This window comes from Melospiza melodia, chromosome 1 (genome assembly GCF_035770615.1).
Source record: "Melospiza melodia melodia isolate bMelMel2 chromosome 1, bMelMel2.pri, whole genome shotgun sequence".
NCBI classification, from domain to species: domain Eukaryota; kingdom Metazoa; phylum Chordata; class Aves; order Passeriformes; family Passerellidae; genus Melospiza; species Melospiza melodia.
The window spans coordinates 126408483-126476899 of NC_086194.1; the positions used below are offsets into that span (position 1 = coordinate 126408483).

General features: G+C 45.3%; 1 protein-coding gene and 1 long non-coding RNA gene across 2 annotated transcripts; one reads left to right on the top strand and one right to left on the bottom strand.

Moving 5' to 3' along the window:
* Positions 1-13766: 13766 nt before the first annotated feature.
* LOC134423901 (uncharacterized) lies at positions 13767-23309 on the bottom strand. Its single transcript, XR_010029225.1, has 2 exons — positions 22694-23309; positions 13767-15901 (listed from the first exon to the last, which is right to left on the bottom strand). It is a non-coding gene; the product is annotated as an uncharacterized LOC134423901 (long non-coding RNA).
* Positions 23310-24757: 1448 nt separating this feature from the next.
* On the top strand, positions 24758-44600 carry GATA6 (GATA binding protein 6). Its single transcript, XM_063167424.1, has 6 exons — positions 24758-25939; positions 29347-29513; positions 32843-32968; positions 34288-34375; positions 34515-34621; positions 42982-44600. The coding sequence occupies exons 1-6, from the start codon at positions 25048-25050 to the stop codon at positions 43147-43149; spliced, it is 1548 nt and encodes a 515-aa protein (XP_063023494.1). The 5' UTR covers positions 24758-25047; the 3' UTR covers positions 43150-44600.
* The last annotated feature ends 23817 nt before the right edge of the window (positions 44601-68417 follow it).

Genomic DNA, 68417 nt, shown 5'->3' on the forward strand with positions numbered 1-68417 from the left:
GCCAAATTAGCTTCGAGATGGAAAAGAGGAATTTCTTTTTTCCTCACTCTCACTGCTGGGACAGCCAGCCTTCCTCTCTTATGAGGTAATTTAATTTTCACATTATGCTTTATGGGATATCCTTTATTTACCTAATGTTTTCCTGTCAAGTCTTTTCAGACTATGAATCTTGTATATTTTATATACACAAAGGTGACTTTTCCTTCCTTTAATGACCATGGCTTATCAGTGCAGGCAACCGATACTGGACTCATAAATATGTCACTCTTGTGTTTGTGGCAGCCCCTTCTCTGCCGCAGGACTGTTCCTTGCTGCTTGCTCCTCCCTCCAGCTCGCTGCATATCCCTGGTCCGCTCAGCCCCTCGGTGCTGTTGGACTCTCCATTGGCTGGTATAAATAAATCACTGATTCGAGCTATAGGTGAAAATCATTGTGAGAGGAGCGCCCAGAGGAATGCACTACAAGGTCAGCGGAGCCAGTGCCTTCCGACTCCAATTAAACATTTCCTGTAAGTCGGTGCCAATTGTGCATCTTGTAAGAACATTTGAAGGCGGGAGCTTGAACTCTCGGGGACCCTCTTGCCTCGAAACCTGTTTCCTGTTTAACAAGATTTAACGAGTACAACCAAACATGCGCCATCAGCAACAAAAGTCATTGTGAAGGGCCCCAGTGTGCAAAGGTGCTGGGCTTCCTCTCGGCCCCGAGCGCCGACCGACCCCTTCAGGCGCTCACGGCGTGGCTGCAGTGCCCTGGTGCCACAGCACTGGCGTGGGCTCAGCCCTTTTGCTGAGAGGGCTGCAAGGAGAGAGGAAAAAGGCAGCCCTTTCAAAAGGGGTCAAAGCTTGTTGGGTGAAAGCTTCAAGAGTTGGTCTTGCTGTCCCAGGAGCTTTCTACAGAGGACAGAATAACATCTACTCTGTGCTGTCTGCCTCTTCAGCATAAACCACAGCCTTGCTGTGATGCAAGCCTGATGCCTTGAAGATATCAATGCAGTCAAAGACATCACCGTGGATGTAGCCTGGGCTGTAGCCTAGGCCAAGCTCCTTGTCCAGGCAAAAGAGATGCCAAAAGCAGACATCAGCCAAAGCCAGCTTTTGATTGTGCAATCAAATATGGGGAGAGTGGGCAGGAGAGCCCCAAAATTTAGAGAGTCTTTCTGGTTGAAAATGCAAGGGAGACACTGAAAACCTGTTCACAGTGGCCAGGCATGAGAGCACAGTACTGCTTCCCTCTGAGCACAGCCCTCTGGCTGTGCAGTGGTAAGAGGCATCTACAGATGTGTGTGTACATATGTATTTATATATAACTACATATATACAACATTCTTATACATAAGGTACATATGAATGCAAAACACATGTTATTTGTCTACATGCATCCAAGTGTTCTACATTTTTGTGCACTATTCACATAACTCATACTAGAAAGTGTTGTAGCACACTCTCTGCATCTCCCTGTATCCCCCAGTTCAAAAAGCCTGGGACTTGGGATGAATCCTCTGGTGCTCCTGAGGTAACAACAATCAAATCACAGTAACAGGAGCACCAATCCCATCAGTTTACTGAAAACCATGGTGTCATACTACACCAGAAAATACACGTCTGACTAAAGTTTCCAGGTGCATAGCCCATGTCTTGCCTCTCATCTGCAATCCTTTACTCCACCTCTGCCGTCTCTACAGTAGCCAACAACCAGGGCAAGGTCTGTGAGCAAAGGGAGGACATGGGTGGAAAAGATCCAAAGAAACAAAGTAAAGTGGAGCCTAATATGATGCAGAGAGCTCTGTCCTCAATGTTGCTCACACACTGAAAATGGCATTTCAGCCATGGATGTTAAAATTAAATCTTTAGGGAGGTCATGAGCTTGATATATAAGATTAATTTAAAACAATTTTCTCATTGTTAGAGAGGAGGAAAAGCCTGGGAATTTGATATGGGCTCCTTGGCTAAGTGCTAAGTGGGTCATCCTTTATTTGAAATCTGTCACTATGGCATATAATTCAAGTTCAGGTTTGCTGAGAGAAGTTTCCAGGTCTTTTCCTAGACTCACTAGGCCATGCTCACGAGCCAAATCTGCCCTCTCTGCCTGCAGCAGCACATAGCATCCAAATAGTGAGCCCATTCTTCAAAGGAAGGTCTGCATGAGCTCCTCACCACCCAAAGCAAAGATGTGCTGGTGCCCTGCCTTGTGACTGAAGAGTAGACACCCCACCACATCCTCTGGGTTGGTCTTCTTTCCTCTGCAAACTGCCCATGTCTCTTCAGCACCCTGCTTGAGGCAGTTCCCATGCACCACATCCCGAAATCAGCCTCCCTTGTGCCTGTGTCATGAGGTATCTTTCTTCAGCATCCGAAACTGCCCCCAAAATAATTCTTGGTGTGAAAGCAAGACATTGTATGATGCTCTGTGGACTTCAGCAAGGCTATCCATTCCTGCTATTTTATCACAGCAGAGAGTCAGAAGTGCAATATTCTGGGATCTTGGGATCTGGCACAGCAAGAGAGAGCTTGGGGCACTTTTCCAGCAGAGAAGTATGCAGGGGGAAGGCAAGACTCCTGCTTTTGAAATCTACATTTTAGCCATAAAGCTTGGAGGAGACCTTGCAAAGTGCCCATGGGCAAAGCAGAGGCACAGGGCAAGGCTGCACTTTGTCCTTTAGGGGCTCTGATTCACAGTGTGATGGACATGCTTAGGGCACCATTAGATCAGGACAGCTCCTGTAAGCTGAGGCTGAGGGGGCTCTCTTGATGTTAGATGAGGGAAGGAGCCCCCAGCCTGAGGATCCTCACTAGGTAATGTACTGACAATGCAGAGGAAAGAAAGCTGTAATGTATTTCCCTCTTACCCGTGGAAAACTGAGGCAGGCTATGCTCCTGTTCTCCAAGAGTGTGACTTGGATTTATAGGAGGTCTCTGGAGCACAGCTGGGCATTAAAATCAGAAATTACATCTTATGTCTGTGCTGAGGAGGAGGACGAGGGGATGAGCTGACTGGCAAACATTTCCAGACAGACAGAGAGGATTAGTACAAAAGAGGATGCAGATTTTGGCTGTTCAGCTGCCAGCGGAAAGGAGGGGAAGCATTGCTAGGCAGCTGGTGGAGAAACAGGTGCAGAGAAGGTTTCCTGATAGCTGTGCTGTCATCCTGCTTTGAACCCTCAGCTCCTCAGTAAATCTTCCCTCTTGGAACTCTCTCATCAAAGTTTCATTTCCTCATGTTCCTAAAATAGTTCTTGATAAGCAACTTGTCATGCTGGTAAAGCCCTTTTGGTTACTTTTCTAGAAATCTATTTTCATGTTTTCTCACTGGGCTTCAGCTGCTTGCATTCCCATGCAGAAAAAAAACCCATTGGTGGAAAAAAAAGGGGAGCCAAGGCTTAACACAACAAGAAGGTGAAGTGTTTATGTTTAGTAGCACAGCAGGACCTTGTCTGTCAACTGAATTTCCAAGCAGTGGCATAAAATTATAGTGGTAGAACCCACACCTAACCAGAGGGAGAGGGGGAAGAAAATATGAAAAAATACATTTTGTTAGCATGTAAAATATATGCAGGAAGTACATACTTTTGCACTTTCAGTGGCTTTTTGTGGGCATTTTGTCATCACACTCCAGTGAGAGATGGAATAAAGCCGAGGTGGTCAAGCTGCAGTTTTCAAGGCCCAAGGGGAGCCCTTGTGCAAGGCAAAGGCTGTGGCCATGCCCAGCTCAGGGATACGCCAGGATTCCATTGGCACGGGCTCCTGGGCAATCCCAGGTGCTGCAGCAAGAAAACTGGCAGAGTGGATTTGGTCTAACATGGCTAAATGACACTTTAACCAGTCCACATCCAAACCACCCCCATCTCAAAGGAAAGCAGTGGGGAATGCCTGTTATCCTCAAACAATGAACTTTTGCCAGAGCTCCTCCCTCAGCGTTCTGATGCCCACGGCGTTGTGTTGTCCCATGGCTCTCATCTGGGAAAGATTTTGACACATATGAAAGCTTGCCTGGGGGAAAGTTGGCCATCCTGCTTTGTAGGGCAGGAGTTTTCACAGACTCATAACAATGTGGGAACCCAGGACTATTACAGGAATGGGGGAGCTGAAGGGAATAAAAAGATTCTGGGTGGGGAAGCACTTGGTTGAACGTGGTCTTTTCAGGTCAACTAGCTACCATTCCTCAGGGCAAGTGCAGAAGTCTCTGTATAAAAAACTACAGTAAGAGAAAGAGAGGTGATTTATTGGCATGGCCAAGAAAAAGGATAAAGGATTTGATCTGGAATGATTGGGATGCATAATGGTAGAAGAGTCTGATGAGACCATCCAGGGAAAGACTCAGTTCCCTTCATTTGAGCTCAGACGAAAGTTTTGCAGCTCCTGAGGACTGGGAAAACAGGTATCAAAACTCTTGGTTTTTCTTCTGGGTGACTCTTAGCTGATTTTGGATGTCCAACAACAAATGAAATATCTAGTGCCAAATCTGTGTCTGTCATTAGAGAATTTATTTCCACATGATGTGCCAGGACTATTTCATAGGGTAAGAAAGGCAGAATGAAAATTGTGCTTGAAGCGACCTGCTCACAACAACCCTTCTTTTACATCCTCAGCAATGTGGGAAAAAAATGGACACCAGATGCAGGTAAGGGCTGTCTGGAGCCCCCAGAACAATTTATCCAGCCTGTTGACTGATCTTGGTAGCTTTTCCCCGCCCCCCTTGGAACATATTGGCACCCCAGATGAGCTATTCTGGTGTTACAACCTGCCCATATTTGCCTTTTTTTTCCAGGACTCCTTTTTCTTGGACACAGATTTGCTAGGAAGAAGTTGCCACTTTCCCAAAGGATCAACATTTCCAGTGCTGATTCCCCATCCATTTCACCTTTTCTTACAGGTGACAGGCAAGGGACATGTGTGTGCACACATGCAGCAGGTCTGCAGCAGCTCAGTGTCTCCAGGAGGCACAGGAGGGACCGTGCCTGACTGTGTGGTCCTACAGCTCACTGAGGGGAGGCAGTGCCCAGACCTCTGCTCCTCCTGCAGGACAATTCAGGACTTTTCTGAATGGAGACGTGGAAAGAAGTTCACAAGTTTTAATATTCCTAAATAGATAGGTCATCACAGTGTATCTACCCCACGAGCAAACAGCATATTTCTGTTTGGTTTTCATGTACTTCTTCCCACTCAACTCTGACACAAACAGAAACACTGCCCTCAGCTTTGCCCAGAGGTGACCTCTAGGCAATACAGCCTCAGAAGTACCAAACTGCACACGCCCTAAACACAGACACACATTTTTCTAGAGTCAAGAAGTCTTTTGTGTGGGTTTGCAGCAACTTACAGGCATTTGGGAGGGAATCAACCAGGAACCAACACAGTAATTCCTCTCCTGTACATCAGATGGTAACAAAATAGGCTAGTACCCTGCTTTACCCTCTGTACTCAGACAATTGTCCTATAAGCAGAAGCCTTGCTTCACTGGGATCCAAGAGATCCACCATCCTACAGATTGTACTAGAAAATCACATTCATTTGGCCTGACTACAAACTCTGGATCAAATCACAGTCTCATGTGGGTTAATGGTAGCTTCTCATTGTTACTCAGAGTTTCTCTTTGAGTCTCAAAGCAGCACAAGAAGGCTGCATCCCAAAATGCACATAGAAGTGATATTTATGTTATCTTAGAATTTAAACATTTCAATATGGAGTATTTTAGCATCAGTCCTGTATAATTTTCCAATTTACCGAAGATGGGTTCCCTAGTGATGCGAGGGGCTCCTCTCTGGTGCCTGACCATGAAGAATGTTTGTTCCCACTAATCTTAACCCTAATAATTGCAGCAAATTGATTTTAAATAGTGGACCAGGAAAGCCTGCAGAAAAGAATTACTTTTTTGTCTATATTCCACATATTAAACATTCAGAATGAAGAAAATTGAGAGTCAGCAAAGCACAATTTCCAAACAGACTTGCATCATTAAAAAGACATTTGGCTTCGTAGTTCAAGGTTAAGTTTGTTCCCAGAAGATGAGGTAATTTAGTAAAATAATAAAGCTCCCATTAAACAAACCCTGTAATAGAACTGAGCCTTAGCGGCTGCAAAGGAAGGAAACTGTAACTTCTGTCAAAGCACAGAGATGAGATTAGCGCTAATAAAGCATTCCTCACAAAGCAGAGTGATAGTGGATGGGGGAAGGCACATCCAAATAGCTCTCATTTCCACAGCATTTCCCTTCAGATATGGGCTTTTTAATTAGCTATCGGAAAGAAAACTGAAAGTGTACTTTCTCCTTCTCGCTTTCTCCCTGACTATTAATCTCCGTGCTGAAAACACTGCCACCGGTCCATCTTATTGTTATTAGCTGATGGAGACGTAAAAGAGCCACATTCACAGTGCTTATCGCAGCCCAGAGGTATTTCCTTTGTGCTGCGAGGAGTATTTTGATTAGTTTTGGCTGTGTCTGCAGGGAAGACACAGTTTATGTTTTCCACAGCTAGAATGATTTCTAGAAATATAAAGATTTGTTCCAGCACTCGCCAGTACTTATTGGTAGGGTTTAATGATTGAAAGAGTTTCATTGTTGTGCCACAGTCATTCCTTTTTTAACTCCTCTTGGCTTCATGACTAAATTTGAGGCAAAACATTGATAGTGGGATGTTCCTGGAGTAGGTTGCTGATATTTAATGAATCATTTGTTTGAGGAATGGGACTCCTCTCCCCTGTGACTGCCCTGTCCACTGGCAGATGCAGATAATTGCACATTTGAAAAGCCACAGAGAGGTTCTCTTGGGAAGGATCTTAGAGGGACACCAAATGCTTTTCTTGCTATGTCTTGACTTCACTTAAAGTGTTTAACCTACTTTTAAGAGCACAGGTGATGGCAATTCTCCAGTTTTCTCTGGTGGACCTTCCATCTGTCAGTGGAGACAAAATATTCCATTTCTCTTTGCAGCATCCTAGTTTGTATATTTGAAGTTCACTACCTGAAGACTTGCTTACTTTTCCTTCCATTTCATGAAATACTCCATTTCATTCCAGCCAATGCAGCAGGTGGGACCTGGGGCCGTGCAGCAGTTTGAGGTGGTTGCCACTGGCAGATGCTCTCAGTCCTGCTTGTGCTCCTGTTCCCCCAGAGCCACGTCTGTTTGGAATTGCTGCTTTGATGACTCTCAGTTTTCTTCATTCTGCATGTTTAATATGTAGAATATACACAAAAAAATGTAATTCTCTTCTGCAGAGGGAACCAGGCACTGTGCTGTGCTGGGCAGGAGCTGTTCTGCCCACCCCATTTCCCCCACACACAGAGCCCAGGGTACATGCACAGGCAGATGAGCAGTCACAGCACTTTTTCTTTCCAGTAAGAGAAGCTCCCTGATAAATCTGACCATAGCAATCCAGGATGGCACAGCTCGGAGGTTCCCTGTGGCTTCTTGCCACATGGAGGGGAAAGGGAGGAGTAATGTTCCCCTTCCTTTCTCTGCAGGAAGATGGGCTGGGCTGACAGCCCCCAGGTAAGAGCCATGACAGCATTCAAAGGAAAATTTGCAGCAAACACGGCTGCTCACTTGTTTCTGAAGTCTCATCAAAGGGACACAAGAAGAAAAATTACAGTGCTTCCCAGCTGTGCAGGTTTTGCTCGAGGGAACTGATGGGAAATGTAACCCACTTTTGGGTATAACAGGAGTAACACACACTTGCACTTTCCTTCTTGAGGTTGCTAATTTTACATGACTACTTCAGCCGAGGAAACCAGATTTTAAAAAATCAAGTGCTGGCAAAGTTCCTGTTGACTTGAGGAAACTCAGAACTGCATTCTTCTTTGGTTTATCTTTTGTTTCACTCACAAACCTGAAGCAAGCAGAATGTTTAGGAGTGCTAATTTGGGATCATTAGGAGTCCCTAAATAATTTAATGATAACCTCTACTGTTTTGTATGGGGAAAATTTAAAAAACAAAACAAAACCACACAAAACAAAACCACCAAAATGCCACACCGGGGTAACCATGGAAAATGGCCCCCTGATTCATGGATTCCTGTCACTTCAGACATTTCCTACTCTGACAGACGAGGAATATAGCTCCAGAGGAAGCATCAGGTACACTTCACTGTGAGTTTGTTTTCTGTCACTGTTGTTAAGCTGTCCAAGTGCTTTTACTCTCCACAGTTGCTATTACCCGAAAACAGGCAGGTCAGAGTTTTGCCTACTTTGGCTAATGCAGAGCAGACCCAGCTTTACTCTCTTAGTTGAGCCATTGCAAGTGGCATCTCATAAGTGGTAACAGCTACACAGGATCTTCAGAGAGGAAACATTCTGCATCTCAGGGCTGGGTAAGGAAATGTCAGCACCCAGGGCTGACACTGGCACCCAGGAACTCAGACACTGTGTGCCTGAAGCCCCCTGCTTCTCTTTGCCTTTCTTCATCTCCAGTCTCAATAGGGCAAGAAAAATATTCCTCACGTTGAGGCACTGACATACCGTGAGCTAACTGTATTTATGGAAGGTCTGGAGCAGAATCCTTCCACTGTTACAACATGTGCCTCAGAAGAGCCTTTGCCTACTGCAGAAATCTCCCTGCACCCCACAATCAAGGGAGCAATAAAAAAGGTATCTAAAAAATGTGGCAACAGTGCATAGCCAGCAGTGCTTGAAATCATAACAAGGTCTTCAGGGAGCAAAACAAGCTTCCCACTCTGGAAGAATTCCTGAGCCCCAGTTTCCCAAAATGCCATGGCAAAATATAATTGTCATGGCTCTTTCTATCTCTAGCATCTGTCATTGAAACGGCCTGAATGAAGCTGTTATTTGTAGCGTGTAGCTCAGGCAAAGCCTATATCACCATGAAACCACCTAATTGCTTTCTTTGGGATATTATTTTGTTGGCTTTTCTGTTGCAGTTTTCCTTGTCAAGGCGATAATCTTGTGACTCACTGTCACGAGGGAGGCTTCTCTTTCCTGCCAGCCACAATAGTAATCCACTCACTCCTGGGTCTGTGCTTGCTCCTGCTCATGGGAAGGCATCTCCTGGCTTTGTTGGTACCTTCAGGAACACATCAGAAACTACTGGATTCAAATGAGGGTAGTGAGCTAAAGCCCCTAAGAGAAGCTGCGGGATGGAGGAGGTGGTTGATAAAATTTCTTAAGCATTTAATTAATGTTGAATCATTTATTGGACAAATATTTAAGAAGTATTGCTACTGCTTGATTTCAAGCAGAGAGTTGCCTGTGGAATCCTTCATAAATTCAAGCCTTCCCAGAGGCTACCCCAGACCTGAGCCATTCTGCCGCAAAATCTAACTGAGGATCCCTGTTCACAAGGGTGGGGTTCCACCCAACCCTCTCATTACTGTAAAGCAGGTGCTTTAAGCTCTGTGAATGCAAAAAGTGTGTTCCTGAATGAGGGCTGGCATGAACAAGCTCCCTTACAATCCTGAAAATTAGTTGTTAAGCAGATTCCAATATTTAGATTCTCTGTTGAACAAAGCGCTGCAAAAAATCAGGAGCTTGCTTCAATTAAAGCTGGAGGCATTTAGATTCCGAGGTTTTTAACCTGCTGGGGACAATAACCAGCCTTTTTGGAGGAGGTTTCTGTAAGAGCCTGCTGCTGGCAGCTCTCAGGGATGGGATGTGAGGTGAGGGAGGTCTTTGAGGGTGCAGTGCAGCATTTCTCTTCCTACTGCAGATGTTTCAGGTCTCCCTTTTTCCATGTTCTACTCTCTTTCTCTTTTTACCTTCTTTCCTTCTCAATCCTCTCTTCCTCACCAGGCACTGAGGAAGCACCTCCCACAATCCATAAGAAGCACAGAAAATCAGGTTATAAGTATCTGGCAAAGGGGCTTTAGGTGGGCAGTCAAGCTGAAACACAGCTTTTGGAGGAGATGTGCTGCTTTGGTTTGTACTGAATTTTATGACAGATCATGAGGCCTGCTCCGTCATGGCTGCTTCCCCATGGCCAGGCAGCTCCAGCAAGGCAAAGGGAGTGGTAGTTTTACTTGTGAAGCCACAAAAGCAGCCTTCATGTCTTGCTCTGTCAGCCTTTGCCAGCTACCAGAGCTTATTCTGCTGCATACCTATTAAAAAGAAGTCCAGGATTTATTTTTTTAATGGGGTTGACCCAAGCTGTCAGTCCAAGAACCAACTTTACAAGAGGTGTGTGATGCACACCCACCTCAGTGGTGGTGGAACAGAGCCCAGCAAAGCTCTGCAGGGTGCAGATGAAACATTCCCTGGCTCAGGGTCAGACACAAAGGTGATAAACAGCAGCACCTGGGGAATATTCCCCTTCCCACCTACCGCCACCACCTTCTCTCTTTCTCAAAAACACAAATAAGCCAACTCAATTTGCATTTTCATAGCTGGGAGTGATTGCTAAATTAATGAGCACTGCTATTTATATCTAAATAATAAGCAGTCCTAAACAACTGCTTGGAGGCATCAGTATGAAAGGTAAGATTCTGGTTTCAGGCAGCACTTGTTGTCTGAAGGAGGAAAATACATCCCCAAAAAAAAAAAAAAAAAAAAAAAAAGCTTTACGATATTTCAGACAATCTGAGGGAAACCGGAATAAGTAAGAAAGTTGTGTGAGCAGTGTATACAGACTTGGCTTGCTTACCAGACTGTGCTGGCCTTAGCATTATTCAGAGGAAATACTTTTGCTAAGCAGCTTCCTTTAACCATCTTAGCTGCCACAACCCTGCTAGGGACTTCAGCATCTTGAGCTGTCCTGCACAGGGTACTCAGCATTGTTCCCAGGGTGTGTGAAGAGCCCTTGCAAGCCAGCTCTGTCCTCACTGCCTTTGGCTGAGTTTCTGCAAAGTGAATCTCTTGGCTTAGTGCAGAGCTTGTGAGGCCACTTAAATCTCTCTGACCCCTTAATGAAGTTTTTAAAAGGGCTTCATAAATCTTCATCACTAAGAATTGCTTAAAGCCCTGCAGGGTTTCTCTAGTGGCATTAACCACTAAAATAACTAGACAGGCTCAGGTCTATTTATTGCATTCATCTTCATTATTTCATGGGTTTTCCTCCTTTATAGTCTTTTACATAAGCTGCAACTGAGAAAGGGAGCTCAGCAGTGGGAGCTCTGAGTCAACACTGCCTGTCTGGCAGTTTGTAGCCATCCACTGTGACTACATCTGATCAGTCCTCTTCTTGGGAATGTTTTCTGTGCAGGCAGCAACTCAATGCTGGTCATTTATCCATCCTTTTATAAATAATTGTGTTGTTCCTCATTAGGGAAAGAACCTTGTTTTTGCCTTTCCTGTGAAAACATACCTCAGGTCACAACCTGACAGCTTCAAAATGGATTAGTTACCTGCCTGCCCTTCAATTTTCTTTTTTTTTTTTTTCCTTGGAATTTTGGCTGACTTTGATAATGGCTTTTTATGAATAGCATGAGTATTCTCTGAAATAACTTCCACCCAGATGGATATGTAAAGACTGCTAGGAAAGCATGATGGTTTTTTTTAAACCTTTTACATACCATGTATTGTGCTCTCCACACTGAGTCTGTGGATTCTATATACTCTGTACAGGTTGTTTTACTCTTCACTTCTTCAAAGTGAGGACAGAAGAGTCATGACTGAGGGTCACAGACAAACAGAAAAATACTCCAGTGAAGGTAGAGTTATTGAAACCAGTGAGAGATTTTAAATAAATGGTTTCAAGACTAATTCTGCAGACAATTAAGGACTAAGGTTCTACCAAGCTTTTGAAGGATTGGAGATCCTTGTGGCCCAACATGGTCCAGCCAAGCTTGGGCTGCCCCATTCCATCACAAAACCATACTTTTGTATGATTTGTACGTGCTAGATGATTTTCAAGGTTGCCTTTTCAGTTGGCATTTTGTTTATTCCATCAAGATATGGTAGAGTGCCATGGAAGCGCTACTTTAGAGCCATTGTGATGTTATTTTATTTTGTTTTAAATGTATTTACATTACATGAAGGTCTCAGGGAGGACTAAAACTAAGTGCATGGAGTAGAAGAGAAGCATTATGCTTGTGAAAGCCAACAGGGTCTTCTTATTGAAGGGCTTGACATTGAAATATTAAATCTGCCAAAAGTGCCAGTTATGATTGGAAAAATCATCTAGGTTCCTAGTCTGGTTCAAGACTGGAAGAAAAAGTAATTAATGTCTGATGAACATGGAGGAGGCTCAAAACTCAGATTGTGACGTGTGAAGTGAGTTACTTGAGTCATTGAAGGAGAGCTCCAGACTCAGCTGAATTGGTATTGCTTCCACTGAGGTTATTGTGCTCTAGATGATGTCAAGCTGTGATGCTTTCACACATGAGCCAGTCAGATAATTGCTCTTAGTACAGGGAACTGTAGGATAGGTTAAATGATGCACTGATGTCTGCTCCAGGAAGCATTGGTCAATAGTGTGCTAGGGACACTCCTTTACCCTAACAAGGATAAGATTAGATATTATCTGACTTCCTGGCTGTTAAAGGCAATGCAAGTTCACCCAAGTGCTCACTTATACAACTGTTAACAAAAATTCAAATTAGGTCATGGCTTTCAAGTCCTCAAAAGACCAAAATCAAAGGCAGGGGACAGAAGATGTCAAAGGGCCACCATAGTCTGAGGTCTGTAAAATGTCAAGAAGTTGGAGAGATAGAAAAGAAGGTTTCAGCAAGTGGCTCATGCCCTGTGCTGTAAGAAAAGATGGAAGAATCCTAAATCGTGGCCCAAATGACCTGCCAAAAGTTCTCACTCAGCCCTGAGTCCCACACACAGCTTGATCCTTTGCATGAAACCCAAACACAAAAGGGTGTGAGCAGAGACCTGGCAGGGTGGGTGGGTAGGTGTCCGCTGTCCTATGGCCAAGGCACTGTCACTGACCATATGCCTGCTCCTAAGCCTGTCCATTTTAGCCTTCCACTGCCTGAAAGCTGGCTATCTTCATGTCTTTAAGGGCATCAGCCTCAGGATTCAGCTGAGGCTTCACATACACAGTTTCTCGGTGATACATCATAGGCTCTCCTGTACTGGGAATTTGTAGCAGAGATGCTTCATGGCCATGGAAACACTCAGGAAAGGCAAAGTTTAAGTTCATTCAGTGAACTATCACACCATAGTCCCATGATGCACTGCCTTTGCCAGCCAAGCTGCTGCAGCCAGCTCCTGCCCCAGATGCTTGTCCCCACCTCTGGCCTGCAGTTTGTCACCTCCTCAGCTGTGCCAAAACAACTGCGTGTAGAGCAGTGCTTAAATCAGCACACTGAAGTGATGGAAGTTAAAAATAACCTCCTTGTGGGAGGAGCAGAGGAAGAGCTATTTTTAATTGTAATCACTTCAATGGTCTTTCTTCCAGTGTGGTCCCACAAGGAATTTCATTAATACAGCTGGGAGAAGGCAGTGGATTGCTGTGCTGGCACTGGAGTGACTCCTCCAGGCAGAAGAGTCCCTCCTGGCAGGGGGAAAAGATGTCTGGAGCCAGGATTGCACCAGGGCAGTGTGCTGCAGAATTGCACCTTCCAAGATGCACAATTGTGACTTCCCTACCTGGGCCAGAACTACACACAGGTGTCCCAGGCTCTCCAGTAGCTATTCTGACTCCTAGATTCTCACAGCATTCATTAAAAAACTATTGCATGCAAGCCAGCATTACCATTAATAAAAACAAATAAAGAGACACTGAGGTTTTTTCCTGTTTTATAAACAAACACTCCTTGTAATCATTCTGAATACTAGCCTCCTCCACAATTTACTATGGTATGGTTAGATGTCACCCATGAAAATCTATTCAAATACAAAATGCACAGTAAATTGAGAATAAAAAAACATCAGAAGAGATGAAAAACTAGGTTTTATTTAATAAAGTTTATTACATGATGAAGAAAGGAAATATTTATATGTTCCTTAAAAAGCATTAAAAGTTTAAGGAAAAACATCTGAAAAGAGTTCAAACAGTTGCAGTGCAGCTACAACATGAAAATTCACAGAATGGTTCAGCAACTTACTTTTGTTTTGGCTTCGGTCATTTCTGGCTTAGATGATCTCTGTGAGTGATTGACATGTGCAAACCCTTGGCAATGTCTTGTGTTCAGGCACCTCAGTGATTTGGTTCTGTTTGAACACGAAGCTCCTTCACTTGCATTCAAATGTTCCTGATGCATTTCTCCAGAAGCTTTGTACCAGTGAAACAAGTGAAACACAAGCAGATTTCAAACTGCTGTCACCTTTTGAAATAAATAATTAATTACACTTCTTTTTGTGTGCCATTAACATTGTTAAAAGTTTATTCTGTGATACTGACTGAGTTTCAGAGCACTCCTCAGGAAAATGGGGCAGTAGTTCAACTTTCATCACACAGGAAAATGAAGTCGTGTCCTGAGTCCCACATCGAGACATCCTCTTTTGGGAATCATGATCTGTGTTCTGGATCACACCAGTTCCTGGATGCTTGGGTGTGCAGGCAGGATTTAAATTTGAATTCCTAGACTCTGAGTATGTTTAGTATGTCCTTCAATTCTCTTCTAATAAATAGAACCAAGGACATAGTGAGTCAGTTTTGTAATTAGATTTTATAATTGTTTCATGAACTCTGTACAAATTACCTCTTCTCTGTATTGTTTTTGCAGTGCATTGTTTCTCTTGAATAATATGGCACATATCCAGTATATATTGCAGTCAATAAAGTACCCCAGTTTATAGTTTGATGGCCCACAAATGAATAACTGACATCAACAAAAATAAAGAAGTCATTGCCCTTTTTACTCCCGTCAGTATTCTTCATTTAAGCCACCAAATTTATTTTTAAATATTAGCATGTTTACTTAAAAGCATCTCTTTACATTTTTTGTTACCAAGAGGTAACCACAGATAAACAATTTTTCTCAGGTTTCAACAAATTTGTGATTCCAAAGTAGACATTAGCATGTAATGATGTAAAGGAAATTGCATTTTATTGCATTTTAATTAAGCAGGTCAATTTGAGCAGGCCTTTCTCCAGGAATATTCCCATCAGAGTTCAGTCTTTCATCACCGGATTTTATTTATTTCTTGAGCTTTGCACAGCAGGTTTTAGCCTTCCAAATGGAAGACTGATAAAATAATTTAATCCATTAAAGAGTGTATTTTTGACACATGGAAAAAGTGCTGTTTGGAGTCCATACTCACATTTAGAATTCAGCCAAGGTCTTCCAGGTTTGTTCCTGCTCATTGGGTCCAACAGCATTAAATTCAGGAGGGCTCCTTTTCCAGTGGAGAAGTTTGTTTTCCAATTCTCTCCCTAGGCTCAACCTAGTCAGCTCTGTGCTCCACAAGTCCAAATGCTGAGCAACAGTTAACTTATTTCAGTACAGAATATTTTTAATCTTCTGGTAGCTACAGCTCACAACAATTATTTTCTCCTCTCTACGCTTATTGGAGGAATCACTTGTGAAAGATATGTCACCTTCTGGACCTCAGAGGCACATGTAGTTCCAAGTCTCACAAGCAATGAAGTAAATTTGTTTGGAAAACTCCTGCTGAAGGAAATGTTATTCAACAGTTCTGTTGAAGCTATCAAAACCAAAACCAAGTGAATTTGAAAACTTAGCACAGGTCACAGACACAGTTTGTGATTTGAGTAGTAACTATTCTCCTAGGCAGTAGGAACTAAAATAAGAGTGCAGCATAAATCCTGGTTTCAGGCTGAATCACACCCCTCTCTAATTCCATGAGTGAAATATCTTGGAACATATTAATGCAAGCCCCTACTTTTAAAATAAAAAAGTTTAAAATCTTCAACCCAGAGCACAGGCAACACTTTCAACCAGCTCAGGGGTTCCTTCAGTCTCAGTGCCCCGCTGAACAAGGAGAAAACCAGAGGTTTTGCTGTCATTTTTGGTGGCTGAGAAAGAATGAAATGCTGAAGTTTTGGCTTCTGGTCCAGGCGTGACAGACCTTTCCTGCCATTTCAGATGTAAGCCTGTTACCAAACTGAAAGAGAAGACAAAATACAGAGCACTTTTTTTCTGCCCTCTCAAGATGAACTTTGTTGCATATTCAATTTCAGGCTGATTTTCTTTAAAGGGCTAAATACTTCAAAAACCACACAAAGATCTTAATTTTGGATAATATGAAATGCTTTGATTGATACAAAAATTGTTGGAGGGAAAGAGTTTGGCTTGATTTAAGTATTGGTTGGTAAAGCTGTGTCCCTAGAGCCCAGCTGGTGGAGTGGCACTGCATAGGGTGTCACCTATGGGGCATTTGGGGGAAAGCTGAAAATAGCCAGGGAAAAGCCCTGCAGCCAGCTAAGCACTGCTGACTTTTCATCTCCCAACACTCCGAGGCTCTGACAGCCCTACCTCTGCTGGATTTATCTGTGACGCCATGAGATGCCACTGATGTCAGTGCTCGTGGTTGTCCTTTCTGCTGGGGTCGCTGGCCCCCAGAATTAAGGGCAGTGGAAGTTTATAGGGGTGTGCTGGCCATGGAGCTGGATCTGCCATCTGTAGTGTCCAATGGCATGGCATCTGTGTCGTAAATAGGGGCTGTTAAACCTGACAGAGCCTGACAGAAATAGCAGAGAGCACCTACATTACCTCTGCTGTTAAGTTCCTTACAGGAGCTATGGTAGTTGCTGAGCTAGTGCTGATGAGGTTTGGGACCAACAGCAGAAAACTCTGCATTAGCTGACCAAGTATCCTTCTGAAGTTTGTATAAGAATCTGCTTAAAGCCAGTTTAGTGAAGTTGAAACAATGATTTGAAGGGCCAAGCAGCAATTCTTGCTGGTCACCTCAGAAGTGAACCACTGGCAAGGTTTATTTCTGCAGGAGGTATTTCCATGGGGGTCTGTGGCACTGGCTCTTCATGTTTAAGTCATCGTGAACAAGGACAAATTTCAGCTGAATGAGTAGCCTTAGACCTTTTTAGGATTTGGATAAATGAGCAGAGACACAGAAGCTGGGCTTCTTTGTAAGCCCCATTTCACATATCCTATCAGAAAAAAACAAACTACAGTAATGTTACAAAGAAAATGTGCTGCTGCAAAGCAAATAACCTATGTAAATTTATACTAAAACTGTGTTGTTGGGAGTTTTAGATTATTATTTCGAGACTGAATAATAAAGTTGTGTGCTGCTGAACTTATGTTTGATTGTCATTGGCAAATGCTAAATGCATGATCCAGGTATCATCCCGGTTACTGATGAATGCTAGCAACACTCTGAAGTTATCCAGTAACTGTGGCATGGTATTTTCTTCAGAATTGATTGAAAGGGTATAGGTCCATTTTTTTTCCCTTGGAAATAGTAGTCTCTCAATACATCACACTGATTTACTCTGAGAAATTTTTACTCAGAAAAATGCTGCTAACTCTATCCATATTAAGAACACACACACACACAAAATCAAAACCTCAGTAACATGAGGATTACCCCATCTCCTTTGTTACTGTGTTACATCTTTAATACTAAAACTATTTTGTCCATCAAGAAAGACAAAACAAGAAATTATTACAATGTGTGTATGTAAAAAATGTAAGAAATTACAGCAGGAATAAACCTTACGGATATTGGGCTACTTCTTGCTCATCTAATTGGAATGAAAAGAAAGTCGTTTGACTCTTTAAAGTTCAGTCATCTGTGACCTGTTAAAATCAGTCAATACCAGCAGGGGAACAATATCTTGCAGCCACCTAGTTTTGGGACAATCGGCTTTTTAATTGTTCTTTTGCCTGTTTGCAGATACCGGCGTCCTTTACTATTGAATTGTAAATTTAATGTGAACAGCAATAACGGATACATTAACCCAACCTTTTCCTAAAGTAATCGAAAAATGTGGATTATTTGCACGCCCTCTTCGGTCGTGGAGGCTTAGGCGAAATGGATAAACACTGGCAGTGATTACATGAACGAAATGGAAATTGCGGTATTCCCACGTCGAACGTATACATTTATACTTCTAACTGCAAATAGAGGGCTGTGTCCGCCAAGCCATTAGCACCGCGGGTAAGAAAAGCAGAAGGGGATGAAGGCGTCGCCTCCCCGGCGGTGAATTAGCAGCATCGCTCATCTTCGGGCCGGTGGGATGGGACCCGCCCGGCCGGGACCGGCCTCCGACCCCTCCATCCATCAAAAGTAGGGAGAAGCCTGCGTCTGCGGGGATGGCAGGCAGCGCCAAGGGGGTACACGCGTTTTGCCCTCTCGTGGGGCCCCACAAGTCTGGTTGGAAACCTCTCCCCATCTCCTCGGTCCCCATCCTACCTCCCGTGGCATGCTTGCTCATACCCTCCCGAGGCAGGAGCCGCTCACTTACTTTTGATAGCAGCGAGGAGCAAGGCTATTAATAGGCTATCTAATTACCCCGAGCTGCTAACTCTGAAATCTCGCATTCTGTGATGTGGTTGTTTTGATTTGATTTTCCAATCTAGTAGCGCTTGCATGCACAGAACTGGTCAGACTCGCTCTGGAGGATATTATTTTAACGTTTAAAAATCTACTTTCGTTCCAAGCAGGAACAAAGTCCCCAAATTTTGACCGTTTCACACGAAAGCAGCAAGTTGAACCATTATTAGCTGGGATGGAGGGAAGCGGTTTGCTTGGCTAAGATTACGAATGTCGTTGTTTGGGTGTTTATTATGATTATAATTCGCACGTGTTGTCAGACTTTTCGGTCAGGCAGGTAAATGGGGAGGAAAGTGATTTCGAAAGGGAAGGCGAGAGGTTGCCACGATGCCAAGAGAAACGGAGCGGCCCCTCCGGAGCTCAGCGCGGACAAGCACGGAACGGAGCTACCCCCGAGAAATGCTTCCAAGAGAGCATGTTCATTTTGATCTGTGCAAAACATTTCACTGGAACACTGTGACCTGTTCTGATGGTTTCTTTTATTTCCTGGACAGAGAAGTAAGAAGACAACAGTCTGGGGGTTTTCCGGCAGGTTTCGATGCGTGCTTAAACCGATATTTCCTCCACGGTGTGCGGAAGTGGCGACAGCCGTCCCAGGGAGCAGTCGGTGATGTTTTTAGTTCGGTTGTTTTTTGTTGATATTTTGTTCGGTTGTTTTTTGTTGGTGTTTTGTTTAGGTTCGTTTTTGTTGGAGTTCTTTTGGGAGGGGTGGGTTTAAGAGAGAAAGAATTACCTCTCTGTGCTGCGGGCGCGGGGGCGGAGGCAGGGTAGCTAATTGCAGATCGGATTTGATATTGCCTAACATCCGTGATAGAACACGGGGGGAGGATGAGGAGAAGAGAAGCTCGGCTCTGAAGCGCCGGGGAGGAGCAGTGCGGCTCCGTCGTGCCCCGCGCTCCCGGCTCTCTCCCACAACGACCTCTCGCAGCCAGAAACTTTTCCCCGGGTTTTCCTGTCAGATCCAGCAGAGGAGAGCCCTGAAAGTTTTCCCCAGCGCCCAGACAGGAACGGACAGTGATCCCCGGGAGTCGCGGGGCGGGAAGGGCTCTGGGCTCCCATCCTCTCACCTCCCTGCTCCCCTCGACGGGACGGCGGGACCCAGGGTGGGGGCCTCTCCTTCTGGCCTTGTTGTCTCGAAACAGTTCTTTCACTAGGTGTGAAAGCCGATTCGCACACACAGCCGAGGTGCTTGATTTATCTGCAGTTGTGCGCAGAAAGGGGTAGTGCAGTTAAAAATAATACACAAAATTCCTCACCGCAAGGAGTGAGTGGAACACGGCCGCGATGCTTTGTAGCAAAGGCACTGAAGTGCCCGCTGATAAAACGGTCAGAATTAGGCCATTTTAGTCACCGATTCTCAAAACCTTTAAAACGGCCGAGGAGCAATAAAAGTAATCCCTAACTCATTTTCAAAGTCCTTGTATGTGTTGGAAAGAGACAAAACGTGTACGCGCCGGTTGGACAGAAGCAGCTAAATGGTGTTCCTGAGGGTGCTGCGGGGTCCCGGCTGCCTCCCGCTCACCCCGGAGCCGGAGGGCATCGCCCTCGTCCTGCGCGCCCGCCGGGCTCCGTGTGCGGGTACCGCGGAGCGCCGGCAGTCAGGTTACGAGGCAACAGGAGCCTCCTCCGCGCGTTTTGTTGATCTTATTTATTTATTTTTTTTAAAGGCTGAAATCATTAACCAGCCGGACCTCAGAGACTGGAGGGAGGGCAAATGAAAAGAAGCTACAGATCGTTATTTAAAAAAAAGGCCCCAAACCTAAAAAAAACCCAACACAACAAAAAAGCTCCAACCACACAGAAACCACACACTTGGGCACGTATTGCATAAATGTCCGTGCGGGGTCTCTGCTGCCTGATGCTTACTTGAGAGTCAAGTGTTTAAAGACACGGTGGAAATCACCCAAAACCACGCAGCGGCAGGTCACCAGCTGCACTGGGGCCGCTGATTGCAGTGGGGAATATCCTTCTGCTGCCCCGCTCCCCGCCGCCGGGCACGGCTTCAGCCTGGCAGCGGGCAGGGTTCCGAGAGCCGGGTCAGGGTGCCCTGCTCCGTGGGGCCCGCTGTGTGCCACCAGCGAGGGCGGCTGGAGCTGAAGCTCGGCCTCTGAGCGCCCGGCAGCCCTTCGTTAGGAATTTCGGGGAAAGAAAAATAATCCCTCCTCATCCTTGATAGTTTGGGGGTCCGTCCTCTCCGTGGGACACATCTGATCTATCGCAAAGGGCGCGTTCACCCTGCCCGCCCCTGCCCGTGCTGTGGTGTGTGTAGGGGGTCTCGCTGCTTTGGGCGCCAATTTTGGCTGACCACCACCCTTAGCTCCCCGGGCTGTCCCACCCGGCCCGAGGCAGAGGTGATGGGTGATGTCACAGGCCCCTATCCCGCTGAAATCCATCCCTCCCCGGGCGGATGCGGATCGCTCCGGCCGCCGTTCCTGCGCGGCCGGCAGCTCCCGCCGGGCTGAGCGCTCCCGAGAGCCGCCGGTGCCCGATCGATATGTCCGCTCCAATGTCACAGCCGCTGGGCAATGGAAACACTCCGTATCGTGGGGTGGCCTTGATAAAAGTATATTTTAAGTAGCGCGGATAAGGGAAGGGAAGAAGAGAGGGGGAGAGGTGCCGGCACGTCGCCCGTAATAACCGCGGGGCTTATCAGCCCGGCCTAAACTCCCCAGCAGTTTCTAAAGTACATTAAGTTACATAAACACGTCTCGGAAAAGAATACACTCCAGCCTGCGATAGCCACCAAAGTGACCCCTCGCACCGCCTGGCAGCCCAGCCCGCCGGGCCCCCGCGGCCGCAGCAGCATCAGGCCCGGCCCGCGGGCCATGCCCGGAGCTCCCGGGCTCTCCGGGCCGAGGGGCAGCGAGGGTGCGGCCGGACCGAGCCTTCCCCTCCTCCCCAGGGCACCCCTGGTAAGGGATCTCGCTTGCAGAGACCCGAGGGTAGGGGAAGGAGCAACAGCTCAGCGCTTGCACACGGCTTACCCCCAACCCTTTTTGGGGAGGCTGAAATGCCCGCGAGGGAATTTGCCTTAATTGGACACGAAACTTTTTTTTCCCCCAATCGGCCTTCTTCCCTCTTTGGGCGCAACCAGCAGGAGCGATGGTCACCTCGTTGGCACCTCCTCCCCGGCGGTGTCCTCCCGCAACCGAGCACCCCCTGGCCCCAAAAATGTCCCTGCACAGGCACCCCGGGTACCCAACCCAGGCGTGGTGCAGGAGACACCCGGGAGCCTCCCGGGGCACCGGGGTGAAAACTACGTCGGCAGAGCGGGATTTGGGAAAGGAGTGACGTAACGAAGAGTTAGGAGTCTGTGATTCGAGCGGTTCCACAAGCGAACCCGAAACGAAAAGGAGTGGAGAGGAAAGGGGTCACTGGGAATGGTTTCCCACGCCGGTCTCCCAGTTTAAGGCGGGTTTTCTTATCGTGTTTATCGGAGGAAATAAAATGAAGCTTGTAGCCCGGCTATAACGTAAACAGGCTAATCGGCGGGGAAAAAACCCGAGGCGCCTGAGTGTAAAACACGGGGCACTTTGGAGCCAGGGAAAGAGGCGCCTGCCAGGCCAACGTGGCCGCTCTTCCCAGCCATCCTCACCATTCGGGCAGGCACCCTCCGGGCCCCACATGGGGACATGAGCACCGGCAAACCCCTCCCAGCGAGCAAAGCCCGTCGCTTGAAAAAAAACCCTCACGGTATTTATCACTTTATATCCACCTTCACATGTGTTTGAAACACCCTCGTGTTTAACTGGAAAAGGGGCATCCAAAAGACTGAAGGAAAACGCGAGGTTTAAAGCTCGGCGTTTTTCAGCTTTTCAGCACAGAAATTCGTAGTGGCAGCGCCCAAGCTGCGGAAAAGCGGCGTGGGCACCGAGTCCCGCGGCTTCCACTGCTCTTGTCTCTCATTTGCAGGTAAAAACCACGGCAAAAGGGTTTTACGTTTCAAACTAGGATCGGAAGACGAGCCGGGCAGAAAGCAAATCACTGCCCTGTCTTGCAAAAGCTTATTTTCTATTAAATATCGCACTCGCTAAAATACACCTATAAGTAACTAGGAAAAAAGTCACTTCAGCCTGGTAGGATGACCGATATTATTTAACGATATTATTTAGAGACAACTGACAAGAAAGAAGTATCACCTTTAATCATACAATTTAATAAAGAAACGGTTTCTCGGGAAAGTGATTGTTTTCCGTACAAGCCCCTGCCGCGCTATACCGCAAAAAATACCGCGCACAATAAACTCCCAAGTCACAATCAGTTCACCCACGCCGGCAGAGCGGATCGCTACAGCCGGTGTTTTACCGTACCCCCAGCACTGCAAATTCTTCACCTCCCGTTCACCTCGCCCGGAAAGAGCGAAAGAAAAGCCGTGCCTACCCCAGGAGCGACAGCACGGCGCATCAGCAGGTTTGGGCTCGGTTTCTGCCGGGAGGGCTCACGCCTGCCGGCCGCCGAGAGCCCGGCTCTGCTCTAGTCCAGCCCTTTGCCGCAGATGACTTTCTGTACAAACTGATGATGACAGATATCCAGCTGATAACCTCTGGTGAACGAAGTTATTTTAATTTCCAGTCACTTTCCTGCTAAGTACCATATCAGTTTGTACACAGCTGAGATAAGAGGGTTGAGGAGCGGGGGGGTAATAAGAAAGAAACAGAGGAAAAATGCCTACCGCCAGCTGTTGGGATGGACACATCCCACAGCTTGCTTTGGCTTCACCTGATGGTCGGGGCAACTCAAGGAGGAGCCACATTTTTTTATCTCGGATAGCTTGGATTTGGACGAGCACAAACTAAGGAGATTTGATGGAGGGCTACGTTCCTCTGGTTGCTTAGGGCAAAAGCCAGGCACACATCTCCCCCGGGGCCGCTGCCAGGGGACATTCTCTGACATGCCGGGAGGCGCGGAGAAAAGAAAAAACCCTTACAGAAGCTGAATATTCACCATTAAAAAGAAAAAAAAAATATATCCGGGAAGGAGGGAAGAGTGTGTATTATTTCTGGGTTTAAATAAATTAAAAAAAAAAAAAAAAAAAAAAAAAAAAAAAGGAAAAAAAAGAGACTGGGGTATCTGTCAGAGCTCTGTGTTCGTTCCTGCCCCCCGAGCAGGGGTCCGTCGCCCCTTGGCTGTGGGCGCCCCGAGGTGCCCCCCGCCCCCGCCCCGGGGCTGTGGCGGCCCGGCCGTCCCCGGGACTGGCACCCCTGAGGAGCCCCGTGTTTGTTTAGGGCTGGCCGAGCCCAATCAGGGCCGGCTGCCTGCAGTTTTCCGGCAGGGCAGCGAGAGGCGCCTCCTCTCTCCTTTTTATACATGAGCCGCCGGCCGCCGCCGCCGGAGTCGCCGCCGCCGCTCGCCCCCGCCGCACTGGATTTACCGCCCGACGCGGCCCCGCGCCCCGGCCCCATGCGGGACACCGGCACCAGGTTTGGCCCCTCTCTTTCCTCGCCTCGCCGCGGTTTCCCTCGTTCTTTCTGGGTCTTGTGCCGCTGCCTCTCTGCCCTAGCGGAGCGCGGCGCGGCGGCGGCTGCCCCGGGCTGGGGGAGCCCGAGGGAGAGAGACTGTGTGGGCAGACATCCGATGCCGCTGCCTGGAGCGCTTATCTGCCGGAGCCTTATCTTCCAGTTATCTCGCAGGAGGCAGAGACGTATTTGGTGCCTATCTGCGAGGGGGCTCTGTGTGTGTCCTGTGTTCTTGTGGCTGTGGTTATCTGGAGTGTCCCGAGGTGGGCTGAGAGCGGAGAGCCTCTCCTGCTCTCGCTGTCACTTCTCTGTGTCCCTTTTCGCTTTCTCCCCCTTCTCCTAAGGGCCGGGCAGCGGGCTCTCTGTGTCTGTCTGTCGGGCCTTCCTCATGCCGGCAGCTCCGAACTGGCCCCGCTCGGCTCGGCACGGGTGTCCCGGCTGCAAGGTGCGCAGGGCTCGGGGCAGGCCCCCAGCCCGGGCTGCCGCTGGATCCGGCCCCTGCGGGAGGCGCATCCCGCCCGGCTCGCTCCGGTCCCGCCGCCGCCGCGCTCACTTCGGGCCCGGCCCCATGCGCATCTCCCGTCCCTCAGGGGCCTTTCCCTCCTCCTCCTCCTCCTCCTTTCCGTGACCTTGGGCTGGAAATAGGCAAACAAGCGAGGAAGAGCTAACATCGCTCTCCGGCGAAGTAACCTTAAAGGGATCGCCTTACTAATTGTTTTCTCGGTGGAACCGAGTCAAATGACTCATTCATTGAAATAATCATAACAACGACAGCAGCCAAGAAAGGGCGGCAGAGACAGGGAAAAATGCCCCCTCGCCCCCCTCTGTCCCCACGCCCTTACGCCCACCTTTGCCCCGGCGTGCTTCACGTTCAAATCCGCAGCCCGGGATGCGAAGGGAGAGGGGAGCAGCCCTCCCGCCGTGCGGAGAGCGGGGCCGGAGCCGCAGCCCTGGCCCCGCGGGACTGGCGTCTCCCGGCTCGTCTTGACCTGGGCCGCCTGATCCCATCCCGCCGGGGCGAGGGACAGCACAGCGCCGAGGCGACATGACTGATTGAGCGCTCAGAGGGGCCAGATAAGCCCTGATGAATCTCATTACGGGAGGGAGACGGGCTGTCCTGTTTGCAAACTTTGTTATTATTATTTCTCTCTCCCCCACTTCCCTGCTCTTTTGTGTCCTCCCTCCCCGCCCTGCCCTGCGGATCCCCCCCTCCACTCCTCCTCCTCCTCCCCTCCTCGCCCTTCCCCATCCACACCCAGCGGCTAGAAGGGGACCTGGATGGCCGTGGCTGAAGGCGGCTGGTGCGCGGTGAAGCGGTGCGCTGCTGCGGACGCCGGCGGTTCCTCCTGTCCCTTCGCGACCAGAGAGCCGCGCCCGTCTCCTCCTTCGCCTTCCTCCTCCTGCGGCTCCCAGGGTGAACGCGGATCCTGCAGCACTCCTCGGCCGGAGACCGACGGCAGCCACCGGCCGCCCCCCGCCGCCGAGGGCAGGTCGCTGCTCGCCCCCTACGTGCACTTCGGGACCCCGCACCCCTCCGGCCGTGCCGGCTGGGAGGACATCCTGCTCTTCGCGGACTTAGACCAAACCAGCAAGCTGATCTGGTCCAGCCGCGGCCCCAAGCTGAGCGCCCTCGGCGCCGAGCAGCCCGAGGAGATGTACCAGACCCTCGCCATCTCGGCCGCCCAGGGCCCCACGCCGTACGACGGATCTCCGGGCGGCTTCATGCACTCCACGCCCAGCTCGCCCGTCTACGTGCCCACCACCCGCGTGGGCTCCATGCTGCCCACGCTGCCCTACCTGCAGGGCAGCGGGGCGGCCCAGCCCAGCCACCCGGGCGGCGGCCACGCCGTCTGGTCCCAGCCGGCCGCGGAGAGCCCCTCGTACAGCAGCGGCGGCGGCTCCCACCCCTCGGGCCGCTTCCCCTACTCGCCGAGCCCGCCGGTGGCCAACGGGGCCTCCCGGGAGCCCGGCGCCTACAGCAACAGCCTGGGCGCCAGGGACCAGTACAGCCCGCTGGCCCGGCCGCTCAATGGCTCCTACCCGGGCCCCTACACGTCCTACGTGGGGCCGCAGCTCGCCCCTGCCTGGCCCACGGCGCCCTTCGAGAACTCCATGCTGCACTGCCTCCAGGGCCGCGCCGCCCCCATCCCCGTGCGGGCACCCAGCGCAGGTAGGAGCCGCGGGCAGGGCAAGGCAGGGCCGGGCCGGGAGGGTCCCCGCACGCCGGGGCTGCCCCGGAAGGGCGGCGGGGATGCCGGGGGCGCGGGGAGCGGCGGCGGGGCTGCCCGGAGGGGGTCGCTGGCGAGGGCGGCCCCGCTGTCCGTGTCCGTGTTAGCACGGCGGTCCCGGGGCTGTTCTGGAGCGGAGGTAACTCCCGTCGTTTGTGTTGAGTTAGGGGAAAAATGCTCCTCCAAAAATGCTTCTCCAAAAATGCTTCTCCAAAAATGCTCCTCCAAAAATACACCTCCAAAAATACCCCTCCGGCGTTGTTTGGAGTATGGCAATCGGGGTTACCAACCCTAATATCCCAAAACGGATTGCCCGGTGTAAACTTAATTTTTAAATTTTTCCAAATCGGTACATTCCTGCTTTCCTTAAGTGCGGTCATCTGGACAAGGAACGGTGACAAATTCACTGCAAATTAATCGTTCTTTGTATCATAGAGGAAAATTGCAGGGGCTCCCTTAAACCACTTTGGATTATTTCAACTATAAAACACTTCGTTGCTTCATTAAAAAAGAAAAGCAGCGAAGCAAAATCTCATATATGAATGAGGAAACGTGATTTATAAACTGCTGCTAAAATACAGCACCTCCTGAGGGGTTTTGATTTCATTTCCGAGATGCCCCATCCTTATTTTTTGTTTTAGTTAAGGAGATTCTCGGTGTCATTAAATCAATTGTAGAAGTGGAGTTTGAGCTGCGATGATTTAGTCAGAGGTAGAAAGATTAACGATTATTGCAATCTCTTCAACTTTAGAATAAATCTATGTATATATAAATAGAGGTTTATAGAGAGGTGTGTGTGGCTATGTATATGTATTTATATATACATGCTCTGCATATATTTATTATGTATATATACATATTTATGTAAATATGTGTATGCACACAGATTTGATCATCATTCACTTTAAGCATAAACTACCAACCAGGAGCATATATTTTATAGACACCGTGATTTTCTCTTTCAGTGCTGTGTTGCAGAAAATTACCCCGTGGATTTTTGTCTTTCTGTAGGGCTGTACACACAATGCTCCTCCCGTCTGTCGATGACACCCTGTAGATTTAATTATTTTAATCCTCCCACTTGGTGTTTAGTACTCTGACAAAGGGAAGAAAATCAGTTGCAGCAGTGATAGGAGAAGCCACATCTCAGGCTAACAAGAAAGATGAGTTTCAAACTCAACTTTAAAAAGTTATAGTGTGAAACTAGGTGATGGAGAGCAAAAAAAATCAATCGTGTTTTCGAATTTTTTTAATTATTATTTTTTAAATTTTATCGGGAGAGACGTGGTGTTGGAAAATCTCACGGCAGGGAGAGGAGAGGGGTGAGCGAGAAGGAGCAGAGAGGCGCAGGAGCCGGGCGCTGCTGGGGGAGGCTGGGGCGGGAGTGTCCGGGCAGCCGAGGAGCGCGGCAGCTTCCCCGCATCCAGCGGGTCTCTGCCGCCCCTGTGCCTCCCTCCCGCGGTGCTGAGGGCCGGAGGGGTCGGGATTCACCTTTTCCTGAGGGAAAGGACGGGTGCCAGCGCAGCCGCAACGCGGTGTAACGCGGGCGAAGCAGCCCGGAGCTCCAGGGCCAGGCGAAATTTCTGCTCCTGTGAGGCAAAACGCGGCTGCAAAGCCGAAGGCACGCCTTGTCCCCTGTCAAAATTGTGGGGAAATTGTAGCCGAAATGTATTTTTTACGGCTAAATATTAGACAGTTTGATAAAGCTTTCTTAGCGGTACTCGTAGAGATGCTAAAACAGTATCTAAAATTAAAACTTTATTTTGTTTTCTTTGGAAATAAGTGTAGTACTCACTCTCTAAGGGGAAAAATATTTGAAAATGCCCGAGAAATATTGTCAAGGCAGAATTTATTTCTGCAAGCCCGAAGGCAGTGCTATAAAATAAATAGCCGAGACAAAATACTGTTTAAGTTCCAGAGTCCTTGACGTCCTAAACATTTTTCTGGTTACAGTCTTCAATGGCGCTTTTAGTGCAAAGATTAATAAATCTTAGCGATGTGCTAAGAGCTAGGAGCTGACACCGTAAGTTGAACTGTGCTCTCTGGGCTGTGCCGTGTGCCCGTTCCTCTTTAGCGCCTAATAATTCGCAAACGAAGCGGGGAGAGAAGCGTGTTTGGGTGGGTGCGGGCCAAAAGGCCGAGCCTTTCTCAGCTCAGTGCCCGCCGTGGCACCGCAGCCCACTCTCCAAAGCTGCTCGACCTTTACGAGCTCGCTTTCGCTGTGCATTGAAACCTTAGGGAATAACCCAATGAGGGATTTAGGCAGGTAGCAGAGGGAGGAAATAAAAAATCAGTGACGAAGCTCTGAGTCTGAAACATACGTTCCCAGACTCGACTCGAAAGCTGCTGTAAAAATCCAAACATCTTCTTTTATTATTTCTGCACAACGTGGCACAGTCTATGTAAAACAAGTATTTATTCCCTCCTCCCCCGAAATATGGAAATATGGAGAGGTGAATCAGAACAGGGATTCGCATGGGTGAAAGTATTAGCTTTTATAGGTGGGTTTTCTCTCTCTTTTTTTTTCCTTTTTCATTTTTTCCCCAATGCTTTTATACCTTTTTTCCCTTTCAGTAACTATGAAAGCAGGAGGCACAATGCCGCTTATTTTTCCATTTCCTCTATTTCCTACAAACCAGCTCTAATCTGACCAAATAGCCGAGGCGAAGCAGGCACTGCCCCTCGCTGCCTTGGCACACCAGGGCCCCAAACGCTGCCTCCAAACTAGAGGCTTTACCAGTTGCGAGGCATTTAAAGGCATTTTGAGAGGCGTTTTGAGAGGTATTTAAAATAAGAAGTAAGGTAGAAAAGTTCTTGCCCAGCTTCGACCCTGGGGAATATTGGGCAAAACGACATATCCAGCTCCCGGGGTGGCTCTGGAAGTGGCTATTCTGACAGCCACCTCACTCTGCTCCCCTCTGAAGGCAAGCGCACCTCCCTTTCCGCCTTGTGGGCACCACGGAGGGGTTTCGCCCCTCGAGCGGACCCCAGGTGGGCTTCCCAAGGGTCAAATCCCGCCGGGAGTGGGCGGCGGGCCGGCGCTGAGTGTGCGGGGCGCTCCGGCTCTGCTCCGGCTCGGAGGGCAAGAGCTCTGCCGCAGCGGCTCCGGCACGTTTAAATAAATAGAAAAAAAACCCAAAACCCAAACCCAATAAACAAACAAAGCAAAAAAAAAGGAAAATAAAAACCGGGATTTTGTAGAAAAAAATCACGGCATGGCCGCCGTCGCTGCCGGGGAATTGCTTTTCCGAGGGCCGGTCTCTCTCCCGCCCGGGGCCCGGGTGTCGGCGGGGCCGCACCGGGCTCGGCAGCCGTGTCCCACCGCCTCTCCCTGTGCTCCTGCCCGCAGAGCTGCTGGAGGACCTGTCCGAGAGCCGCGAGTGCGTCAACTGCGGCTCCATCCAGACCCCGCTGTGGAGGAGGGACGGCACCGGCAACTACCTGTGCAACGCCTGCGGGCTCTACACCAAGATGAACGGCCTCAGCCGGCCCCTCATCAAGCCCCAAAAGAGAGTGGTGAGTCGGGAGGGAGGGGAGGAGGGCGCCGAGAGGAGCTTTGCCCCAAGGAACCCCAGTCAGCTGAGGCGAGGGAGAAATTTGGGGCAAAGATGGGTGAGAGCAATCCGTGGATTAGCCTGGTGATCCTCTCGGCTGCAAAACTGTAGTGGGGCTCCTGAGCAGGTTTGCAGGCCAAACTGGTCACTGTGAGGGGCGACAGGGCTGGCAGCGTTTTGGAACCGCTTTGGACTCACTTCCAGGCAAAATCTCTCTCTGCCCCCTTGTGAGCTGCACACCAGGCATGGGCCAGCCTGGCTTTTCAAGCTATGAGCCCCATCTGTGAGGGGGATTCAGTGGCTTGCAAGAAATTTGTGCTGCTGATGTTGGACAGGAAAAAAAGAAAAGAAAAAAGAAAGAAATCGAGGTTGGAAAATGTTTGTTCAGAGGGCTAGGAATTTCTCCAGACCTGCTTTGTTTGCTGAGAGCTCGATCCTTGGGAATGTAAGCAAGTTTTGTATATAATTCAAAGAAAACCAATTGTTTAAACAATGATAATAGCCTTTGTTTTGTTTTACTCCTAAGAAATGAGCGGCAATTTTTCTAAAAATATACTCCTAAAACTAGGGGGGGAAATAAATAGTACAAACCAGAACCCCTGTTTATAACTCAGGCTGGCACTGAATAGGCAAGGAGAAAATTTAACAAGCGGGAACTGCACATTATGTTTAGCAAATCTGGGTGGAGGTCAGCAGACAGAAAGAATACGCTCCTCAGTAATGGCTGTTACCGAGCGAGCCACAATAAATCACACCACTATAATCCAAGCTGATGTTTGGACCCTTGTGTATGGAGACAGTGTATCAAACCCATCAGCCTTTCAAGCCCCTTTCAATCATGCCTGCTGCTTTGCTCCATGCCTGTTTTCCTTGGGCTGAAACCCCTACTGTTCTTTATTTCACAACCATTTAAATTTATTGCTCTTATGGGAGCAAGGGGAAACAAGACCCAAACACTCGATGGTCGGAACAGACAGTAAGCGCTTGGGAACCAACCCACCTCTGCTTAAAGACCTTTCTTTAAGCTAAAGAGTTAATTTAACTTTAGGCCAGAGGTTTACTGCTGCTAGGTGTCTGTTTTTTCTAGCTGGCTTTCAGGTAAATTTCATGACACAAGGTGTTATCTCATTAGTGGGGACAGATGCAATGGAGGGGCCAGATCTGCTGGTTGTCTCAAGCATCAGAGCCCAAATTTCTGTGGCACTCTGGCCCAAGGCAGATTTCTTTCAGTAGCTGACACCCTGTTCTAGCATTTCTGTGTCCTTTTTTTTTGTTTTTTTCTTTTTTTGTTGTTTTTTTTTTGAGGGAGGGGTGGGGGTGAGAAGACTAAAACAGAGTCAAACTACAGCCCGATTTCAGTCTGACACCTCAGCGAAATAACTCTGAAATAGCTCTGTGTAACAATCCCTACCAAGTGCCCTGGCCATAACTATAAATCAACCATGACTCTGTGTTCGTACAGTTGGAAATATGTAGGTGAGAAGGGAAAATGTTTTGAAAACGCTAAACACGTTTAGATTGCCCCAAAGTCTCTGATAAAATTCCTGCATCAGAAAAGTCGTTTTAGCTTCAAAACATGCCAAAACTCCATGTCTGTTTAGATATGGGAATGAGCAAAAGCTATTGAAATAAAATGTATGAAGGTTCAGACCAGGCTGCATAGAATTTAACAGAGTGAAACAGCTGACAGCATTTCACTTGCAGAGAAAGAAAACGAAGCATGTGTGTTACAACCAGCTTTCTTTTACTCAATGTGATCACATAAAACGCGTATTGAGCTGAGGGCATAATTTGAGTGCTGTGTGCGTGCATATTTAATAACTAAGTCAAAAATTCTGTTTTCATGGTACTTGGATTTTTAAAATTAAAAATTGTTTTTGTGTACTTCAGCCTATATAACACTTGGCTGGGTGGTTAGTTCTTTTCCCCTGCGTAGTTAATAATGGATTACTGATTCAAGATTTCAAAATTTGTATTTTATCTGGAGCTCTTTCTGAGCTGTGGTGTAAAATGACGGCTTACTGCTAAAGACACTCAAACAGACAATATTCAAGAAACTCAGTTATCACTCTGGAATATTCCTCATTCTCAAAACATTTTTATTGATTTCCCCAGTGGCAGAAAGTCCTGTGGTATCAAAGGTGACCCAGTTATGTCTAACAACCCAGCAGTAAACGATTCAAGAGGAAGGGCATTGTACCCTTAAGTTAGTAATTTCAGTTATGGGCACTTTATGGTCAAAATAAGATTAATGCAATCCTCTGAAACTGACTTCTCCATGTAAACTTGTTCAGCTGCCAGACACAGAGCTAGGCACAGATTTTTTTTGTATTTTTTTGACAATGCGATACTTTGAAAAAGACTAGATTTACGATGTAGCTGGAATTCTTTGCTTGTGATGAACGTAAAAGAGATCAGTTGTTACAGGGACTTTTATAACCCATTCACCTTCATTTCACATGTTTATGAGGACTGCCTTCACTTATGATATACAGCCTGTAGCCATAAAGCTCTGGGTTATGCGGTTATTTCTGATACAGAGTTGCTTCATCTTGGCTCCAAACTCCACGGAAGAGTGTCATAAATGGCTTGTTTGCAGTGGGAACCTTGTTGTCACCCACCAGCTTTTCTGCTGGCTGAGGGAGGCTCTGCTCTGTAAAACACGCTCCCAAGGCATGCTGTTTTTTGTACAATGATAAAATGGGCGATGATAAAAAGACCTTTTTATCAAAGTAAGGCTGTTGTATGTGTTACCCTGGGGATGCCCAGGAAAGTTTTCCCCAGATGTGGTGCCATCGAGGGCAGGTGATTAAAGTGGCTGATTTTTCCAATGAGTCAGGAGTATCAGTGGCAGGATCAGAGCTGCCTCTTCACCCACCACACAGGGGAGAGGGCACTGAACTGTCTGGGGAGGCGGCACGGGAGGGATGTGCCTTCTGTTCAGCTTGATGGAGCTGTAGCGGAGATATTTCCTAGCTGTCCTGCTGGAAAAAACCTGGTGCCTGGTGGTCTGAACAGACTTCTGATCGCCAGCTCCCAGATGAGAATTTTGCCTCTGCTGTGACTGCCCAGGGTTAAAAGACATTCAGTACCTCTTCACAGCATCTTTCCACTCTCTGATATGAGGATAATTCCATTCTAATTCTGGGCTGTGGCTGACAGATGCTATTAAAGAAAGGCTCCCACCATCCCCGCCACGTGTTAAAGGACTTTTTACGAAGCACAAAGACATAAATCACTCTCTGCTGCCCACCTGTTTATGCCGTGTTGCCTGTGCTTGCCCCCACGCAGCCTTCGTCGCGGCGGATGGGGCTGTCCTGTGCCAACTGCCACACCACCACCACCACGCTGTGGCGCAGGAACGCCGAGGGCGAGCCCGTCTGCAACGCCTGCGGCCTCTACATGAAGCTCCATGGGGTGAGTGGCTGCTCCACCAAGGGGCATCCCCTGCCAGCCCTGGCGTGCTTTGGGGAAGGGGTGCTCCTCAAAATGTCACCAGCGAAATGCGTGGAGCAACAGAAACATGTGTGACATCAGAAGATGATTGTACCACTTTAGCTTGTTATGCTTTTGAGTAGTTATGTGCTTGCCACTGTGGCTCTCTCAATAGATTAATATAAAGAAACTACCTCTGGATGAGCAGCAGTGGTGTTTTTGCCACTGGGATTTAAACCAGCTCTTTAGTAGGGAAAAAATCCCTAGACCTTTAATGAGACAGTTTTTCATGGGCAGACATAGCAATGCCAGCAAAAGGGCTATGGCTATTCAAGCCATAGCCAGAAAAACTTTAAAGGCAATTTCAGCCTTTGTTGGGCAATAATAAAGTAAAAAAATTAAAGTAAAAAAAAGCTCTGTCCTGAATGTGATAGAGCGTGTTTTGGGTGAGACCCCTGTGGATTGTGTTACTGTGAAGCATAAATGTTTGAAGAGCAAGGGCATTAGGAATGATTGAGACGTGGTCTAGCCTTCAATAAAATGTAAATTATGTCACAGGTTTAAATATTATAATGATAGAGTACACATGAATTTTCTTTCCTCAAACTGGTGTTAAAATATATTTTAAGCTGGTGTCTTTGTAGTGTGATTATTATTGTAATGAACACAAAGATGATTTTTGAGCACATTTAAATACAAATTTATCCCTATAAATATAAATTTAGGTACTGTAAAGCTGTATTATGGGCAGATCTGCTTATAGGAACAAATACTAAGTCAATTCTTCTATTCTAAACCTTCCGTCCTAAGACTTTTCCTTGTGATGATCTGGTTTGCAGAGCTGGTCCACAGGATGAGGATGAATTTTTTTCTCATATACATTCTTTCTTTCCAGAATCAGGCACTGGAGATAATTCCTAACTGACTGGAATAATAAATCAACGATCAGATATACCCCATCCAATTTAATTTCTTATGGCTTACTGCCAAATGATGCTGGTTTTCCCTAATTCTGTGCTGTTTTCCTGTGGATTGATTGAGGGGTTGAAAAAACTATGAAGTTTGCATAGAGAAAAAAAGTTTCCCTACTTTCTTAATTCAGCTACGACTCCACTTGAATCAAACTATTGTTTTGCCCAAATAAAACGCAAATATTTTTTAGAATTAGTACTGTGACACAGAGAAAATTAACTTGTTATACAGATTTTTGCAACTTCCCATGTTGTTTTGTAGTGTATTTTGATTTTTGATTAGAGTACCTATGCAACTCTGTGATTAGTGTGGAAATTTAATTTTTTCAGGTTCCTCGGCCTCTTGCTATGAAAAAAGAAGGAATTCAGACAAGGAAGCGAAAACCTAAGAATATAAATAAATCAAAGGCATGCTCTGGTAAATATAAAATATATGAAAGTGTAGCTGCAATAGTTTGTAGTTGTCTTGGTTTTTTGTTGTTGTTGTTGTTTTTTTTTTTTTTTTTCTTCTCTGTCTGGAAAATATTTATTTTTAATGCCAACTCCTAATTTTCCAGGTAACAGTACTACTGCAGTTCCCATGACTCCGACATCCACGTCCTCTACCAACTCAGACGACTGCAGCAAAACGGCTTCTCCCGGCGCACAGCCTGCAGCCTCCGGGGTGAGTGACTGCATCTGCGGGCAGGCTGATCACTGGGCAATGTTATCACAGCTTTTATCTTATCTAGCAGAACAATAATCTAAACAAACTTTCCAGTTTTGTTAGCTGATACCAGAACAAGATTTTCGGAGGATATTACATATAGCTGTAAACAGAGAGACAAGCTGAAGTACTTTGCAAACCTTCTTGATTAAGATCTATATAATTTTTATGATAGCTAGCCGCAGCTTAACCGCAGACATTTTGTTTTTAAATATTCAGGTTCTTTAATTTCAAAGGTTTTCTTTTGGACAGAAGACAATAAAACATGCTCAACTAATCCTTTCAAGAAACAATTATACATACATACATACATATATATATATACACACACATATATATATATATATATATATGCATTATCCCAATGGGCAAAATCCAGAAACATGTTATCCTGCTGTATGAAGTAAATCATAGAGACTTTTGTCTGAAACTAAAATGTGCAATTAAACCCTGATCCAAACTCAGCTGAAGCCAGGCTGGAGCACTCTGCTGACTGCAGTGCGTGGGGGTTCAGCCCTCTGCCCACAGAGGGTTTTTCAGGGGCCAGATGCTCAGCATCTGGCAGCACCAAGCTCCAGAGGAGCACCCGAGGAGTGCTGATCATCCCCTGCTTTAGCTTTGATCCTTATTTTACATCATGTACTCCAACCATCTCAAACTTCCTTTCTTCACTCAGCATGTGTGATAAATACTGCTGCTAAAGTTGTGAAGCTGAATGTAGATTAATTTCTAACTGCTTGGCTGTACCTATCCATATCCACACTCACTTCTCAGCCTTCTGCATCCCTTAATCTGCCACATAATTTCTTTGAGAAACTTTTCTAATGCGGCTTTCTTTAGTTCTTTATTAATGAAAAGAAGACATTGTTTATAATAGCTATTTTTCAGTATGTCTTGGATTTTCTACATTCAAATTACTTTCAATAGTTTAATTTCTGATGTACAAAGTTTCATTGTACAAGGGGAAGAAAAACTCATTTTTTAGCAAATGTGATTGTTTGTGGACTGACAGGGCCACCCATTTTCAGAGGCACTGGATTTTGGGTTTGGATCCTGTGAGACTAGGATAGTATTTAAAGGGCTTGTCTTTGACATGAGAAAACCCTGTCAATCCAGTAAAATAAACAGATCACATAAAAAAAAAAAAAAAAGAGAAACACTAACTGAAAAGTGAACTGTTGCAGTTTCAGAATTGGGTTTCAGACTGCCCTAAGGAGCTACTATGCACTGTTTAGGCTCTCCCTTGATATTTGCAAAGGAAAAAATGTAGCCAAATTTTCCTTAAATTTTCCTTGAGTTACCTTAAGCAGCACTAGTGGTCCTGAGTGAGGTTTATGTATTGGATAGACAGGGAAGCACAATCCCAGACCAGACTGAGGCAGCACAGCCATGTGCTGCTCGAGGAAGGAGAGGACAAATAGAGGAGATCTCATTTCCACTATGCTGCTGCCTCCTTGGCTGGCTAAAACCTGACTTCCTTTCTGTGGTATTTCTCCCTAGAAGGGCACATCAAACACGTTATTAATAATCTTTATGTTATAATTTAAGTAGTACCATTTTTAATATGGTTTTGCCAGATGGAGTTGTGCGGGTACCAGAGGAGAGGGGTGCAGGGGCATGGATTGAGGGCTAAAAGACTCCTTGGGAACTCCTTAGCAACTAGGAACAACTCCCAGCAGGGACCCTGAGGCTGCTCTTACTTACATGATGGCATCCTCGGTGACAGGACTTCAGTTCTTCCTGATTTTTCTACAGTAGATCAGACTGGGAGAGGACACCTGCACAACAGCTGGGAAAATCTGTCCCCTTATATCCAGCAGGCAGCATGGTAACATCTGCACAGCCTTTTCCCCACCATGATTTGATCAGACGTGCCTTGCATATGCAAAGCACTTGCAATACCCCCTCGTGAAAGATTTCAGTGAACGGAAGTGATGGAGAGGGGCTGTGCCATGCGCTGAAGAGAGGAAGTTGCAGTGGCAACCAGACATAGGGGCATCCTCTGACTCCATCCCAAATTATGTGAAGGGCTACTGATCTCCCACCCCTGTGCCCCAGTCCCAGATGTGTGTGAATAAAAACGGGATTTCCAAGGGAGCAGCTGTCAGGATATGTCACGGGCATGGTCACGTCCTTCACTCAGGCCTCTGGCTTTGCCCAAGCAAGCATCTGTAATTCAAAGGGATGAGGACTCGGGAGGCTGGAAGTTTAAAGTAGAAAGTGGTGGCTGTTAAGATGGGCTCTCGTTGTCCCAGACATCATTTGGGAACATGATCACTAACTGCAAAGAATGCAAAATAATTTCTAAAGGGTCTAAATCCCATGGAAGGGACCGAGCACTCGTAAAGCTCATTTAAGCTGTTGTGAGTGAAGAGACATCAGTATTTAAGAGCAAGGCAGCCTGATCACATGCTGAAGCAAAGATGCTCTGCTAGACTTCTGTTTTCTTGGTTATTTTTTCATTTTCCTTTTATGTTGATCTATTGATAGATCAAAGGTTTGTAATTATTTCTAGAATAGGCAATGGCTTTGCAAAGGAGAATAAACTTCTTCAGCTCATGTCAGGAGGGAAAAATCTAAACCCTCAGATGGATGAATCCAGGCTCTGTAGTCTTTGGTGACTTTAAAAAGACCAATGTTGATTCCTGACAGTGGTGTTGGTGATGTTGCCGACAAACAGGCACCTGCCTGAGCAGAGAACATGGCTTGTTCCGTGCCTTACACAACAGACATGGCAACTTGTTTTTGTTTTGCTCTGTTTTTGCTTCTCTAGCCTTTATTCTGTGAAGAGGGAGAAAATGCCAAATTGACATTAGGCAGAGAAATCTGATGACGTTTTAGAAACTGTTGTGTGAAATTCACAGCAATGTTGTTGCTAAATGAAACAGAGAAGACAAATTCCTCTATTGGTACAAAAGCAATTTATTATGCCTTTTGTGGGAGGCTGCCAAAAAAGTTTCCAGTTATGTAGAAATCTAATGGAAATGAAATTCAGCAGAATTCATTTGTGTCAGTAACGTTCACTTTTTGCCCTACCTTTCTCTATCTCTTTTAAAGTAAAATAAAGAAGGGAGGGCAGAAAAAGAGAAGGGCAGCAATTACTCTTGGCAGTGTCTTTGAGACTATCCATTTCACGAAGGGGATCTTATATGATGCCAATTCTGAGACAAATTAGCAAGAACCTTAAATGTTGATTTTACGTTCTAGCTGAAGTTTAAACATTTAAGTGATACGATTAATGAATTGCTGTGGGGGCAAAGTTGATTTCAAACATCCCAAAATGTAGAAGTGTTTGGATCGGAGATATTTCGTTGTCCCATTGTAAAGGGGCTATTTGCCAAATTCACATCTGGATCTAGGATCTAGGCCTATTTCTGTTTTCCTAAGCACTATAAGTACTGGGTGTCCTGTGTTACTAATATGGAAAGGGTCCAGCTGCATGATATATGAAATTGCCTTACGTCCCCATAAAAAGAAGATTTGAAGATTTCAGACAGCCTGCATCTGCATCTATACCTGCTCTCCCTTTGATGCTGCTGAAACTGTACAGGGAAAAGTTCCACCAAATAAATTGCTAAACGAAGGGCATGGTCTGTAGTGCAAACCTATCCATTTCCATGCAGGGGCTCCAACAAGTGTGATAACCAGGAGGACTTTATTCCCTTATTAGGATAAAGGCAGTATGAAACTGCTGTAAAATCTGCTTTTTATGGCAGGACATGGAGGCTCCCTGAGCCACAACTGATGTCAGAAAAACTCAGCAGCACCAGGGGAAGTCTTCTTTCAGAAGGCTCTCCTGTGTCCTTTGCATCCAGTTTGGATTTTTCTCAAAAGGACCATAATCTCACACCACAGAAAAACTCAGGAGGAAAAACTAGTGCTTACTTCCCATGGTGGTTTAGCTTGAGAAGTGGTTCAGGACTGGTTCTTCAGTTTTGTAGGGTGGGAAATGAGAGAGCTGACTGAGATGGCCTCGGCATGTGGTGAGCTAGCAGGAAAAATGCAGTTTTAACTGTCTCCAAAATGCTGGACAAGTGGGGCTGGATTGGATTAATGCCTTCTCCTGCATTTGCCTTCTCTTTTTTCCTGTCAGAAGAAGAGTGAGCTGGTTAGAGGTGGTGTTTAGGCAGCAAATTGATAGGACATTCATGCTGGCTACAGGGAAATCAGCCTCCAGAGAGTACGTCCTGTGTCTGGATGAACCAGAGATTCAACCTCTTAAAACAATGTGCTAACCACCTGGATATAGGGGAGCTGAATGTCCAGGGGTCCTTCAGATTATCTGATAATAATATTCCAGTTGTATGGAATAATTTTGTAGGTGTTGGGACAGAGTTTCCATGAGAAAGTCTCACCAGCATGGTTGGTAGGACTTTCACCTGGAAAATGGGAACACGGTGCCTCAGTCCTGGTATGAGTAAATATTTATCTAAACCAGGTGGAATAAGATCAACAGGAGGCATGAGGAACGTGGCAACCTAAAATACCAAAGAGCATGGCAGACAGGGCAGTATGCTGGGAGATATGATACTCTAGACTCTAATTTAAATTTTTCTTGGTCTTCTACCTCTTCTGCATCAGTGCTCAGTCCTGGACAAAATGGGAAGCTACTTTCTTCTCCCCACTCAGTTTCATACCCTGAGTCTTTTGCTTTTACATTGAGTAATTTTCTTTGCTCTGTGTATATGTATCCAAAAAAAAGGCATTTCATTTTTATATCAAACAGAAGGAAGCAATCCAGCTTTTTTGTTTCAGTGGGGAAAAGCAAGGAAAAAGTATTTTTGCTTCTATCCCAAAATTCTACATGCACATGGACGCATACCTTTTGCTTGGTTTTGTTTTATTGCCAAAGCAATAAAGCCAGTTACTCATACAGCCCTTGACAGCAGTGGGTCATCAGTTTTCCAAGCCATGCTGGAAGTTGCCTCCCTTAGGAAATTAATGAAGTATTAACCACAGATTTATGTTGCTATAATACAAAGGAGAGATTAGAAGATATGTAAACTTACACGTCTGCAGTATAAACAAAAGAATCAATTGGACTAGCAAGAAATGACAGCTTTGTGTACTAAGAGGGTCGTTACATCAGTAAAAAAAGCTGTCATTTTGCAGTGCCAAGACTTGCTCTTTGGATTCCAGGGAGTGACAGTGTTGGGAAAACGTGCTCTTTGTGGGGATGGGAGTTATTGCAGGGAGGCTGAGGCTGGGAAATTAGGGACTCCACCAGCTTGCCACAACATTTCATGTGTGAAAGAATTCTTTGCAAATGTATTTTAACTGACCATAGATATCATTTACGCGTTGCGAAAGTAAACTAGGCTGAGGAGGAAGAGAGTCTCAGCTGAGACTCAGCTTATTGCTGACTTAATGTAATGTCCAAAATTCATGGAGCATTTTGAACGTGTTAAGTGGATGGAGCAAAGGTCTATCTGATAGACCAAAGGTCCGGATCAAGGCCCTTTGCCCCCCTCCAGCTGACCTTGCCCAGCGCTTTTCCCTCTTGGCTGCGGAGGTGTGGGGGAAGGCCAGAGGGGAAAGTGTCCATCCCCTTTCCCTGCTCTCTGTGGTGGGCAGATGGTGCAGGAAGGAGTGGGTGGAAAAAGCAGGAGTCTTTCAGCCAGAGCTGCTGCTGCTGTTCCCCGAGTGCTGGCAAGTGTAGCCTGAGCAGCCTGGTTTTGATGTGGAGCAGCTTTAGTGGGGGTTAATCTGCCTCTAAGGTCCTGATGGCAGGTTTGGGTGCAATCTGGTTTTCTTTGTGGATCTGGCAGGGGTCTTCCTCTGTATGGGGTGGGCAGGTCCTCTACAGAAAGGCCACCTCAGATACAGACCACCTGCCTGGGGGCTGACCCATGACCAGATCCTCCTGGTTTGGGTAAAAAGAAGAATGTTTGCAGATACAAACACAACTTCCCTGTTTGTTTGAGAGGCAGGCTCTTCCCAGTGGACTTCATTAATTTTTTCCTCTGGAAGCTGACCTTCAGTTGATTTTCTGTTATCTATTATCTATTATCAGATTTCACCAATAAAAATAAAGTCATTACTTTTTTATAGATAGAGCCAGTAGCTGTGAATTAGACCCCATTGACTTAATCAGCATTGTTTAGCTTATTTATTTCAGCTGAAAAAAGTCCTCTAATAACTAAGTGCAACTTCTGTTGTCTTTCATCCCTTAAAGCTGGAAAAGCAAGAGCAAAGGTAGGGAGGCTCAGGAACAGACTTGTGATTCTGTCACGTCCTTTTCATGAGCCAAGGTTTGTTTTCCATGTCTCACTTTGGGAGCTGCCCAAGCTGCCTGGATTTGTCATGACTTTACTGGGGTGGGGTTTCCAGGGCTGGCAGTCCTGCCCGGGTCCTGCCCGTCCTGGCTCAACAGAGCCAGAATCCGGCCTTGGACAGGCAGGGATGGGCAGTCCTCAAACAGGACATGCCTCCACGTCCTCCCTTCTGGGGTGCCCGAGGGAGGGGTACCTCATAACCCCATATGGAAACTGTGGGTCCCTGCACCCCACCTTTGTAGGGCTGAATCAGGAAAAGGTGAATTACACTTTCCAAGCCCGGAAAAAACAGGTACTGATAAGATATTTGCCTACCAGAACAGCAGTGGTAAATATGGGCAAATGGGAACCTTTCAGAGCAGCTCCTTTAGTATTTCTAGCTCAGGTTTAGCAAACACTGCTCGACTAATTTAAACCCTTCTTCCACTATGGGGAGACTGAAGCTGTTAAAAATTATGTCTATTGTGCTAACAGAAATGTTTGAGGCATTAGAAATAAAAGGAAGGCTTTGAAAATCTGGGCTGATGCAAGACCAGGGCTGTACACAAAGGTTAGCATGGAACCTGCCTCCCTGAATTCTCCATGCACAGTCACAGGGAAAGAGGATACAGAGATTCATTGTCAGTGATTGGCAACTGTCTGTTCAAGGGAGGGATAAAACTTATCTCTTAGGATTAGAGCTGTTTCAGCTGGTTTTGGGGGACAGCTTTTTTTCCTTCCTTCTCTGCATTTCTGGGTAGTGACTAATGAAGTGGGATCAGGGTTGATGACTGGGTGGAACAATACTGACGGTCAATAGTTTTAATAAAAGGTTAAGAAAATACTGGAGCCCAGGTTATTTCAGACAAAAATGAGTGCTAGCAGTGAGTATCTCTTTCAGAAGGTGAGGTTTTCCCTGAGTTAAGCATGGCAACAAGAGCCCTGCTCTACACCATTTGGAAATTACCTTTGAATTAATGAAGTCTTGCTTTTCCTATGTCAGGACTGCTCGCTTGGCACAGCTCCAGGAGAGCCAAGAGCTCTACTCGTGTAAAATGATTAAATATGTATACTTCGTACTTAAACAGCAGGCAGGAAGCTTCTGCAGTCACAGTTTAGGATAGTTTGTTTTTTTTTTTTTTTTTTTTTTTAAGGAATTTCATCCAAAGACTATCCATTAACAAGTAAATTAAGGCTTTAAAGTTGACATATCCAAGAGTTAATTTTGCATGAAGTCAGCTCTTAAACATTTCCTTTATCAGGTGAAAATGTTGCCCCTTCTCTGTCTGGCACTGCGAATTTTTCCTCTTTAGCAGATCTGCTCAGCCTCATGGAAAAAATGATTGTTCCTTTGTCTTTTTAACTCTCCATTTCTCTGTTAAAATAAATGGACTGATTCCAGTGTGGTTCAGAGGTTCATCTCCGTGCCTACCAGGGCTTCCCTGCATGTTGTCTTGTGCAGTCAGCAGAACAAAAATATTCTTGCTTCAAAGGCTGAAGATTAAAAGAGCATCTCCTTTAGTGGCCAGTCCTACAGGGATGAAGTGGTTTTGGCTGGTGTTTTGAAGGGTCAGGAATGATTTTAAGCATTTCAAGGGCTGAAGAGCCCAAAGAAAGCTGCTTTCCAGAAGGTGCTCCGTATCTGCTCCTGGAGAATTAGGATGTATTGGACTTCTCCCATGGGGACGAAAAACTAGAGCTGCCACCTCTCACAGATCACATTTTTGGTGCTGGCAGCTGTGTCTTTTCAGTAGGGGGCAGTGGGACACATGCACATTTCCTTCTTCATCGTGAGCTGATTTCCAGCTTTTTTGCACATCACGTGGTTTTGTTTCTACCTCTCCAAACACAGACATCACTGCCATCAGCAGGGCTGGGCTCATGCTGAGGCATTTATGTTTCAGGATTTCAAGGCACAGGGGCAAGCAGAGGGCAAAGCCTGTTTTTGCACAGAAATCCTGTTGTGATGGCTGTGCTTCAGGCCCGCTGTGCTCCCACTCATGCCCCAGTGTGTGCCAAGCTCACCTGCTCAATGAATCTCTGTGTGCTCTCCCCTCCCTGCAGGCGAGCTCGTCCGTGATGTCTGGCCCCGGAGAGAGCACCAGCCCCGAGAGCAGCAACCTCAAGTATTCAGGTCAAGATGGGCTGTACACAGGAGTCAGCCTGAGCTCCACGGCCGAGGTGACAGCATCTGTGAGGCAGGATCCCTGGTGTGCCCTGGCTCTGGCGTGACCTGGCGCGAGGGAAGCTGGATCCTGGCAGCCCCCAGACATCTGCGCGCAGTTTCCTCTGTGGAGCGAGCGGTCGCAGCGGCAGTGAGAGTGCTGGCAAAGACCATTCCTCTGAAACAGTTTTTGAGCCTTGGTGGCAGAGGTGGTTTTCTACTTCCGAAAGAGGCTTTGCCAAAGCATCCAGTTCCTCAACTATGCAAGAAAAATGTAGGGAAAGCAAATGACCACCGGGGATAGCTAATGCAGCCTTACACTCTTAAAAAGCTCTTCAAAGCCCCCCTCAAAAAAACTTAAAAAAAAAAAAAAGGAAAAGAAAAAACAACAACAAAAAAGAGATAAACCCACACCTATTGTTAGATTCCAGAAATACATCCTCAACTTACCCTGCAGCGCTGCCTTTTTGATTATGTAGTTGTTTTCACTCTCTCGTTGCCTTTTCCCCTAAGAATTTGGTGGAAGTTGTCAATGTCAAGGAGGGAGTAGCAAAGACTTTATTTACCAGAGATAGTGAGATACTTTTTAATGAGTGTCAGAAGCGCTTACAGCTTGAGTTGACACAGACTTCTCGCACCGAAGATTTGGTGTCTTCGCCCCGTCAGACCTCTCCTTCCATGCTCTTCATCTTCAGCGTGCCTTGCTCTGCTCTTCAGAGCCCAGCTATGTCCCTGGAAGGAATCACAACTTTTGGTACAAGTCCCACAAGGTCCAGCTGGTTAAGGAGATTTTGGGATTGGTGTTTTTTGGTTTAAAATATTTACTCACTTTTCAAGACTGCGATATAACTTTTAAAGTACACTGTGACTGAGATTTATGAAAGTCCATATTTCCTGGCTGAACTGTGTGTAGAGTCAGTCAAAATTTGTAAACAGGGTAGCAATCAGATATTTTTCTTCCATATATACAATAATTTTTTTAAAGAAGTGCAATTTGCGTTGCAGCAATCAGTGTTAAATCATTTGCATAAGATTTAACAACAGTTTTTATACGAATGAATGAATGTAAACATTTTAACTTAATGGTACGTAAATAATTTAAGAGAAAAACTTAACTAGGCATCCTTAGGCTTTTTAGCGCAACAAAAATGCATCCACCTCCTGTATTTCCAGTTGTTAACGCAAGAGTTTCAAAGAACAAGCCTTCTCTCAGGAAAATTGCCCTAGCCGTTTGCTCCAAAGTGTTGTACAAAAATGCAAATGCATCCCCAAGGGGTTTTTTTGCCATTGAGTAAGTGTGTGGTGGAAAGAACCAAATTGCAATGAAACTTTACTACCTAACTGATACATGTGTAAATACTACAGAAGATATCTAGGCATCTCAAGAATGTAGGATGCAATCTGTATAGTGTGACTGATGCATAGTTAGGTTGGTTTTCATTGGTTTAAAAGTGGGACATCATTTGGAAAGTTGTTTCATCAGAGCTTTACAAATAAAAGGGTATCATTTTAGATTTTTCTTTCTGTACAGTGTGCCTTTTCCTTTGTCTCCAACACAATTGTTAAGCTGCATTAAAAGCTATGGAAATGTAACTGGTACAGGTGGCATGTCTGATGGCTGCAAGGAAGGTCTCCAGCTGAGGTGCCTGCTCTGCACTGTGGGCTTTTCCTGCAATTCCCTTCACTACACCTTCTGATGATCTGTAAAACTAGGGCTTCCACCTACCAACACAGGCTCCTCATGGGCACACGTGAGGTTTTTGTGATGAAAGTTTGGGGAACTGAGCCCATGCCCTGAGGACTATCACACCATAGCTAAAGGGTGTCAGCCAGGTTCCCCGAGTAGGCAAATATCAGAATGTTACCCACTACAGGTGTAGCTGCTGAGTGGCAGAGGCTTTGAGTGCTTTGCTGGCATCTTCCTGTGGCCAAAGGTGAAGGGCAGCAAAAACTGAAGGCACTGCTGCTGAAAAGAGAAGACAGTGAATTTTAGCTACTCAGGGAAGTGGAAAACCTTTTCCACTTGATGGGTCTGAGGACTGGTTCTCTACATTGCTCAGTTCATTGGGGCCAGACTAATTGCCAGGTGTGATTTCCAGCTATGGCAGCAGTGCTGTTGGACTGGGAATGCCCAACCTCCATACCCATGGAGTGGCTGCACTGTGTCCCTTGGTCTCTATGCCAGACCTTCTTTTGGAGTGAATTGGGGTAGCTCCTTGGCCTCCAGTGAAGCTGTGCTGACTTGCACCAGCCAAGAATATACTGACTTGCACCAGCCAAGAGTTTGCCTCTTGGTTTTCCAAACCTGACACTTGGGGCCGCCTCCATATGCCTGAGGTGTTGTGAGGACTGTGGGATGAATGGTGCAGCACAGCCTCAGGAGGAAAACTGATCCTAGCACAAAGGGATCAGGCTGAGCCCTGCCTGGGGTTTGGGTTGCTGTGGCCAGCCAGGAGTGGGGATCACTCGCCCTTCTTGGCAGTGTTGTCATGCTATGCTCACTGCTGGGCCACCTCAGGTCCTGGCTACCTGTGGGTGAATGTAGCCAGGTACCTCAGCCCTGCTGGCTCTGGGGCCATGTGGGTTTGGATCTGGCTTCTGATTTATAGAAATAAATACCTCTGGTGATTTACAGAAATAAGTACCTATCTAGGTGCAAATTGAGCCATGCAGAGAAACACTGCGCTTAAAAAACAAAAGGTGTGGACAAGAAGGTGGATATCTTTCCTCTTGAAGCATCTACTGGCTAAAATACCCTGATTTGTGATTTTACAAGTGTTGGCACTTAAATGGATAAAAAAGCTGTTGCTAACTGGTGTTGCAGTGTTCAGCCTTAGCTAGAGTCAACGTCCTTTCTTGTTTCCCTTTTTCTTTTCCATTTTTCTTGCTGGGGAGATGTTTAGTGTGCCATGTGCCATCTCTGAAAAGCTTAGCACATAACCCGTACCTGCTGGGTGTGTCTGAGCTGCATTGCTCAGAGTTACCATAGAACATTGCTCAGAGTTACCATAGAGGTTTAGACCAGCGTGTTCCAGTTTCAGGCTGCTGACCCAGCAGGAAATGTTATCTGGTTGCTGATGCTCTTGCTGGTGGCCTGTGGACGCCACGTTGCCTTGAAACCCTGTGGCAGCTGTTTCAGAGGGCTCCTCGGAGGCCCTGCTCTCTTCTCAGCACCACCTTAGCCCAGGGTCTATTTTAGGGTGGTTCCTGCAGGGGGCCTATAAAGATGACCTATGTGGAAACCTTCCTCTTGGGTCTGAGGATGAAAATGCTCTTTTAGGTGATACCAGGAGAAAAAAACCCCTAGAAACCGCCAATATTTCATAGGGAAGGTGTTTCCAATTACTTCTTATCAGCAAAACCATCAAGAATGGAATGCTTTGCCTCCTTGGACCAGAAGCACAGCTGTCAGGTTTTCAACCCTCTGTAAGAGTCAAAGGAAATGTAGCACTATGTTGCTTTCGTGAAAAGGTGCTGAGGATCTCAAAATCAGGTTCTGTGTTATGAATTTACATAGAAAAAGACTGCGAGAAGGCACCTCCATACTTACCAAACCTGCTTTCCAAATGTACTGATTGCTGGAGCTGCTACTTCTACACAAAATAAAGGTTTCTTCTTTTTTTTTTTTTAATAATTATTTCACATGTTGGTCCTGCTGAGCCAGCACAGCTCTGAGTGTGTGAGCTGGACTTTGCTCTGGCTCTTATATTGCTGATATCACTGCTCCTGCAGGATGACCTGGCCAAAAGCTTTTCTCACTTATCACCGTTTCTCTGCAGTGACAGCCCTGGGCTGGGCTGCAAAAGAGCAAAGAAAGAGTTTGACCATGAGTTTTGTTTACTAGTGAGACTGAACAAGCCAGGTTGACCCCAGAAAATCTTTCTAGTACCAGAATGAAACTTCAGAGTTGACATTTGGAGATGGGGGGAAAAGGCATATGGCCACTTTCCATCTTAGCACCTTTTCTCTGGAAAGAGTAAAAATGAAATACCAAATGTCCCAGGGCATCTGCTTCAGAGTCCCCCATCAAGCAATGTTAGAAGGCTCAAATTTGCTTGAGTGGCCCCTCAAGATCAGACTGCTCCTGTCCATGTGTGTTACCCTGGCATCCAATCTTCCCTAGATCTTGTTTTAGTAATATTCCTGACACCCTCACCCAGAATCAAAATTTCTTCTGTTCAAAGTGTTTGAAATAAGAAGAGGTCCCTACCGTGGCTCAGAGTGGCATTTTTCAGCATGGCAGTGAGGGTGTGTGCAGTGGGTGCAGCAGCTGCCAGGCTTGGGTTGGTGACCTGGAGAACCACCCCAGGCAAAGAACCAGCCTTGGACAGGCTTCCCAAAGGGAGCAAAGGGTGCTTGGCTCTTTCCAGAACTGCAGGTGGGCTTTTTTCCTGCGAATGATCAGAGGGCAAAAATCTGGGTGCGAAGTGAGGAGCCAAAGTAGCTGATTTTTGTTTTGCTGCTGCAGAGCTAGGCAAAGGCATACATCAGCTCTGTAACATTTGCCATCTAGAACTCGGGTAATTTAATTAATGTCTGTTCCTGCACCAAAATAATATAACTTCTGCTCCTTTGTGAGAGAAGAAATGATTTTGGAGTGACATCCTTTCCTTGCTATTATGAGCCTTAGTTGAGCACAGGCTGCAGGAACCCAAAATGGACTTCAACTCTTCCTGTGTAATCACAGCTCCAGATCTTCCTTTATCCATCTGTCATGAACTTCATTCCTCACAGATCCTCCAGTTCCTAAGTCTGTATACACTGGACATTCCAGGGTTTTGTCAAACACACTGAATTCAGTATTAAAATATGGGGCAAGGGTTGTTGCAGTGGGCCAGTGAGAAGGAAACTGAAGGCTTGAGGAGCATTTTCATGTGCCTTCTGCTCCATATGTTGCAAAAGGCTTGAGGCCTCCACTACATATTTGTAACATGTTTTGGAAACACTTCTCAATATTTCCTCAAAGCTATCTGATGGAAGTTGGTATATCTAGGAGAGAGGAGTAGAATTTCACAGAATCACAGAATCATTTAGGTTGGAAAAGACCTTCAGGATCATCAAGTCCAACCTTTGATCTGTAAATCTAGATGCCTGGGTGGACGTGCAATCAAACAAGAGTTGCCAATGTTGTAGCCAAAAGTGCTTATGCACTCCTTGAACAAGTAATCAGGAAAACAGCGAGTAGGAGTCAGGAGGCAATTCTACTTTGGAATGCTGCATCCAGACCTGGCATCCACATTTGAAAAGGCTGTTTAAAAATTGGCAAAGGTAGGGAAAAGAATCACTAAAAGGATTTATGAACTGAGGAAAATATCTGGTCTTGATAAATTTCAAGACTAGTCTGCTTAAACTATCTAAAGGAAGACTAAAACGTGATAGGTGTAGTTATTTTCCTTATGGAGAGAAAATGATAGGTGCTAAGAGGATTTTGACCTTGCACAGAAAGACATAACAGAATCTGGTGGCTATGAGATGAAGCTGGATTAATTAAAAAATAATATAACTTCAGCTGAAACAATCAAGATAATTAGTGATGGGAGCAATAGCAAGGGAAGAAGATTAGTACTCAATCTCTTGTTGCCTTTGCAACAAAGCTGTCTGGAAGATCAGCTTTAGCTGACCAAAAGTGACTGGGTTCAGGACCGAGCAAGTTGCATTTACTGCATCATGATTTATAGGCTGGATTAGTTTCCATTTGGTCTGAAACCATATTACTTTTTGGGATGAGACCCAATGCTGAGATCTTGAATTTTTGTTGTTATTAAAAAACCCATGGCACTCTTCCTGCAAGCCGTGGTAAACACTGTGGTGTTTTGACCCAGTTTCAGCATAAGTAATTATTTTTTTGCATATCTAAAATATCCTACTTCCTCTCCAAAACTGTCCTGCATCTTTACTGTTTCCTAAATACATCCTGAGTCTCATGGAAGAAAAGTTTCGAAGTTGAACAAACAAGACTTGAAAATCTGTCCCCTCTTACAGCACAGCACAGAGACAGAGGCTGCTGAGCAGCCCCTGCTCTTGGAGAAGCAGGAAGGAAACCTTCTCTGAAAATGGCAGTCTGCAGTCTTCAGTCTGCGGCCTTTCAATGCTGTGAAGATCACAGCCTGAAGAAGGAACAAAGGTGTGTGAGTCACCTCACAAAATTGGCAATTAGAAAAAAAAAAGAGTGCAATGGGGGGTTTAGTTAGTGCACTGAAGCCCAACTGGAACCCAAATTCTACTTGTTCTTCTCATGGGAATAAATAACACTTAGAATAGCGCTGCTTTTTGTGCCTTGCTTACAGAGGACCCAGTCTTGTGGCACAAGAGAAAGGGATGAGTTTTGTCTGTTTGGCTGGCTGTGTATCTGATCCCTTTGCAGCAGAGAGGAGCCCAGACCATCCAGGCAGATCCTGGTGAGTTCCCACTCCGTGGGGTTTTGCACAGGCTTGGCAGATGTGCCTCCCAGGAGCATCCTTCCTGGCAGGAGAGGATGTGCGTGCTTGGCCAGGGCTCTGGGGAGGGAGAGGGAAGGAGGCCTGGAGGAGGAGGAGGGGAGATCTGCCCTGCCTCAGCTGCAGCATCACGGGGAGCTGCTCGTGGGCAGCCTCTGGGGCACAAGGACCAAGGAGCTGGAACTGGCCTGCTCTGAGCCGGCAGGGACCTCTGGCAAGCTGTGGATCCCCATCTTCTGTGTGTGTGTGTGTGTGTGTGTGTGTGTGTGTGTGTGTGTGTGTGTGTGTGTGCAATGTCTTCATTTTCTTAAAATTAGATCTTTTACTCCATGCCTTTTTTTCTATCACAATCCACACTTGCCTGTGATTGTTCCATTTTACCTGAATAGAAGTTCATTGAAAATGGAACAGTGGGGATGATGAGTCCCTCTGGATCAGTGACAGAGGTGAAAAATGGTGCCTGTGGCATCTGGGGTGACCCACCTGTCCCAACATTGTGCACACTATGCCTGGGTCTTCCCATGACTTGGACAAGACGTAAAGCATACCCTCTGTTCTTCACAGAGCTAATGAAGTGTGTCACAAGATTAATTTGATGCAATTTTATTTTGAACTGCTAGAAACCTTTCTGCCTGAAACAGGGTCCTAAAGCGGCAATACTCCCTTCCTTATGATAAGGTAATGTTCTGTAGTTTCCTGTAACTTTGACATGTGCTTTTTTTTTCTTTCCAGATCAAGGCAAGAGCCTAGAGGCTGAAAAATAGTAATACTATTTTAACCAAACAACAACAAAAAAAAACCAACATCGCTCAGAAGTTTGACTAATAAAATGTTTATTCTCATTGCAAGCAACAAGTGATACTTTCAAGGTTTTTAAAAAATGTGGCTAAACTCAGAATAAGCATAGAATAATTTTACTTTGTACACTTTGGGGACTCTCAGAAAATTAAAAGACAACTTCTCAAAAAAAGGATTTATAGGATTAAATGTGCTCTAGGTGGAAGGAGGCCAGCGATGTCTTTAAAGTTAGAGCTCTCACTTTGTTACCCAGTCTTTTGCTTTGCTCTGGGTAGTGATAAAGTTTCTGGGACTAAATGAAAGCTTTGTGTAAGCAGGAAATCCAGGGGAAACAGCTTGTCTTTCTAAGTTTCAGCAAAAGTAAGAACCTTCAAACACAGATTCCAGCAGATTTGGGCTTGGTAAACAAGATGCAGATATCTTAAAATTTCTCTGTGTCAGAGCTCATCAGGGAAGGCCTGGACAGGCACTGACAGCTGTGTGCTGTCCCCCTTCTCCAGTATAAACCAGTCCTGATCCTTGTGCAGGCAGCTAGGGATACAAGCTGGAGTACTCCCTTCAGCATTGGGCAACAGGATCAAATCTGTCACACTGCAAAGCACTTTCTTATCTAAAGCAAAGGATTAGCACTTCTGAAATGAGCCACATATAGAAAACTCAGGGAAAACCTGAAAGAAGCTCATATTTCACACCAGTTATGCCCAGAGGCACTGTGATATTGGAGTACACTCTACTTTTCCTGTTCCCGTTGGGCAACCCAAGAGGTGGCCAGGATGCTTCACTTGTGTTTCAATGGGCTCCACTGATGGGGAAACCTATGGGAGTGACATGTTAACCCTCACATACACAATTCTGAGAAATCTTACCCTTTCCTCTCTATTCCCACAGATTTACACTGAGATCTTCCATATCCCTCCCAGCCCTAGGTCTGCTCCTGAGACAGCTTGCACTTCAGGCCCAGAAATTCAGTTTTGAGCAAAAAATGTCCTGTTGAAAGGAGACCAGATACTCCTTGTGGTTAAAAATAAATATGTGTGCTACCTAATCAGCATGGGTGGGTGGGAGGGAAGTGAGGTAGTAAGGGTCAGGTGGAGCTCTACTGATAAAGGCATGGTAATGCAAGCAGTGGGAATATACCTTTTCAGGGAGAAGACTTGGCATTAGGGACAGTTGCAACTCAAGAGAAAAGCAGGAGGAACCAGAAGCTGTAGTGTGATCAGAAAATCAAGTCTTTTCAACAGAAGCTTTGGAAGACATTTAAATTGCTGTCCTAAATTAGTGAGTTGAAAGTATCTGGTTTAAAAAAAAAAATTCATTACAGCCAGGCTTCTTTGACAGGACTACAAAGATTTTGCAGAGCCTCTTTGGTTGAGAAAATGAATTTTTTCATTATATCTTCTACTGTAGATTTTCTGATAGCAAACTTATTATTTGAGTTAAGGGAAATGTATAATTTTCCAAACTGTGTTGTGCAGTAATTTTGACATAGTCTGTTGTTGCCCTGCTTGCATCAGAGAATGTTTATAGACACCCTCAGGCATTGTGGCTACATGCTGTCCTGAAGACAACTGCCCCCAAAAGAGAGTCGTCCAGAAGGGCTTATCCTGGCCCATAAAGTCTGCGTGAGTTTGGGGATGTGTACAGGAAATGTAGCCCAGATTAAATGGATCATTGAGGTAAAACCCCTCTAAGCAGAGAGAGGTCTTAGCTCTGTAAGCAGACAAGGTAGAAGCACTGATGAGAGGCAGCAGTGATATCTGAGCTCTCTTAATCACCTAAGCTCATTAGCCATGCTGTCTTCATCAGGAGGTGAGCGGGGGAAAGGGGAAGCCGCCACCACTGCTTTTCTGGGGTGCCACCCTCAGCTGCAGGGTGGCCCCCGACACGTGAGCAGCAAAGCTGTGTCTCAGCCAGCAGGCTTGGACAGTGTGCATCTGGAGAGGGCTTCCCCAGCCCGAGGGAGAAGGGAGGTTCGTTTTCCAGCCATAGATAAGATTAGATTCGCTCCTCTGTTCTGTGTGCACTGCTCTGCTTCTATGAGTTAAACATGCAGCCAGAGAACAGGACAGCATCCTTCCATCAATAAATACAGAGCAGATAATTTAAAGAATGATTGTGAGAATTTCATTGTTTGAAAAGTTAAGCAGTGGATTTGAGGCATGCAGTATGTTTTTAATTAGCATTATTATTCAAAGTGAGCAATACTGGACAGGCTCCTTGAGTTCTCTGATAGCATATTCATTAGCTAATCAGCAGAGCTATTATTTTCCTTGAAGTATGCCCTACTTTGTGGTACTAAAGTGCACGCACTGATTTACTGGTAAGGGTAATTAAAGACCATATCATAAACACCACTGACGTCATGGAATTCTGCTCTTTAACTGCCTCTCCAGCTAACTTTTCCACATGGAAAAACAGATATTTCACAGCTGACCCTCACCTGGAGTCAGGCATTCATTCTCCCTCTTCTAGCATCTCTGCAGCTTTGTGAACACATGGCAGCAGAGGACGCATTTATGGTTTCCCACACCCATGAAGAACATGAATTTGAAAGTCTTTCATACATCAGCCTTTGCAAAACTCTCAATGCTGCTCAGAAGCTTTGTCACAAAACAGTCTTGTCACAAGTTTCAAAGGAGAGCCTACACATATCTAACCTATGTTATTCAGAGGTAAAGCCCTGATGGGGCTGGGGAACTCAACAGAAAATAAGAGCTTTCCACAACACATCCCTTGCACTTAGAGCTTTGCTGAAGGTGGAAATACAACCCCTGGTGGTATATTCCTTTCAGGTTCTAAATGGACATCTAATGTATGAGGGGAAGGCCAGGTAGGTTGGAAGAACTGTTGCTAAACTATGCATTTCTCCCTCTATGCTTTTGTTTCATCCCGTGCATTTTGGTTTGTTTTTTCCCAGCTACAGGTCTGTCACCCATATATTTATGGACAGTTGAGAATCAGAAAATCTTTAAAGCCACAGCACTGAATAAAACAACTTCCTGATTTTTTTTCCACCCCATTTATTAGATTCCTCAGTATAAGAAAGTTGTGTCTGTCTTTACTGAAGTTCATTTAGTGATATCATTCCCGACAGCAGCAGTAAGTAGGTCATAAAATAAAATAAAATGGATAATCACCTTTCACTGTCACAAATGAAAGAAGCAAAAAGATATATACCAGTAACAAACAAAATGCAAAACACTTTATTTCAGAATATGGCATAAATATTTTTATATTTCAAAGTTATATATTTATGTTTATCTTAAAGATGCCCATTTCCAGTGCAGATGACTCTCTTCATTTGTAATTTAAAGCAATGGCCAAAGTTCTGTTCTGATTATCAATTACTCACTTAAATGAGTTTGCTCTCTGTTTAAATGAAAATTACCAAACACAATGGGTTAAGCCCACTTGTCCAGCCAGAGTCTTGTCATGTTTTCCTGTTACTTTTGAGCTGGAAAGTGCTCTGTCCTCCCTCCACAGCTCAGACATACAGTGGGGTTTATTATCCCCATTTTATGGATCAACAGGGATTTAGAAAGCCTCTATAATTTTCCTAAAATCTCACAGGAGTCATTCACAGACAAGACATTTACTGAGTATCTTTTAGATTCTGGCCAATGTCCCAGCTGGGGACTCCTGTATTATCTCACCAGTGCCAGGGCAGAGGCAGTGGTGTGTGACATCTCCTGTTAGTAGTGACTACCTGGCATGGCTTGGTTTTGGTTGGGATCACCTAGCATTTTCCCAGCTGTTGCCCCTGGTGAGGGAAAAGCAGCTGGGCCAGGGACTGGTCCTGGTTTGGATTGTTGCCCTCCTGCTCTGGAGAGTGAGAGCTTAGCCAGAGGGACGTAGGATGTGCTTTGCAGTGCTCCTCCTCCTTTAGCTGTTCCCTGGCCCATTTTATTTCCCAGCATAGGTACAGCCACTTGGCATGCATTTGTGGTTTGTGTTTGTCTGCTGGCACGGAAGTGACATATTTCAAGACTGGTTGGTGAAGAAAGAAGAGGAAACATGATATGAAATGTGGATGAGTCTTGTGTGACCCCAAGCCAAGCCCTGCCTCAAGACTGGGGATATGTTTTCATGAAGGATCGTGATTCTCTGCCCATGCAGTGTCAGCACAAAGCACAGATAGGCCCCAACACGTGACCCTTTAGTGACTAGTTTGAATGGAAATGTGTGATTTCTGAACAGATTTATTGTGCAAGCAAAAATGTATTTGCTAAAGATTACAGCAGTGTGTTTGCTCTGAATGCTGAGCCTAGGAAAAAAAGACTGCCCTGGGTGACTTTTCATAACACAGTGAAACAAGGTCTGTGGTGTCAAATACCTGCTTTAACTTTGTTAGCCCTATCCCATGGACAGGGATCAGGCAACGGCAGCAGAATAGAGCTGGGGATGAAGAGATCCCTCTCTGGCTCAGCCTCCAGCTCTACCCACCCTGTGGATGGGGGTGACAGACCTATTTACCACCCACATAGCTTCAAGGTCTGTGCCAGCAGTGTCACCTGTGTGCCCATTGCTCCCTGACCTTGCCAAAACCCTTCTCTGCCCATGTGTGGGGCCACATCAAGGAGCCTCCTGGGGTCCCTGGAGTCCTTCCCTAGCCTTCCTCCATCTTCCTTCTGCCACCTCCTTCTCAGGATGTCAGAAACCCAGGATGCTCTGCTGTTGAGAACCAGGATTCAGCCTTGGACCTCTAATTAATCATTATTGCTTCAGATAGCCAATATTATTACCCTTATATTAGTGGTGTCACGTTGTGTAATTGCATAGCTGGAAGGTTTGTGGAGGAGTTGGAACCATGACTCTGCTACAGTGACCATTACCCTTGAAATGCACCTGCCAGATGAGGAGCAGGGTCCCCTCCCCTTCAGAGCTATTTTTCAGAGTGGGTTCATGAGCATTTCCACTGAAGATAACTCGTGGGCCACATAGTTCAGCAGGCAACCAACCCTCCTGGGCTGAGACCATCTGTGTTCTGGGATTGGGAACCACATGGGTGGAGGGCAGGGGTGTCTCAGGCTTTTTGATGAAGGAAAGTGGATGCAAAGTGCCATCTGGAGAATTCCATAAGTCTAAATTGACTCTTTTTCTTTTGTCTTTTTTAAAAAAAGGTTTAAAACACTCAAGTGACCTGCAACATGCAGACCTCAGTTTGGTTTGGAACTGAGATTCAGACGCACTTGTAGACAAAAATTAAAAAATGTGATCTTATAGGCATCCTTGGGGTCAGCTGATAAAAATAATTCTTTTGCCAGTGTGTTGAATCCAGTTACCAGTTCCATCACTCAGTTTCCCTGGCAGAAACATTCCTGGGACTTTCTTTTTGCTGATAATCTGCTGCACTGTTTGGACAAAATTTTTTGTTTGGAAATAGAAATGCAGCCAACTGGCAAGTTATCTTGGAGTTGTCCTTGTACAAGGGAAAATGGGGCTCGATTTGGTCTGGAAGTCTGCTAACATTTGCTGCCATGGCATTTTTGCCAGTCTTCAAGACGCCAGCGTATGGAGGAATGCTGCAGCACATGTATTTGAGGGGCTTTGTTTAGTGTAAGGGCATCTGTAGGAGGAGTAGTTTCCTGAAAGGAACAAGTGGAGTGGCTGACCTTGCACTGATTCTGCTGACAGTTCCTGCTTGAAATAAGGTTGCACCAGTCTAGTGCAATATCACTCACCTCCAGTCAGGGAGTTTCAAACTGTTAGGAGGCATAAAAGAGCTGTATAAGGAGTAATACATCCACAGGCATCCCTCTGCACCGAACACGGGATCTGAGCACATGAAGGCTCTGAAGGAACTCAGCTCCAGACTGAAGGTTGCAGTCAGTTTGTGAAAGAAGTCTCTCAGGCCTGCACATCTTCAGCCACCAGAATTCAAATCTAGTTCTGGACCCCAAGTCATGTTAAAGGCAAGAAAATGGGAAATACCCTGAAACAGGAATAAAAATGATCTCCGAAGTACTTGTTTTGCAAGGCCAGCAGGAACAGCATCTGCATAGCTGTTACTCAAAAACATGAAAATCAAGAAGCATTGTTGAAAACTGATTTAAGGGGCTGGGCAGATTCAGGTGCAAGGCAGGAGATTGAATGTTTTGCCTCTTTGCCCTCCTCATGCTTTATGCCTTGGAAACCTACCTATGTCCTGCCTGTTAATGAACATCTGCTTTTGATTGTCACAAACCCATATATTTCAGTAAAATAAACATACCTGATCTTCACTTGGGAAAGAGCCTATTGTTTCTGCTGTGCCAGGTTCAAATATTGCTTTTAAATCAGAGATGGGCATTTTTTTTCTCACTTGCCTAATAGTTACCTTTAAGTGCTAAATGACTCCATCAGGAATTATGCTTCTGTGTTTGGACTAGCTGCAGGACATGGGCTAAAATGTTGCCTTTTCTTAGGTGTCTGATGGGTCCTCTGCTGAAGGACTATCTCCTGGCTATACCTGCTGGTGGTGTTAGAAAATAATTATATCTTTCCAAAGCTAATTCTGTGTTAGTCCAGCTGGAGACTGAACTAAAGGCAAGTGACAACAATAAAACATAGCCTTACCAAGTCTGTTCATCTTACCTGGTAAATCTGAATTACTGTCCTTTTTGAAGCCTAGATAGTTGTTACCATTGTCACCATTGTCAATCTGTCCATGTAACTTCATGCCTGATAAGGGCTCCAGAAACCTGCATGATAAACAAATTGGGTAAAAAAACATATGTGCAGTCACCAAGAAAGATGTGCAGGGCCAGAGCTCCCAGCTCCCCAGAACAGATAGACCTTGACATGTCATCACATGGTGTTTGCTGTCAGTCTTATTCTACAATATGCAAATCACTGTTTCTACATGTGGGAGAAACAACATCTATTGGTTTCATGTTGACTATTGGACTATATGATCATGGCCATTTTTATCGTGATTTTGGTCTTGCCTTAAAACAGCACTGCAAGCAGTTGAGGTTCCTCACCTTCACATTTTCAGTCTTGGTTTTAACTAAACCCTGCAATTAGTTGTGAAATAATGGGGGTAGGAGTGATTTTCTACTTGAGCAAGTGAAAGGTTCAAGATTTAATCCCACTTATTTATATATTTATTATGTCCTACCTAGACGTCAGAAAGAGCATCCAGCAGTTTAGTTGTAGGGAAAGCATCCGTGCAAATGTACTGGTTGAAACAGAATACCCTTCTAGTCCAGTACTCTGTTAATAAAACTGTTTACAAAAAACTGGCTGCATGCTTGGGAGACATGAGAACAGGACACATATGTATATTTTCCTCAAAGTCCCTTGCACACTGACCATTTTCAGCTCAGAATGTTTTGGAATTTCCTAGATATCAGTTTGTCTATCTAGTAGCTTGCAATGGATCTCTTGTCCAGAGCTTGTTCTGTTCCTTCCTGAGGCACAGATTGCTGCAAGAGCCAACACTTCCTCTGACTTGCTATGAACTGTGATCCTATTTGCTTTATTTGATGGTTTTTTATTTATCTTTTGAAGATGCTGTGGGCAGCTGATCCTTCTCAAGTCACTTCTGATAGATGACTGCCTTTAATGTCTCAAAACCTGGATCCTCCAAGAAGATGTGATCCACATCAAATTGACACTGCTGATTGCTTTTTGAGAGGAGGGTGGTTGCCCACACACAGTGTTTTGCCATCAAAGGCTGTGTTCATCTTGGGAGAGCTAGTTGTGAGAAAATGGACAGAAGTGGCTTAATCCATAAGGAAGCCTGTGCTGCAGAACTGGCCTGTTTGTGCACAGCAGGTCTCTCAGTGACATCCAAAATCATCAAGCCAAAAGCACAAGCACAATGAGGCTGTCCTACACCCTGAACCTGCCCAAAGGCACAGGACTCGCTGCTGAGGAGAGCAGATGGCCAAGGGCACGCCACAGCTCGTAAGGAACATGTTCAACCTATGCCTGGACACAGGGCCTGCTGGAAAAAGAGGATTTCTCAAGGATTCCAAAGTGTCTCCTGACATGTCTGGTTGGAAAGAAGTATGTTTTGGGAGATGCTTTCAACTCTCTCTATTGTGCATTTCCTTTTTGGCTTGCTGGTCACCAGTCTGTCCTCACAGGAAGTTTCTGCTTTGCTAAAATTAGTGCATGGCTGACTCCCAGCAGATATCTCCAGTTTCCCAGGTATTGGAGGGTTCTTCACTCACATCTCAAATCTAGGTCAAATTAAGGCCAAATCTGTGCTCTTCCACCCCTTTGAGCTTCCAGTCAAAGACAGCCCATTGTGCATAATTTATTTTTTCTTTATCTTTTACCCTTCTCAAGTATCCACCAAAAAATGGATCATGATTTGTGCATAACAATCATGCAGCTGCCAGAATACAGGGACTGTGGAGTGGGCAGTGAGGGAATACTCTGCCATTACTTATTACTTATCCTCAGTAACTGAGAATACTGCACAGAATGACTCAGTGAACTATTAGCTCACATTGCTCATGTGAGCAGCATCATGGAAAGGCTGGAACAGCAGCAGCCTTTACCTTCCCCTGCCCCCAAAGGCAAATGAACCATTAATGGTGCAGTAAAGCAGCAGAGCAAAGGTGTGTTTGCTGCACAAGGCTGGTCTCATAAAACTGAACTTTGCCCAAGACTGAACAAAATTGTAAGAAAGTCATAGTCAACAATTAAGGACATGTTTTTTAATATGGAAAAGTTATTTATGACCTTCATCTGGCATTTTATAAAGTTTTAATTTTGTTACACAACATCCATTCCTTTCATGCTTTGGCAGGAGAGATGTTAAGGCATTAGGATAGATGCAATAACCACATTTTTTTATGCTTACTTGTTATTGAACTACCTTCTCCTCTTTAAAGTGTTTTATGGTCGAGTTACTCTATTTGCATAATTACTGCCACATCACCAGTCAATCAATTTTATGTGTTTCTCTCCTAAACCAATCTAAAATATGGTACGTATATAAAAACATCACCCATGATTATATAGACTTCACATTTATTACTGCTTCAGGTCAAAGATATATGATAAAATTACTCTCTGTTATTTCCCCCTCCCTTCCCGCTTCTTTAATGCACAACTCTGAACACTTCCTTTAGTATTGTTTATCAGCAATTTTATTTTTCTCTGAATGGGGGACAAAAGAAAATAAGTAATAGAACTAGTCAAAACAAAGCAAGTAACTACCACAAGCAGCTATGAGGATTGCTTATTTTTACAAGCATTTGGAATCATGAGCGACTGTACACATTGATAAACTTGTCACACAGATATCTGCAGGAAAGACAAAATATTCCCACTTTCTGGGTAAATTACAGACTTGAAAATAAGTGGTTCCAATGGAACCTGGGCTCCTGTGACAGATGAAACTTGATGGTTCTATTTCACATCTTGGTGAAATATAAAAACCAAGAGAACCCAACTTCAAGTTAGATGATGTGACTGACATAAGTGCCATCAGAAGCCAAGATGAACAAATTCCTTTCTGCATTTTACGTACCAATTACACAGTGTTACACAATTCCTTGCTGTTATAAGTTGCACCAGTTGAATCTTGCCACCAGTCCATGTGCAGGGAGAAAATTCAGAGATAGTAGAAATCATTTATAATGAGAAGTACTTTATTTCTTCATGGCAGGAGTTAGCTTCCAGTTATGAATTATCACAGAATAAACAATCTGATTTGTTCTCCAAAATTTTTTGCTGATCCTTGCTAATCTTCCATCCAAGGTACACCACAACGGACTTGACTTTTTATCCTTCTTACTGCGGACTTACTGAGTGTAAAAATCACTTCTGAACATTTGAAGGAAAAATGAAAAACTAGCTTGTTTCCTGCAAAAAGTAAAATATAACAGTAAGCATACTTATCAAAATTCTCGGCTCCAGAAGATCCCAAACAGAGCCAAAAAATATGTAATATCTCACTTCTGCTGACGACTAATTTATCTTGTTCTCCTCAGTGTCCAAAGTATCAGTGCTGTGTTTTTGTGTTTAGATTCAAATTCTAATGGATCAGAGCACAGCGGTTTGAAGTGAATGGCAAAATTCCCACTTATTTTCATGAAACAAGAATTTACATCTGCTCCAGTAAAAGGTTTCTTGGTTCTCACTATCCTGGTCTGGGTGGTGTGATCCTCTGTTTCTATGTGCTCTACTTTAGCTCATTGTTGATTCAAACTCTGCTTTTTGCATGCTGCTAGGAAATAATCCAGTGTGCTTTAAATTGGAAAACTCTAGAAGCAACTGGAAGGTGAGCTGATTGCTATTTGTGGTTTTAAAGTAAGTTCTTCATTGCTGACAAAATTTTATAGGCAAATAGTGGTTTCTTTTAAGCAGCTTTCACGACAGCTGTTGATAGCTTCCTTCAGAAAAGCCAAGCTTCACCACTGTACAAATAATGTGTTCAGTCTTATCCTGACAGGGACAACATTATCAACAAGCTCCTGTCTTCTGCTTGATAAAAAAGGCTTGATAAAGCAGCCTTTGTAAAAAAAATACTGTGACAAAAGCAGCATGCGAGCAAAGACAAGGTAGATCATTTGACTAACTCATATTGGGAGAAAATTTGGGGTAGATGTTTGTAGGTAGGTGCTGATCCCTGCTTGAGCTGAGGGATTGGACCAGCTGACCTCCAAAGGCGCTGTTGTGGCTTGGCCCCAACCAGCAACTAAGCACCACACAGGTGCTCACTCATTTTCCACCCACCAGGGCTAGTGGGAGGAGAATTGGAAGGGTAAAAGTGTGAAAACTTGTGGGTTGAGATAAAAGCAACTTAACAATAATAATATTACTACTAATAGTAATATAACAACAAAAATAATAGCAATAATATAATGAAAAGGAAGAAAAATTAAAAAAAAAAAAAAGAGTGAGAGCAAAATAACCCACAAAAAAGATTGAGTCATGCAAATTAAAAACAACTGCTCACCACCAACCAACTGACCAGCCAGCCTCCAAGCAGCTTCCCCTGGTCAACTTTCCCCCACAGCTGAATAAGTTAAGCATGACACCATGCAGTCTGTGATACCCCTGTGGTCAGCTGAGGTCAGCTGTCCAGGCTGTGTCCCCTCCCAGCCTCTTGTGCACCCCCAGTCTCCTCACTGGTGGGGTAGAGTGAGGAGGAGAAAAGGCCCTGAGGCTGTGCAAGTGCTGCTCAGCAATAACAGAAACATCCCTGAATTATCAATGCCATTTCCAGCACAAATCCAAACCTCAGTCCCTGTTAGAAGACAATGTACCCCACCCCAAACCCTTGGGGGCTTCCAGCCTCCACCATTCTGTGATTCTGCAAGTACTTAATCCAAGAGAAACCACTACCTTCCCAGTTGAGCCATATGTTTTTTCCTCTTCCCCAGGCAGTGTTTCCTATCACCTACCAAACCTGCAAGTGTTTCCAGTGGTTTTGCAGCCCTTCCTGGATCCTGACAATGTGCTCCTGTGGTTGTCCCTGAAAGGCTGGGGTATCATACACCTCTCTGTGCACATATAACAATGTTCAAACATAACAAACGTGTAATGCAAAGACTAATCCGTCTTGCCACTCTTTTCCAAGCATAACACAAGTTCCTCTGCTCTGTTGAGCCAGATTCTCTTAGGCTCCAGGGTGCTTTTTTGGAGTACTCTTTCTGGAGGGCTAAGCAAGAAACTGCATTAAGAGGCTGTAACTCTGCACTTCTCAGAGCTGTGGGCTTGGTCTCCTCAGGAGAGAATCCTTGATTTAGGAATTCACTTCCCCCTTCCTGTGAGAAACCCTGGGTTTGTTGACTTTCCCAACACATTGCACAGGCTATCTATTTACTCAGGCTTTTTCTGAGCGGGTGGGTTTCGTGTGGAGGATCTTTGACATTTCCGTGTGCTCTCATTTCTTTGAAAGACATCCCTTTAAATGCTTACAAGTTTCCAGGCTTAACTACTTGTCCCTTATGACTCCTAAAAACTCGTAGATGGACTAAGATAGAAAAGAAAAATTTGCTTTCCTCACCACACAAGCCTGTGTACCAGTTCTTTAGCAATTAAGGGAGGAAACCAGACTTCCTCCTTCTCAGGGATGCCAGACGTTGCTGCCCCAGCCGTTGGCAGTGCCGGAGCAGGAAGCGTCCCTCGTCCTCAGGCACTCACATCCTCACTCACGGTCTGAGGAGAGGCTGGCAGATGAGTGCAGCAGGGCCAGCCTTACCAACAGGAACAATCTCCTGGGGAGCACTTTGGAGATCAAAAAGGATGTGCTGTTATTAGCTGGGCTCTCCACCAGCTGCAGCGGGACAAGAGGGGCCAAGGCAGCACCAATCCTCCTGCCCAGGGAGGCGAGGGAGGAAGGATGAAGGGAGCAGGGAAAGGGAGAGTTTTGGACTGAGTTGATAGCAGAATAAAATATTTTTCAAGTTGTAAATCTACTAGATAAACTAATCTCAGGCTTTATGAGATTCCAGATGAAATGCAGGAATATGCCAAGCTTCTCGTTTTTATTTCCAAATGTTGAGTTAATTTGGATCCAAGCTGAGCCAAATTTCGCCTTAGTGTAAGCAGGTGCAACTCCACTGGATTGAACAGAGTTACACCCATTTACAACAGGGATGGATTTGTCCTGAAGTGATTTAAATAGGGCAGAGAAGAGCACATGTTTCCAGTGTTTCATCTTTGAACCATGAGATACATGAATTGAAAAAAAAAAAAGTGTTCTCAGTCTCTCTCACACGAATTTGTGGCCTAGTGGAAGGCTCTATTTAAACACAGCAGCTTACTATCTTTTCTTCTTTTGTTCATTTGTTGCCACTTCCACCCACTTTCTTTTCTTCCTCATCCTTGCTTTTAATCTGTAATTAATATGGTATGTTTTTTTTGCAAAAGATGTACCGCAATTGTGGATGAGGATTTTTGAATTCACATTACCTAGATGCTATCTCATTTCCTTCAGATTTCAGTCCAATTAGATACTGAAATAATGCCTAATTTGTAATTTTCACTGCAATTTTTGTGGGCACAGTGTTTTTTCCTGTTCTCTGTATTATTTAAAATAGAAAGCAAACCATAATATTGGGAAATACATGCCTCCCAGCAAAACCAGTGACTGTTACTTGCCTCCCTGCTTCAGTAAGGCTGAACATAGAAAGCAATCTTATGTGTAAAAGATAATAAATTATACATTGACTTGATGCCAAAACTTCCTTTTAACACAGAAAATAGGTATACAACCACAGATAGTGTGAAAAACAGTGTAGCTACAACGGTTTCCTTGAAGGGTTTGGGGAGGGAGGAGAGTATCTGTTGACTCATTATCTCAATTTTTAAGTTTTTTTGTCTTTCTCCTACTTGGGATTTTTTTCATCCACAACACACTGGCCACTCACTTTGGCTCAGGTGAGAGGCAGCATGGCAGGATGGCAGGATGGTAGGATTGCAGGATGGCAGGATGGCTGGATGGCTGGATGGCTGGATGGCTGGATGGCTGTCTGTCAGGACAGCAGGATAGCAGAATGGCAGGATGGCTGGATGGTGGGATGGCTGGATGGCTGTCTAGCAGGATAGCAGAATGGCAGGATGGCAGGATGGCTGGATGGCGGAATAGCTGGACAGCAAGTTCTACCCAAGGCATGCAGGAGGGCCTCAGCTCCTGCATGTTTCTCACAGATCCAGCAGCGGCTCTGGGGGGCAGCTCTGGCTGCTTCTGGAGATCAGCACCACCTGGCTTTTATTCTCCACCCCAGATATTCCCAGCTCACAGCCTCTGAGTGCTGCCCCGTGCCCCTTGGGTGCGTGCAGGACGGCTGTGTGTTATCTGCTTCCTTCCTCATTGCCCCCTGCCATGACACAGCCCAGGGAGCCCCACAGTCCCATTAAGGAAGGAAGCCACTAACCTGCTGCCCTCTGCCTTTGTGGGAAACATTCTCTGAGCCTTCAAGGGCTTATTTTGTGCAAGAGGGTTGTGAAAACAAAAGCCCATGCATTAGGTTGCCGATTTGTGCCTGGTAGCATGTTCTGACCAGAACTATTATTTGCATGAGTAACCATTTTTCACATTTCAGCATGTCTGTGAGGAGCCCAGAAGTGTTCAGCATCACAGTCAGGGTGCCAGCAGATCCCTCCCTGCCAGTCACCTTGGCACAAACACCCACCTGCTCCAACACCAGGACAAGTACACCAGGCAGGTCTCTGGCCAGTCCTTGGCTCAGCACTTCACCAGCACTGATGAAAATGCAAAAGCTCTGGGTTTATCCAGAGGAAAGAGAAAGATGCACTGTCCTGTGGGGATGGAGGGCTGTGTGAGCTGAGACACTTTGTCTGCTCTGAGGTCTCCTGTGACTCAGCTGACCCAGGCACTGCAAGCCTGGCCATGGCACCAAGGCTGACCACTCCAGTCCTTCCCACCCCTCCAGGCAGCACAGCTGCCCAGTGGTCTGGCTGGGGGAGAGTCAGACATCTTCAGAGCTTTCAGAGGTTACTCATTGTTAATCCTTAACAGCTAGGAAAATATGAACCCTCATAAAGATGCATATGAGAACATCTTCTGGATATTCCCAAATGACAAGATACTCTGTTCACACTGTAAATCCAGTAACTTATTCCCCTTAAATTTCAAGTAATACAGACAAAGCAATATAGATAAAGGTTCCAGTGTCCCTGAACTCACAGCAGCCCTTTAAGCAACAATAGCAGCTTTGGCTGCAGAAAGTACTTTAGGTTCAGGCCTGGAGGATGTTAAGCCTCATCTTGCACTTCCCCTTCAGCCATTCCTTTTGTTACTCAGGTTAATATTCTTGGCTAGAGTAGCTCATGCTGAAGGAAAAGGAACAAACATTTAGTCTTTTAAATGATCAGCCCTATAGTTGCTTTTTCTCTACTACTGCAAAAATTTTACCTAGTCTGCATTCAGCATAGGACTTAACAGAATTTCTGTCTCAGGCACAAATGGATCAATATGCTCTTGGACTTCAGTAAGATAAATCTGTGCATATGCCACATCAAAACAGTGTTTAAAATGAAAAAAGATAGAAATAAACACCAACAGTTATACAATTTCTAGGTTTTCTTGCTGTAAATTTATTACATTTGAAATAATAAAAACTTGCAAGGGGCTGGGCGGGTATTCAGAATATGGTATTTCTCTGCTACCAAAGTCCTTCAGGATAAGTTTTCATTAGAGGGTTGGTAGTTGGTTGCTTTCTTTTTAAATTGTTTGTTTGTTTGTTTGTTTGTTTGTTTGTTTCTGCTGAGTTGGTATACAGAGACCTCAGCTACATCATTGTTTGAAGGATAATATAAGCGATGGTAAGTCCTTCCCACTTGGAATGCTAAAATGGATTTGACAGACAATGGTCCAGCCTCACTTCCATCTGTGACACTCTTTCAAATGATTCATCATCTTGAACATGAAAGTAACTTGATGATGTTATGACTTACCCCTAGATAAGACAACCAGTTCATCTGAAAGCAATTGCTCCAACTGACTGTCATGCAGATGCCTCAACAGTGACACTGGCATTTGCTTATGCATTTAATATCTTTTATGTGTGTTTTACAGGCACTGGGATCTCAGACCTGGGCAGGATGCTGGTGTGGAGGAGCATACAGTGTCTGCAACACTACCAAACAACATCCCTGGTTAAGTAACTAGCCTTCTGCTCTATTTATTATTCAGCCTAATAAAGCTCAGTAATTCCCAACTTTCCTTGATTTGGGGTAAGTTAAATAATACAATTTCTTATCAAGCTGTAGTTTCCATTTCTAGTAATTCTTCTAGGAAGCTCAGTAGAATAAACTAATAATCTGACAAACCTTGATTCCTATCTACAACTCAATGCTTCAGCAACCCTGCTTTGGCCAGGAGGCTGGACCAGGCAGCCTCCAGGGCTGCTTCCCAGCTGGTGTGACTCTGTGAGTCTAAAATGTGACTCTCTTAAAATGTACATATGCTTTTGGCATTATGCAGGTCTTTCCTGAAACCTGTGTGGGTTTGGCTTTGCACATCTATCAATTTTTTTTAAGGCAGTCACATTAGCCCTCCCCTTCAAAATTTAATCCTGTCACCCAGTTTGGCTCTTGCAAAGAAATACTTCCTTTTACATCTTCTAAATGGTTCATGTTTTTACTTCAGTCACTGCTGTCCCTGTAACTTTGAGGTAAAAGCCTGTTAGCCCTGAAGTTAATATGCATTTTTTCTTGTTTCTGTTTTTCACACCAATAATGCTTGATTCTCTCAAAGACATGCAGGCTTTGGGGTCTCTGGTTCTTAATCAGTACCTAATCAGTGTCCAGTCACTGGGAGGAGACTCATGGCTTAGGAAGGCAAAGAGCACAGAGTGTCTCCAGAATATCCAAAAGTCAGTTTTGATACTCACCACTGTACACACATACTGCCTTCTCCTTCATTCAGACCATGCTTTATAGGCAGAGCAATGCTGTCCATTTCCTGTGAACATGTGCAAAGCCTGTGGCTGGATTTTCTTCCCTTTAAACTCAGCCAAAAAGAGCAGTTCTCACTTTGCAAGTGTTGTCCAGCTGATGGGCACAGGCAGAACAAGGAACCTCTCCCAAAGCAAAGTGTTTGCTGCAGGCTCTGGAGCATGTGCTAAGAGAGTGATGAATTCCCATTTCCTTTGAGAGAGAACAAGGCAAACTCTGCTTTTAAAAGTACTCAGATCTGTTAAATATGTGCACAGATATTCCATTTCCTCTTAAATAGATGCTGATAAATCAGTAGGACACAGGCACCAATTCTGATACTCCAATAGAGCTGTCACAACTGAAAGAGGAATTTAATCTCATATTTTCATGGATCTAATCTATCCCATTCCTCAAGTTGCTTTGAAATATCCAATTACATCTGACTTAATAAAATTGGAAGACATTTATTACCATCATTAGTGGCTTGGGTTGAAATCAGCTGTGAAATTGTGTGCACATTAACTTGCAGAGAACTTAGGAAGCCAGGAACCCATGGAACTGATTTTCTAAATGGCTGCAGAACTCTCTTACTGCATACAGAGCTGTTGACACATATGGCTGGCCTGGGCTGTGGGGCAAGAAAAGGCATAAGATAAATGCTCAGTCCTCTTTTCCAGGCCCTTTCTTGTGTCTCTGCCCTGAGCTGAACCATCTCTCACCTTCCATTGGAGAGAGAGACTGAAGCTGTCAGGGAGGGATCCATCTTTGTTACTTAAAACTGGGTTACTAATTCTGCAAGTAAGAAGGTAAATACGAAAGATAGACTAAATTGCTATTTGCATTGTAAGCACAAGTTTATAAAGAAAAACTCTGACAAGGAGAGAACATGAAAAGATCTCATTTTCTCACACATTTCAAGACAGCCCATGAGACTGAACCACCTGTGAAATCTTAGAAAGAGTATTATTCCACAGCATCACTCAGCTCTCAGGTATCATACTTATTCATTATCTATTGCTAAAATTCCAGAGCACAGTCTGATTGTGGCTGTGCTTCCATCCTTCATAATTTACTCATTAAGCTGCAGTTTTTGTTTTTCTCTGTCAAGTGTTTGCCACAAGGAATTTTCCCATCGTGACGCCACAAGGCAGCATCATGTGAGAGGACTAAAGATGTGCCCAGACACCCCCAGTTATAGACAGCTGCAGGGGTAGACAGGTGAATTTTTAGTTTTTAGTAACTGCTGCAATAGGAAAAGCAAGACACTTTGCAGTAAGTAATGATCAGGAGCTGCTTTGAGTATTGCCTGTGGGGTGAAAAACCAGTTACATACCGGGGCGTTTTGCTGCAAGAAATGGCTTCCAGAATGTTTTCCTGTCAATCTACACTAACGCCTGCAGCATTTCACTAATCAGTCCATGTCCTCTCCTATTTATTCCATGGCTCAGATCCCCATCTGTCGAAGGAAAAAAAAAGTCCTTTCACTCTCTCACAGAGGTGTTGGTAGGAAAATATATTAAAGATTAGGAGGCAGTGTAAATAGTGCAGGTACTGGTCCATGCAAATCCTTCAGCAATAGAGGACATTTTTATACCTTCATTGATTTTTTTTAAAGAAGCTTCTCTTTTTGAAAAAATGGTCTCACATTTCTGTTTCACCTTACTGTTGGTAGTTTGGTAGTGTCATTAAACAATGTAGATAGTTAATTATTTTTAGTCAAGCAATGTAACACAGCAATAAAATTTTCA

Coding starts and splice junctions, on each gene's coding strand:
- GATA6 (XM_063167424.1), top strand. CDS start 25,048: ATGGCCGTGGCTGAAGGCGGCTGGTGCGCGGTGAAGCGGTGCGCTGCT. Junction 32,969..34,287: donor TCTACATGAAGCTCCATGGG/GTGAGTGGCTGC, acceptor TAATTTTTTCAG/GTTCCTCGGCCTCTTGCTAT. Junction 34,376..34,514: donor TAAATCAAAGGCATGCTCTG/GTAAATATAAAA, acceptor CTAATTTTCCAG/GTAACAGTACTACTGCAGTT.